The 60,948-nt window shown below is 60.4% G+C and overlaps 2 protein-coding genes across 2 annotated transcripts; both read right to left on the reverse strand.

The window, feature by feature from the left end:
- Positions 1-8,421: 8,421 nt before the first annotated feature.
- Positions 8,422-11,781, reverse strand: ELF3 (E74 like ETS transcription factor 3). Its single transcript, XM_050911444.1, has 8 exons — positions 11,619-11,781; positions 10,696-10,917; positions 10,350-10,436; positions 10,137-10,256; positions 9,828-9,917; positions 9,063-9,179; positions 8,687-8,882; positions 8,422-8,542 (listed from the first exon to the last, which is right to left on the reverse strand). The coding sequence occupies exons 1-8, from the start codon at positions 11,779-11,781 to the stop codon at positions 8,422-8,424; spliced, it is 1,116 nt and encodes a 371-aa protein (XP_050767401.1).
- A 9,919-nt stretch (positions 11,782-21,700) lies between these two features.
- On the reverse strand, positions 21,701-60,718 carry KIF21B (kinesin family member 21B). The gene is given in 36 exon segments (XM_050911189.1): positions 21,701-21,973; positions 23,288-23,487; positions 23,986-24,156; positions 24,912-25,029; positions 25,575-25,739; positions 26,642-26,822; positions 27,126-27,262; positions 29,097-29,135; positions 29,822-29,935; positions 30,106-30,180; positions 30,668-30,873; positions 31,390-31,447; positions 31,773-31,833; positions 32,133-32,298; positions 32,436-32,537; positions 33,378-33,572; positions 33,668-33,792; positions 33,795-33,814; positions 34,228-34,457; positions 34,842-34,910; positions 35,353-35,460; positions 35,633-35,832; positions 36,506-36,697; positions 36,994-37,111; positions 37,578-37,659; positions 37,928-38,152; positions 38,644-38,707; positions 38,822-39,011; positions 39,416-39,611; positions 40,229-40,344; positions 40,851-41,018; positions 41,401-41,535; positions 41,768-41,917; positions 44,988-45,170; positions 45,544-45,766; positions 60,681-60,718. Coding segments are annotated over 36 exon segments (4,875 nt in total). The 3' UTR covers positions 21,701-21,918.
- Between the last annotated feature and the right edge of the window lie 230 nt (positions 60,719-60,948).

The following is a 60,948-nucleotide window of genomic DNA, read 5'->3' on the forward strand; positions in this document are numbered from 1 at the left end:
CCATTGCCATGGCAGTCCTGACCTCCCTGGCCCACTGCAGAGTGACATGCTGACTGTGTGATGGTTTCCACGTCCCCCCCAGTGCTCTTGTAACATCACTGGCCATCGGCAGCCCTCATGCTGTACCTGGTGCTGGAGGCCAGGAACCGCCCAGAGCTCTTCTTGGAGTACCCGGAGAGAGATTGCACTCTTCATCTAGGCCTGATGGACACAATAAAATGCTCAGCAAATGATTCCCCATGTGTCTGGCTTCTTTAGGCACCCAGGAACATGGCATTGCAGCAGGGTGGTCAGCTTCTGTCTTCCAGCTCCCACCACCCCCTTGCACCTTCTCCCAGGCATTTCAGACACCAGTGCTCCTTGTCTTCCTTCCCTCTCCACCATCTCGTTCCCCTCTTCCTTCCTCTCTGACTGCATGTGTTCATGTGCTTTGTCACGGGGTGCTGGGGTGCTTCAGCAGGGGAAGGCAGGAAGCTGGGACAGCCTTGGCCATACACCTCCGTGCTGCAGCAAGGCAGGTCAGGCCACGAGGAGTGTCCTGGCCACACTGGCTTTCAAAACTGTGGCTTTCAAAGAGTAGCTCAATGACCAGTGCCTTGCTGAACTGGGGCCAGAATGTACCCAAAATGGTTTGGTGGGCTCAAACACCTTAATGTGATACCTGGATTCACAGCTGAAAATTAAAGGTGAGCACGTGGCCACGGCTGGGTGGGAAGGTGAGCAATGAATGGAGGAGATCAGGGCTACTGGAGACCTCATTGTGAAATGAATCTGCACAAGCTGGAGGAAAGAAAATATCAGCTGGGAGCTGCAGCCCATGAGGTAACACAGCTCTGTTCCCCACATCCCACAGCTGCAGTGTCTGCAACTATCCCCATCACCATATGCTCTCATCACCAAGCCTGGAGGAAGCCTTTCCAGGACACAGGGCTTTCAGGACCACACATCCTGATGGTTTGACAGAGGGCTTCTGGGTTTGTTTCCACATGGTCTGCTCAGCAGGAAGCAGGGAGAAGGGCTAGAGGTGCGCCCATGAGAAGGTAGGAGATCTCAGGAGGCGTTGGTCCATTGAAGTGAAATGTATGTGTGATGGGAGTCGGGCTGCAGTAACCCTGGGGAGCCTCTTCGGCATCTGCCAACCTGCTGGTGATGCCATGAGCTTGGTCGGAACCTTCAGTTCATGCTCTCTTGTTCCTGGACTTTCCAGCTCGCGCTCTCTGCCCAGTGACTCTGTTTGCAAGCTGGTGCAGTGCCAGGCTCCGTGCCATGTTTGGTGGATAACAAAGGGTAGAGTTGGCCAGGAAACAAGAATGCGATGAACATTTCTTTTTGTTTCACAATGAAACAGGACTGGGAATTTTGGTGGCAGTGGTGGAGGGAGGGGAAGGGAGGAAGCTGGGAGACATCCACCCAAGAAGACCCACCAGTGCCACCCTTTTGAAGATGCCAGAGACCAAGGGCTGAACATCTATCCTGACCTGGGCAGTCTGGGATCTGGCATTTTCTGCAGGAGGGGAAGCATCTGCACAGGGAACATGAGCTGGGGAGGATGCAGAGATGCAGCTTTGTCAGACCTGGGTGGGAATAAAGCTTTGGGCTGGGAGCAGGTCCCCAAGTCTGTTCCTGAGGAGCACGGACCAGCTTATGTGGCCAGCAGGAGCCACACATGTGCAGCACGGCCAGGCTGCACGCAGAGCCCTGGTCCCAGAGAAGGAGCAAGCACAGCACAGGACAGATGGGGCTGGTGCGATCCCTCCCCATGGGTGACAGGGCAGCTTCTGCTTTGCTCCTAGGCTGCAGGGGAAATGCCTGGTGCTGAATCACCATGGGGGCAACCAGGAGCCAGCTGTTTGGGGAGCCTGAACCCTCCAGTCCCATCCTGGATGTGCTGGCATGCCAGGGAGGCAAGCAGAGGACCTCCTAGTACTCCAAGCTCCTAGGAGCTCTGGCTGGAGGCAAGGGATGGATGGGATGCAGAAGCTTGAATGCAGTGCTGACCACAGGGAAAGGGGAAGATGGGCACGGGCAGGCAGAGGCATGTGGTATGCCCCAGGGTGGTACCCCTGTGCCCTGGGGGTGCTCCCCGGTGTGCCCAGCCCGCTGGCCACCTGCTGTCTCTGGTTCCAGGCAGCCACCGCAGTGGCTTCCCCATTCCTACAGCGGGAACAGCCGTTCTCTTGTTTAACAACCAAACAGCCCAGGGTTTTAACAGATGAGTTACCGTCAGCGGGTAGCTCTCCTGGACAAGCCAGACACCCTGGGGGTAGCTACTGCTGGAAGCAATTACCAAAGAAACTGTTGGGCTGCGAGGCAGGGGGAAGCGTTGTCTGGGAGCCCAGGTAACTGCTGTTACCCTGGGGAAGAGGCACGCAGCCCTGGGGGGCCTGCCCAGCCGCATGCATGCCAGCCCAGCCCTGAAACTGGGCTGGGTTTGAGCCTGCCATGGCAGCACCCTGCTACGAACCCCCAGAAGCACTGTCCTTCCCAGCTCCTATGTTATATATATCCCCTGGGCAATAATTCTGCCCTCCATATCACACCTGAGCAACAACCCTCCCCTCATATAATCCAGCTTCCAGAAGTGCAGGTATCTAACACCCTCATCCCTTACAGCATGTCCGCCAGCAGCATTCACCTTCCTGCCCCCAGCACAGCCCCTAAAGCTCCATCCACAAGACCCCTTCCCAGGACTGCAACCTGCAGCTGTGCAACCTGCCCCACAGCCTTCGCTCCCCCCCGTGCAGTGCAGAGATCCCCTCCCATGCAATGCCCTTGGTCCCTGAGGCGTACCTAGTTCCCCACTCAGTGGAAGTCTGTCCCCAGAGCACAGCCTCCCCTGCGACGGTGCCTCCCCTGCTCTGCCATCCCTGTGCACTAACCTCGGCTGCTCCCAGGTCAGTTCAGGGGTATGCACATGGGATGTCCTATCAGGAGGATGCTTCTCCAGGCATATTTATGCCAGCTGATCGTTAATATGGCCCACTGCTGGAAAAGCACCCAAAACAGTTGGGCTGCCCAAACCGCCTGACACTTTTGCTCTCTAACAATTTCCATGGCAGAGTCTGGGTACTCTGGAGCCTGGTTCTGCCCATGCTGAATCCTGCACACCTCCTCCAGGTAGAGCCAGTCCTGAAACCTGGGAGATATTAGACTGGGTGGCATGAAGCAAGCCCGGGGCTGGTCAGGGACTGGCAAGGGCAGTGCCAGGTGAAATCCAGTGAGGAGAGGGTTTCTTGCCACAGCTGCAGAAGTCCAGCTGCAATAAATCTCTCCCACAGGCTTCCAAGACTTTTTCCCCCTGGATGTTTTTAGGAGGACCAGACCCAACAATTTACACACCTTTCTTTCTTTCTGTAAGCTTGTTCCCAGAGTCTGAAGGGCTTGAGCATGTACCCCAGGGAGAAACACCCCAAAGAAATGCCCCACCAAAGAAATGTTTCCCCTGGGGAAAGAAGACATTGGATATTTTGAGCCAACCTTCCTTTTGGGTCAGGTGCCACCTTGGCCCCAGACCTGGGCTCTCTCCTCCTGTCCTCTCTGTGGAGCTGGGGCCAGTCTCCATTCTTGTGCTACTGGGAGCTCCCTTGCATATGGCAATAGGAAGGCAGCTGGGACACCACACCCCGAGTCGCTCCCAGTATGGGGTTCAGTCCAGCTCCCCCATCGTGCTGAGCCAGAGGCAGGAGGGTAAGAAAGGGTGAAGGCCAGTAGGGACTGCAGGGAGCTTGAAGAAAGGGCAGTGGGAGTGGGAGGGAGAGTGGAGGGTCCCAGGGAGATGGTGTCTGCCTCCCGCAGGCTGCCCCCTGTCCCCACCACATTCCCGTCCACCCTGATCTGCTGCAAGGATGGCCACAGTCTGGCTTAGCTGGAAAATCAGGTCATGTCATTGTGCTCAGGGGCAGTTTGTGGTCTGGCACGTGGGATATTGGACACCTTCTTGCTGGCCCATCCAAAACCTCTCCCCTCACCCCATTTCTTTGCTCCCATGTTTGCCACATTTCAGCCACAGCAGCCTGCTTTGGGTCCACAGGTCCCAGACAAGCACTGGCCAGGGCAAACTGCCCTCCTCTTCCCTAACTGGGACAGGGATCAGCAATGGCCCCTGTGTCCCTGTGGGGGTCTTGGGGGACAGAAAACCCACTTTAATGCTCAAACTTGAAAGGCAACCAAGATATTTCCATGGGAACTGTGTACCAGAAACATGTTCAGCCTGGGACCACCTGGTGGGAAAGGTCCCCCAGCAGACCCCAGTGTAAGTGTGTGAGGGGGGTTCTTTTGGAGGAAAATCCTCTTTTTCTCCATTTTCTGCCATGGCTTGCCACAGCCATAAAATCCAGGCACCTCCAGGGAGATTAAAAAAACAAATAAATGATCTCTTTTTTGTGCCAGGCTCTGCTGGGTTTGGCTCAATACGGTCCTGGAGGTCACTGTAGGGGTTACCCTGACTGTGTGTTGGTGTGTGCACATATGTGGGTATGTGCACGGGGGGGGGGTGTGTATGTGTCTGGCCTTGCTTGCCCTCCTCCAGTCCTCCCTTGCTCTTTGCCCCACAGACCCACACAGACTTCACAGGAGGCTGCAGGATCTGGTCCCCCAGCCCGTGCCCACACACCCCTGCCTCTTTCTCCTCCTCTGGCACAGGGTGCCCATAGAGCTGAGGGGTCTATGGACCCCACACCTCTGCTCCAAGCCTCCCGGCTGGCGTGCCCCCTGCTTGGCAATGGCAGTGGGGTGGCGGTAGCAGGCAGTGGGGACACCGGGGGTACGGGAGGCAAGGCAGATAGGTTCCCTGCTGCTGCCAGAGCTGGTTAAACATTGTTCCAGGCCGGTTAGGTAACACAAACCACAGCGGGAAAGAAATGAAACTGCTTGAGCAAACAAGGTGCGCTTGGCAGGGAGCAGGCTGCGTGACAAAGTGCTCCCCTCTCCCTGCCAACCTGCCAGGGTTATCTATTGACAGAGAATAAACACCTCGCCCACAACACCAAACTTGGAGGGACAGCAGCCAGGAGCATAGATGGCTCCTGGGAGAGCTGGCCTGGGGCTGGGCTTGCCCTGCTCACCGTGTCCACTCACTGGGCATGCTGATTGCCACCAAGCACCATCCCGGCCCCCTCCCACACATGCCACTTGCATAGGCAGCCTGAGCATCTTGACATTGTCCCTCCTGCCACCCCATCCAGCCTGCTCCTTGCAGCAGCTCCAGGAGGTCAGGGGTGGGCCTGGAGCACCCTCCGCTCGCTGGAGCCAGCAGACACCAGCCAGGAAAACCTGTTCCCTGGGGAAGGTTACGCAAGGAACGTGACAGAGGTCTGGCTGCAGCCCAGACCACGGACTGGCTCCTGGTTCACACCCAGGGATGGGGACCTCTTCTTGCACCACAGGGCAACCCTGATGGCCTCATCTCAGCATGTGGATCTGAGAGCAGTAGAACTTCAGCCCAGCACACTAGAAGGCAAGGGATGGAGGTCTTCCATATGATTTTTTCATCCCCAGGATTTTGCATGACTGCAGACCCCCTCTTATGTCTTGCTGAATTGCAAAGGTGGGCATGGCATGGCATTGCATGGCATGGCCACAGGAGACCAGGCATCCCAGCTGGACCAGCAAGGCAACTCCTCATGTAAACAGCAGTTGAACCCACCCAAAAGAGGTTGGACCTGGCCCGTGGGCACCTCCTGCCCCTGGCAAAGCAGGTGGGCCATGCCCCTTATGGCACTGCAGCATCTCCAGAAGGTCCTTCAGCTGCCACTGAGCCCACAGCCTGGGGGCTGCTGGCAGAGAAGTAGGGTGCCCGGGTCCATGGCCACCAGGAATTTCAAAGCAAAACGGGAGACTTGCAGCAGGGTCTGTGGTTCCCCCAGCCCTTGGACCCATCTCTTGTTATCCACCTCCTGGTGAAGCAGGGGCCCCTGGCAGCACAGTGGCTCAGCAGCAGGGGTGCTCTGAGCCACCAGCCTCACCCTCAGGCTGAGGCCAGGCAAACTGGGGGCAGTTCCAGCTGATGCAGCCAGGACAGCCCAGGGGAGACAGCACAGATGGTCCATGTGAGACCTGGCTTTGAAGGACTAATTTCTCTCTCTTTTGTATCGGCTCACACTCTTGCAAGTGTGGGATGGGTGATTTTTAACTGTATGAAGGGTAGTCAGGGAACAGGTAGTCAGGTCCTCCTGCCAAAAAGGCATCTCAGGCTTTGCAAGGCACCCTTACTGCCTAGAGGCATCCCATCCCAAAAACTCCCCTCACCCCCCCACTGGTGGGCTGGCTCCCCTCCTTAGTCACTCCAGGCACTGGCTGAAACCGTTCAGAAGGATGTGGCATTGCTTTTGCCTGGGCATCCCAGACCTGGTCAAGCTTCAAGCTCAGAGGAGGGGTCCCAGGACCTTTCCCCTTGAGGGTGAACAGGAGCTGAGCAGTGCTATCCCCTGCATGCCCACATTCAGCAGGGTCCTGTACACCAGCAAGAGGCTAGGGTGGCAACAAGACCCTCTGGTGTCCAGCAGTATTCAGAAAGTCTCGTCATGAAATGCAGGCAATGCATGCCAACCGGGAGCGATGCATGGACCACTGTTTGCCAAGCTTGTGGTAGGAACATATCTGAGAGCCTGCTTGCCCTCCAACCCCATTAATTCCTTCTTGCTGTCCCGCAAGATCCTGTGGGTCAGAGAGATCCTCCCAGCACCCCTGGGCCACCGTCCCTGCCTCCTCACGGCTGGGCTATCTGGGGAAGGCTGATGTTGCTGTTGAGCAAGAAGAGGCAGACAGTGTGTTTGGGCTGTCCCCCCAAAAAACTCCCAGGCCTTAGCAGTCCCCCCTCCTGAAGATGTGGTCCTTGAGTGGCACCCAGGTCCTAGGAGAAGCTCCCAAATAGCCAGACTGGAAGATGAGCAAGCCTTAAACATACTGCAGTGCCTGTGCTGCTGCTTTATGTCTCTTCATGCCTCGGAAGAGAGCACTGGCCAGAGAGGGGCTGGAGGTCCTCCCGCAGCCCATGACCCCCAGCCAGGCTGGGGACCTTAATGTGGAGGGAGCTGAGAGAGAACCCCCCCACCAGACCACGGCAGACTGAGTTCTGGGACCAGAAGTTTGCTTCTGCCTCGGAGCCAGTGCTCTGGGAAAGCCCTCCTGCAAAGGCGAGTGCCAGGGCTGAATTTCTGGAGGGTCCTCAGAAGGGCCAAGGTTTGGGAGCTGGTGTAAGATGCCCGTGCATGGCTGGCTTTGAGACAAGGCCTCCAGATCTCAATCCCACCAGCCCAGGGACAAGCAGCCCACCTCATCCTAAGGAAGACCCTGTGACCCTGTGCCAGGGTGACCAGGCAAGTCCAGGCCACGGTAGGCAGGAGGGATGGTGGCAGACGGGGTCCATGCAATGGGACATCCCGGGTAACATGAGTCTGGTCCCCACCACGTCTTTAAGAAAAACAAGCAAAATGAGAGGGAGGTACAAAAAAACCCAACCAAACATCAATTTATTCCTCTTATGTTCCCATTTGAAAAGGAGGAAACCACATGCACCTGCCGGGTGCCTGGCTAGGCTGGCATCCCCCTCCTGTGGCTGACACAGAGCCAGTCTGTGCCCCCGTGACATCGCTTCAGTCCAGCTGAGCATCACCACCTGCCACAAGACACGTGCATGCCCTACAATGCAGACTCTCACACGGGAACATCTTACTCATGAAAAAATATATCTGTACATTCATTCTGTGTTTTTTTTTTGGTCTTACATAAATTAGAAGATACTTTTGGGGAAAAGACCTGTTTCTGGATACAGGCAACTGGGCTGGAAATGCAGAGCAGCCCTGCTGTCCTCAGTCCTCTCCCCTCTGAGGGCTCTCCAGGGCCAGGTGAAGCTCCACAATGTTCCCATCTTCTCTCAGCAGGTGCCACACTGAGAAGCTGCTGCACAGGGGGGCCTCACCCATCCCACGCGGAGCAAACAGGACGGTGGGTGCCTTCAGCAGGGCGCAAGCACTGATGGGGGAGGACCCCATAGCTGGGACAAGGTCTGTCCAATCACAGGTGAGAGAGTAGCGCTGCCCCTCTGCCCAGGCAGGAGGTGGGTGACAGCAGGAGACCTGCCGGGCTCTCACTGCGGTGCCAGCTGCCACTCGAACTTCTCTTCCCCTTTGCGTTTGTCCAGGCTTTGAAACAGCCAAAGTCACTGCAACTCCAGTTGGAGGTACAAATCCAGCGAGGGAAATAACGGTTTACAGTAACCTACTGGAGCCAAAATATTAGCTTTAAACACCTCAGTGCTGGCAGTCACTAGCACGCACGAGCATGCCCATGCAAGGGTCGGAGTTTCACATGCCGCACAGGGCAGCAGCTTCCAGATACAGCTGCAGGCAAAGTTTCCTGCCAAGGAGCCCAGCTCGGGGCTGGCCCTGAGGGGCTTGTCAGACCCCGGCTTATCCAGGACTCCTACAGCTCCTTGTTCCTGTTGAGCACCTCCTCCTCCTTCCAGCCGCTGGAGTTCTTCCCAAACTTGTACACCAGTCGTCGCCCATCGACCCTCTCCAGGATCTCTCGTTTGTAGTAATATCTGGAGGAGACGGAGGTGGAATCAGGGCTCTGGATGCAGCCCCACGTGCTGGGGAGCTGCTGTGAGGGATCAAGGCTGAGCCCTGGTGGGTCTGACCCAGCCCTGTGGGGCAGGTCTCCCCCGGGGACAGGAGAGGGCACTCACCGCATGGCTCGGCTCAGCTTCTCGTAGGTCATGCTGCTGTTTTTCTTCTTCTGGCCCCAGAGCTGAGCCACCGCCTCCGAGCGCAGGAACTTGAAGACGCCCTCCCGCCGGTCCTCCCACTTCATCAGCCCCTCGTTCAGCTCGGGGTGGATCAGGATGTCCCGGATGAACTCCCACAGGTGGGTACCTCTTGGGGCTGGAAGAGGAGAGCAAGCTGTATAGCAGGGAAGATCGTGCGGGTCCCTGCACTTTGGATCTCCCTAAACCCCCCTGCCAAGGGGCACGGCCAGCGGACATGGCCCTTCCTCCCATCTCCCCCCCATGGAGCCAAGCTGGGGGAGACAGTCCCCGCTCCCAGGCTGGAGGGTCCACGTACAGTGCTTGCTCTTCCGGCTCTCCAGGCAGTCTCTGCTCTCCTTGCTGAGTTTTCGGGGCCGTCCCCGTTTCCGCTTGCCGTGTTTGCTGTCCCCTTTCTTGCTCTCTGCAAAACCATCTGTGCACACAGAAAAGGGGACATGTTATGCTGTGCAGAGCCTGCTGAGTTGCAGCTCCCCCCCACCGGGCAGAGAGATGTCCTCTTCAGGAGCAGAAGCACAGGGAAGAGCTGGTTGGGGCAGGGGGAGAGATCAAGGGCTGCACCCTCTTTTCAGGCTCCGCTACCAGGGAACCATCCCCGTGAGAGCAAGGTCTCCCCATTCCCTCCAGCCTCGTCCCACCCTCATCCGTGCCACCATGCTTAGGGCAGCATGCTGTTTGTTCCCCAAACCTTGCTGCTTCCTTGCATCCCCAATGTCCCCAGTATCATTGCCAGCTGGGATCAATACTGAATACAGCTTTCAGTGCCCAGGATCTCTGGCTGCAGCCCTCACCCAGCTGCCACCACCTATCCCTTCCCACCAACCTCACTGCTGCCCTGGCTACCCCAGCTCTGCCCCAGAGCCTGCACCATCACCATGCTCAATGGAGAGAAACAGATCCACGGTGCACAGAAAACCAGCCCCCTCCCTCCTTCCCAGTGTGGGGATGGATGTTCAGGTGTTGTCCCTAAATCATTGCCAGACAGGATGTGCTCTGCAGCTGCTGGAAGAGCCCGGCAGCAAGCCCTCCTCTCGCAGCTCCCGGTGGGAAGCAAACAACTCACCGTCAGGGAAGAGCTTTGCTTCCACGGGGTCCAGGTCGAGGTCACTTCCACCGGAGTCCTGGGAGTTGGGGCTGTGGGACATCACAGGCCCTGAGAGGCAAAGGGACAGGGCTCAGACCACCAGCCGTTGGCATCTGGAGATGCTTCCCCCCTGGGTTCCCCCCCGGGTTCCCCCCCGCCCCAGGCCCCTGCAGGCAGCCTGGTGCAAGACCCTGGTGCAAGACCCCACCCTTGGCGGTGGGGCAGTTCCCCACTGATCTCCCAGATCAGTGCAAGCGAAGGGACATTTTCACTGGGCAAAACACTGACCTGAGACATCGGAGTTGCCTGGGGACATGGCACCAGGCAAGCAGATGAAGTCTGTAGATAGGAAAGGGTTTGTGGGCTTCATGTCCTCCAGGGAGTCCTTGGCACAGGGATTTCCCAGCTCTGGAAGGAGCAGAGAAGGGAAGAAGGGGTTAGCCCTGCCTGTACCAGCACGTGGTCCCTGGGGAAAAGGCTTGGCCGGCGCCCCTTTCTTACCCAGGTGGCTGGAGTCCAGGAAGGTCTCTTGGGAAGTCGCATTCTCTTTTTCCAGCAAGTCGATGATCCAGTTCAGCTCATCGGAGGCTGCAGGGGTGGGGGACTGGGATTAGCGATGCTTATTTGGTATGGAGGGGAATGGTGCATAATGGGAGCTGAGCCCAGCCCTGCCTGGACTCTGGTCTGTGCCCCCATGTCGCCCTGCGCAGTCTTCCCAATGCAGCCTCCCCCAGGCAGCCCTCCACAGTGCCCGGGGAAGCATGGGGTCCTGGGCTGGTGGGGGGGTCTCAGCCTCATGCTTTGAGCTGCCAGGCCTGGGGGGTGAAGGGGACATAGGGACACTCACTGATCTCGTGCAGGCGGTCATAGAGCTCGTCTCCCAGGGGCCCGAAGATGAGGCGCATCTGGTCCCTGGTGCAGTGGCAGAGCGCGTGCCCGTCCATGTTGCAGCAGGAGAAGTCGATGGAACTGGCGTCGTACTTGTTCTTCTCCACATGGTAGCTGATCCACTCCAGCACCTGCACCTTGGTCCAGAAGTACGGGAGCTCACTGAACCACTCCGGCTTGTCTGCAAGGGACAGAGAGCTGGGCTCAGGGGCAGGGCGGCCGTGCCAGCGCCATGTGCCACGCGTGGGCTGCCAGCTGCAGTTGGGCACTGGGTCCGGTCCCATGATGATCACACTGGGCACAGTGGGCCTTACACTTGGAGGGTTATGGGACTAACACGCACTTAGCGCCTGCTCCCAAGTCACTGGCCTCGCTCTGCCCTGCTCCTGTCCTGGGGGACAGCAATGACCTGACGCTCTCCCCCCCCCCCCCCCCCCCCCCCCCCAATCGGTTTTGGTGCCATTTGTCCCGTCTGTGCTGGGATCCACCCTGCTCTGCTGGTGTGTTCCCCGTGCCTCCACCAGGGCCATCCCATGACGGTCCCACCAGTGGAGTGGGACCCCTGGCACCAGGACTGTACTTCTAAACTGCTCTCCTGGTGAGCCCTGGCAGCCTGTCCCCTGGGATGTGCTGGGGAAGGAGGGCAATGAGTCCCTCATCCCCCGTATGAATCTGATGCACTTCAAGCAGCTGCACCTTGTGCCACCCAGGGTCTCCTCCAGCAACCTTTTAGCCAACACACCCCTGGGGAAACTGAGGCATGGTGCAAGCTGTTGACTTGCCCCAGTGGGACCAGGACCTTGCAATGCTCTTCCAAGCCAGCTGCACTGCCTTGCTGCTGCCTTGCATGCTGGCTCCCCTGTGCAGCTCCCTCGGTCCTACCTGTGCTCTGTGCCGGGGGCTGGCTGGTGGGGAGGCTCAGCCCCAGGGTGCTGTCGTCCCCAAGGTGTCCCAGCATGTCCAGGGTTGGCTGCACCTCATCTGGCTGGTACATGGCGCTGATGTAGTTAGAGAAGATGTTGCTGATCTCGCAAGATCCCGCCATCAAGCTCTGTGCCGAGAGACGACAGTGAGCCCCGGTCCCGTGGAGGTTGGGGACTCAAGCCCGCAGCACCCGCAGCACACCTGGGACTGGGCTGGGTGAGGCCAGGCTCTCCCTCCCTCCACCCATCGTCACCTCTCAGGTCACTTCTGCAGAAACACCCGCCCAGCACCCGCCGGCCGGGGCTGGGGCCTGACTCACCACCGCCCCGGGGGCCGGGAGCGAGGGAGGCTGAGCTGGAGCAAACCAGGGACACAGCGTCACTGTGCTTGCAGAAGAGTCCCGTCCCCAGCAGCCTGGCCTCACCAGCCCCACTGGCAGCCAGCACAAAGGGACAGCAAGCAGGTGGCTGGCAGAGAACGGTGTTGCACAGCCCCTCCGCGGGGACGGGCGTTGCAGGGCACTCAGCTGTCGAGCACTCCCCCGGCCCCACAGCACTGCAATGCTGGGGCTGGCACAGCCTGCTGCCCCGCTGCCCACTGCAGGGACTCCGGTGCCGGCAGCTCCAGTCCTCTCAACCAGTCGCAAGAAGCACATCCCAGTAACTGCAGCCAGGAGGGGACCAAGCCACTGCCCAGCCCTCATGGAAGAGCCAAATCTTGCTGTTTGCTTCACAAAACCTGGGGGCTGGAGGCGGGGCCCCTCCAGACCACTGTCTCGCTGGCCCCCCAAAAGGGCTGGCAGCTGCGGTGGGAGAACAGGCGTGCAGCGAGAAAAGACCAAGCGCATCCCCCGGCGAGAGCGAAGATGCACAGGGAGGGGAGCAAAGCAGCTGTCCCGGGCTGGGGGATGTCAACAGGCCCCAGACGAAAAAGCTTTGATACCTTCTGCAACGGCAATCCCGGGAGCAGCAGCTAATCCAGAGAGCAGCGAGGGGAGACGGAGTGTGCCCTGCCCAGCCGCTAGCCACTGCTCATGGGCCTGGGGAGGCTGGTGCCGATGGGCAAGCCCTACCCGCGTCTCCTCTTTTATAGCGCGGGCGGCGTAACGCGATCTGGCGGCCCGAGGGGAATTCCAGCCCGAAACGTTCATGCTCCCAGATCCAGGTGATTTGCATAATATGAACCACCGGGTCCCAGCCCAGCGCTGCCTTGCCGGGAAATCTGGGTTGGCCAGTTTAATCATTGTCAGAGCTGTTGCCCTGCCGGTGCCCAGAGTTTCACCCACACCAGCTTCGCGGGGTGTTTTCTTTGCTGCCGTTTGCCTGGCTCATGTTTGTTTGTTCGCAGCAGCAGGTTCACTCAGCTCCCACTGCCAAGCAAACACACCCAGCAGGGCCGGAGCAGGCCCTGGGGGCTGCGCATCCCTCCCTGGGGCTCTGCCCGCGGCAAAGGGGCTGGGAACGCTGCCCCAGCCTTGTGGCATCCCCCTGCTCGGGAGGGCAGCCCAGCCCTCATACCGAGTGGGTGCTTGCATGGGTGCCTTGGCCACGTTTGGAGCACAGGCTCGGTTGCTCCCCAGTCAGGCACAGGCACAGCTTCTCCCAAAGGGGGAGGAAGGACCCAGTGACCAAGCTGGGCAGATGCTGGGAGTGGGACTCAGGTGGCGATGGGGGATCTGTGTGGGGATGGAGCAGAGACCAGTCAGGTGCCCAAGTATTGCTGCTCTCTCTGTTAGGATGGGTCAATTTTTGTCTGGGGGGAGGTCTGGGATAGGCTGCAGAGCTGTGACGGCCCATTCCCTGCCATTTCACAAGCACCTGGCACAGGCACACACATACGCTCCCCAGGGACACACGCCAAGGGGCAAGGCAGGGTTGTGGGATGCATTTGGGGAATTACCTTCTGGTGGCGCTTGCCCCTCTGGCTCTTGGGCAGGGGTACTTGGGACCCTGTCTGGATATGTTCCTGCTGGTTTTAGCCCTGTGCTGGCAGAGGAGCCCCAGGTCAGTCCAAGCCAACAACTTGGCACCCATTTGCCCGGTGCTGGTACTTTGCCGAACCAGCCACATCCATGCCACACATGGGCTGGCGCAAACCCAGGGCACTGTGTGAGCAGGGCAGACCCTGGCATCACACAGCCACCTCTAGGTCCTTGTCACTTCAAACCGGTGCCTGGCAGCAAACCGTCTCATGTGACAAGGTGGTGACAGACTGTCGCAAACATGGATGCTCTGCTGGCCCATGGGCCAGCAAGGGCAGGGTGGCTGTGTGCCCCATCCCCCTTGTCACGTCACCCTGGCCTGCCATGCCGTGCTGTGGCCCCGGGGCAGGCAGGGCCAGCGTGCCAGCCAGGAGGCACCAGGTCACGCTAGCTGATCACCTGCCCCAGCTTCATTCCTCCACGGCACAGTCACGAGTGCTGGATGCTGCCAGGCCCTTTTGTTTCCTGGGCACAGCATCCCACAGCACACAGGGATGTCTCCACACCCGGGAGCAGCCCCTGCCATTGCTGCCATGGGGCAAGCCATGACCACTGAGGAAAACACCGGTGCTTGGCAGACACAGAGCCTTAAGCCTGCGTTCAGCCGGGAGCTGAGCCTGGGGCTCCACTGTGCCCAGGGACCTGGCTGCCTGGCTGGGCTTCCAGTGCTTGTGGTTAGAAACCTGTCCCTGGGGAAACTTTTTCCACCCACTGCTGAAATGCAGGTGTCTCTGGAGCAGAGTGGGACACGACAGCTCTGCACTGTGCCCTGGGCCACAGGCCAAGGGATGATGGGGAGGGCATGTGGCATTTAGGAGTCTTCTGCCCAAGCCCTGCCCAGCCCACCCACGGCTCTCCCCCACCCCAGGGGATCTGATCGGATGCCTGATGGGGCTGTCTGGTGTGGACCACATCGAGCATCCCCTTTCCCAGGTCTCCCTTCTCTGCAGACCCACAGCAGACCCCAGGGAAGCGCCGCAGTCAGTCCATGCACCCAGGCTATGCCACCAATGGGAGAGATGCCCTCAGTGGGTGACAGCCTCCAGCACCTTACATGTGCCCGATATGCTGGGAGATCCTCTGGGTCCTCCTGGGGCCCAGCCTGCCCCCTTCATTCCCCTTGTGTCTGGGAGCCAGGAGGCCAGCGGACCTGAGCAATCCTCCCCAACAACCTGGAGGCACCCTCTGGCTTTACTGACCTGGAGAAATGGCCTTCCTGCCCATCTGCCCGACCGATGTGCCACAACTCAGGCCCTGTAATGGGCCATGGGGAGAAGATCACAGTGGGGGACACTCCCTGGAGATGCTGAGGCACTGTGCCAGGAGCATGGGATAGCCTCTCCTGGGGTGTCCCCGTGCCTTCCCAAGAGCCACAGGGCAGCCCATGGGACCCTCCACTGCTGAGGAGCAGTTGCAGCACTGATGGGCTCAGGGCAACTCCTCCTTGACCCTGAGGATGGGTGGTAGAGGGCTGCCACAACCTCATTGTCAGAGCCAGTGGCTCCCAGGGATGCGTCCCTGCTGTCACCTCGCTGCTGGTTCAGGCTCCCAGGGCACCTTCAGGTATGTGGGGAGCATGGCAGAGGGTGCTGCCAGCCCAGGCTTGGTGTCTTTCTGCAGCGAGAAAGAGGTGGTCATGAGTTTGGAGTGAGTTGGTGACACAAGGGCCAGCAAGAAAAGGTGTCTGTGGTGCAGTAAGTGGCTGGGACACCAGGTGCGAGCGGGATGTGACTGATGTCACCTGCTCTGCCGGGAGTAATTGGGCCCATGATACTCCCACATTTGTTGCCCCACAGATCCTGTTTGCCCTGGTAGCACCATGGTGTGGCTGTGGGTACGGAGGCTCACACCAAGATAAACCATGACACAGGCTGAGGGTCTGGGGACTGGTATGGCTCTGGGCACCGCAAGCCCTCCAGAGACACCGTTAGGGCTGGACTGGCACCGCTCTCTGGATGAGCCCTGCAAGTGTGTTTTAAGCCCAGGGCCGGGGGGCCCCCAGCTCTCACTCTGCAGCGGCAGCAGGGTGTGGGGTGCCCCACCAGGGGAGCGGGGTGTGCGCCAGGAGGAACTGCATCCGGGGTGGTCGGTAAGGGCACAGCCCATGGCTGGCGGCTCCCTGCTCAGCTGTTCCGTCCGACCAGTTTAACCAGTGCTGACTGGCTGGGAAAGAGAAAGTGGAGGTTGCTGGGGCTGAGGCCCTGCCCTGCGGAGTTGAGGGTACAGCTCGCTGCCCTGCGGAGTTGAGGGTACAGCTCGCTGCCCCGCGGAGTTGAGGGTACAGCTCGCTGCCCCGCTCCCCACCCTGCAGCACCTGGGGCTGGGGCAGGTTGGCTGCCCAGTGTCCTGGGGGACACAGGCCGGTCCCAGCACCGGTCACCTCTGGGCGCTCAGCGGGCACCACACGCTGGCACCGGGGTCACCTCCCCTCTGCCCCCCCCACCCCAGCATCCCCACCCGGGCAGCCCGGGGGGGACCCTGCTGCCCCCGCTTCCCGCAGCTCTGCCGAGCCCCGGGCACCGCCGTCCCGCAGCCGCGGCTGCCACCTGCCGGCTGTCCCCAAGGCCACCGCTCCCCTCAGCCAGCCCGGCTGCTCCCCAGCACGGCACGGGCGGGCGCCCGGTGTCCCCAGGGAGCCCCTGTCCCCCAGGACCCCAGCCCCAGGAAAGCCGGCTGCCCCGAGGGCCGTGCGACCGGGCAGGGGTGTGGGCAACCACCGCGGGCAGGAGGCACCCGAGCCCCTGCCCCACAGCACCTTTCCCCAGTCCCAGGGCCCTGCCAGCTTGGGGACCTGGGGACCCCTCAGGGGGGTGACGCGATGCTGCAGGGTTGGGGATGCTCTGACTTCTGCAGGGGTTGGCTGCCACGCTGGCTTGGGACTGCCTGGTTGGACCCCTTCCTCCCCTCCTCCTCCTCGCCAGGAGAGAGTGGCAGAGCCAGCCCGGCTGGGCCTGTGCTTCCTCCACCTCAGCCGCTTAAGTTTCTCCCAGTGCAATCACATCTGCCCTGTCTGCCTGAGGACTCGGTGCCTGTAAGGATGCAGGTCACCTTCTCACGACACACGGTAGGGGCAGAAGGGCTGTAGCAGCATCAGTTCACCCAGCCTTTCCCCCAGCCCCTTTGCCAGGTGCATCAGGACGGGACGGGCGGTTCCCGGCTGTGCTCTTCCCCTCTTCAAAGCCATCTCTGCTCTGTCACTTCATCTCAGTACATTTTATTTGTGAAGACAAAAAGGCAAGGAACAAACACAGCCATTGAAAAAACATGTACATCATGAGACCGAAATAACTTACAGTATTTACAGGAACACAACGAGGTATAAAATATATGTACACGCCTTGTCCTCTGACAAACCCATACTGCTGGGCTGGGCTGCACAACCCAGCAGAGAAAAAAAAGCCTTCACAAGAGTTGGCCTCTAGAAAACAGCTCCGAGCAAGAAAAGGCACCTGCTATTTATGATACTTGTGCAGCGGGAAGGGGTGATGGAGCAGGCGACGCGACGCTGCAGCTGCCCGAGCCCTGCCGCAGGGCTGGACTGGAGGGTACTGGGTGGTCCCAGGACATGGGGGATGTGGAGTAGCTGGCAGGTACCAGGAGCAGAGCTGTTATGGATGAGGGGACAAGCGCCGGGGGCAGGAGGAAGGCATAGGGCTGTGCTTTTCTGGCAGCGAGGCCCAGGAGGCCAGGACAGGGCCTGGGGTTTGGGGCTGTGCTGGGCTCCATCCCACTTACAGCTGGAGTACCATGCAGCACCCGGAGGGGCCAGGGGTCCCCCTCCCTCCCCAGGAGGGTGAAGGGGGCTCAAGGAAGGCATGCAGCCTGCAGGATGGAGCAAAGCTCCAGTGAGCTTGCTGAAAAGCAAGTGGGAGCCCTGTGCTCTGCAGGGATCGTACCTGGACCCCATCCAGCATGGGACAGGGGAAGGACTGGGACAGGGGCACTGGGAGGGCACCCTGGGGAGCAGGCACTGGTTCTGCAGCACCAAGGCAGGAAGCAGCATCTGAGACCCCAAAGCAGCTGTGCTCGGAGGTGCTGGGGAGGAACAACGTACCTGGGGGGGACAGGACCCGGGTGCTCCAGCTCCTCACAGCTGGCCACACCGAGAGATGCACCACCAGCCCGTCCTTTTGTGCCATAAGAGCTGTGGGTGCCAGGGAGGGGGCAGTGCCCAGGCTCCCTGGGTGGGCTCACAGTGGTTTGGGGGCCCAGTGCTTTTGGGCTCCTGAGTCATCTCCACCCCTTGTGTGCAAAGCTCAGCTCTGGGCCAGCACTACACCCTCAGCAGAGGCTGGAGCTGGCCCCTGTGTGCTGGAGGGAGGAAACCCATGGAGCAAGAGTCAGGGCCCGGGGACAAAAGCATCACCCAGCGATTTGAGGAAGGGAAGGACCTCCCTGGTCTGCAGGTATTGTCACACCCTTGGCACAAACCAAGGCATCCAAGGGTGAAGCAAACGAGGTGCATGGTGCGAAGGCAGCTCCAAACTGTCCCTGCAATGGAGGGGCTGGCAGAAGGGCTCAGAGACCACAAGAAGGGACTTAAGCTATGCAGGAGTGCAAGTCCTGAGCCCCAGGGGAGCACCCCAGCACAGTGCAAAAGGATGGAACAGCTCACCTGCTTCCTCTGGCAGGCAAACAGCCCTCACCATCACCCCTAGCTCCACCTCGGTTGTCCAAGCCCACAGCCCCAGTCTAAGCGCTGAAGGACCAGAGTCCAAGGGGCCACCCTTGCTAGACCACCTGCATGTTGGGACCTTGTGCTTTAGTGTTTGGGGGAACCTGCCCCCCCAAACTGACAGCGTGGCTCAGAGCTGCAAGCGCCTTCCCAAACCCCATTGTGCCAGGGGCGTGGGGTACAGCCCTGTGTCAGCTCCCCAGCCCCAAGTAGGGGGCTCCAGGGTTACTCTGGCTTATGTTCAGTGCCTGGGACAGGATCTAGATTCAGCTATGTTTTGGGGGTGAAAAAATCAAACGTCACACATGAGAATCAGCTTCTCTCACAGACTGCCCCCACCCTGGACAGAGGCTTTTACAGCACCAGTTCCCTGCTGCTCCAGGCTGCCACCAAATTACAGCAGGCTCTGGAAAATGAGGACTAGGACCAGCCCATTCCAGTGATGTGCTTTGCATGGACATTTCCCAGAGAAGAAGGGCTTCATTGCATCCACAGAGAATATCTGTGAAAGCAGAGGCAGGAATACAGGCTGAGCTGAGCCTTTCAGAGGTCCCTTTCCATCCTTCAAAGGGACAAGAGGGACCACTTCCAGGCTGCAAATCAACCCAATAACTAATGGCAACAACGCCGAGGCTCAGTCCAAGCATCCCACCAGCAACGGGAGCAAAATGTCAGTGTTGTGACTCAGCTGGGGGATCTCACCGCAAAGGTGAGAACTGGGAGCACAGGGGAGAGCAGGATGCTGGTCCGGCTGTGCTGCCCAGGAGGAGGCAGGGAGGGGGACACGAGGGGCAGCTCAGACATGCAGTGAGGTGGGGGTGAGGCCATGTGTCCCCAGGATGAATTCAAGTGTTAAAACCATAACAATAATTAAGAGAAGAAAAGACTAAAAACACAAACTCCCCACCCCATCCCCAAAACGAAACCCAGTGACGACAGCACCCAGCTTGCACCATGAGGTAGCTAAACCAGATCAACACCCGAGAAACGCTCTCCTGCATGGGAAATACCAACCCACACAGATACTAAGACATTCACAGAGCTATGGGATCACAGTCACCCCTTGCTTCAAAGACCCCCCTCTCCAGACGCTTGCTGCTGTGCTGCAGTGCCCAGCTCCCTCCACCTGCAGGCTGCGAAAGCCTTGAAGCCCCCTCAACATGCTGCTGGACGCAGCAGCGAGGTGGATGCTCAGTATCACTCAGCCTGGGAAATTAAGCAGGCACTTGCAGCCTACACACAGGAAGAAACTGGTGGCGAAAGGCAAGGCAGGTCTGACCTCAAGCCCCCCAAGAACAGGTCCCTTCACCAACTTCAGCAGGGAGCAGCGAGAGGTTTCAGGTCAGGCACTGGCAGATCTCGGTGCAGACACCAATGCACATGGTACACCTGGCTACAGTCAAACACACACACAGACACCCCCACACCCCCCACCCCGCCTCTGGCCAAGCAAAGGTTAAACCAGCTGAGGAATGAGCAGGGAAACCCTCTCCAAGACAGGCTTGGAGGGTAACACCTCCTCCAGCCCCCCCATCTGTGTGTTACTCTGGCAGCCGCGGTGCCCCGCGCATTTTTGTTTGCCCCCTCCAGTCCCGCAGGGCGCACAGCCCAGAGCTGCTGGCACTGGCACCGCTTCTCCACCAGCTGCAGCAGGAGGGCTCCCTGCTTCGATGCAGCCGCTGGTCCTGGGCTGTGCAGGGCTCGGCCACGATCACGAGGGACTGGGCACTGTCCTGGGCAGGGTCACACCCACACACGCCATCACGTCCTCCACCAAGGCAAGGCAGTAGGATGGTTTTTCCCCCCCAAAAGGCAGCCCCCCCCCCCCCCCCCCAAATCGATAGAGATGCTCCTGTGTTTCAGGATGCAGAGGAATTCCCGTGCTCCACCTGGAACGGTTTTAACAAGGGCTGGTGGCAAATGATCTGGGGCTGGTCCATGAGTCACCATGGTTGGAGAAAGCAGAGGAAAAACAGTCTGTGCTTTATGGGGCAGGTCCTGGAGTCCCTGGCTCTGAGATCCCAGTCCAGTGCCAGTGGGATCACATGGAGAAATCCTTAAATTTGAGTTCAAACACTGCTTCTTCTGTGACAGAGGGGAAGTGAGAGCATGTGAGGCAAGAGCACCAATCCCAAGGTCTCCTTGGCCATCCTGCGAGAAGCCCTGCCTGGCCCAGGGCAGGACGAGGCAGGGGATGGTCCAACGGACCACGGGAGAGATGGAGGAAACCTCCAGTGTGAACCAGGGCCTTGCCAGCCCCTTGAACAGGAGAGAGGGAGGAGGGAGCCTGGAGAAGCTGTGTCCTTGGGGAAACACTCCTGGATGGAGCCCCCCAGCCTTTCACGGAGATTGGGCTGTGCAAGGTGATCCACTGCAGGATTGTCCTTCAAGCTGGGTGAATCGGGGGACTTGTGCGAGACCAGTGTGTGCAGCCCCTTCCTCACCCTGCTCCCGGCACAGCTGACTCCAACCCGGCCTGTCCTCCAGCTGCTCCATGCCTTGCTGGGCCTCCTCTGGCTCCTGGATCCATGGGGGCCGACGGACCAAACCTGAGCTAGACCCCTCCCAGGTAGAGGGCTGAGAGCAGAGCCTGGGGGAAGGATTTACAGCTTCCAGCTCCCAGTGATGGCAAAACAAGATGGGCCACGGGTGGGGGTGACAAATCCAGCCTTGGCTTCTCTGCCCTGTAACCTCCGTTCTTGCTTCATTTCTCCATCTCAAGAACCCACCACAAAACCCCTGCTGAGGGCCAAGGTGTCAAGAGCAGGGCTAAGCAGCCCTTCCCTTGCCCACTGCAGAGCAGGGTGGGCACATGGGGAAGAGCCCGAGAGCCATGGGTCAGCCAAGTTTACAACTGGGGTTTAGAGAACGTCGAAGGGAACTGCAGTGGGTTTGTCTGGAAGTTGCCTGACGGAGATCTTCCGAGGCTTGCCATGTCTCCAGAGCTGGGACATGGCAAAGGAGCTGAGGTGCACACCTCCAACTGCTGGGGACAGGTAGACGGAGGATGGGGAATGATGGGACTACCTGGAAATCCTTCTGCAGACCCCCCACAGCAGAGAGAGAGGCTGTCCCACGAGTAATGTCTCCGAAGCAGCAGCCCCTCTATGCTGTGGTCCTGGCCAGCAGACACCAAATGTCCTCGTGGCCATGGAGTGGAGAAAGACTCCTGCAGGAACCAGCCCCGGAGCCAACAGGGACAGAAGCAGCACATCATGGTGGAGGCCACATGAGCCCACGGCGGCAGGAGGGAATTGGGTGTCTCTGAGAAGAAGCCAAGGAGCTCTGACCCCCAGAAGTCCTGGCAGCCGTTACAGCAGGGTAGGCGAGGAGAGAGATGAAACATTTCCTGGTCACTGGAAAACCATCAAGAAACCTCAGCAGGAGGGAAGGTGGAGCTGACAGTGCCCCACGGAGCTGCCTCCTCACAGGAGCTGGCAGTGCTCAAAGTACCAGATGGGACATAGTCCACTCCGATGGGTCAGGCACAAAGAAATCCCTATCCTTGGGCTGAGCTCCTGTAGATGACCAGGTCTTGATAGCGAGGGAGAGGTACCCCGACCTTCACCCTCCTGTCATGTCTTCCAGTCTTTTTGCAGTTCCTAGTTTGACCCCGCGGGTAACCTCCTCCCGCTCCAGAGCTTCACTGTCAAGTCGCTGAGAAACAAAGGTGAGAGGGATGGTGTGACCCAGGGGTTCCCGCAGGGGCCCTGCAGACACGCTGCAGAGAGGCACTGTGAGGAGAAATGCTCCCCACCCCCAGCCCGTGGCAGCATGCAGCCCACAAGACTTCCAGGCCCTTTTCTCTTCGCAGGAGGTTGCCCAATCCATTTTGGGGAGCAAGCAGGCCCAGTGGGGCTCAGCCTCCAGCTCACCCCACTGGCAGCAGCTGGGGACAAAGGGGAATGGTGACCTCCAGGGCTGACCCCAACAACAGGACTCCTGGACCCCTTGAATGAGCTCTAACTACGTCAATGCAGTGACACCACAGGGAGCTGCTGTGCTTGGTCTCCCCAGGGCATGGGCTGCTTCGGGGGTGGCTGCTGACTCCCGCCCCACCATCCATGCAAGGGTGTGGGCAGGCCATGGCTTCCACGGAGCTGCCACAGTAGATGTGGGCACTCGGCAAGGAAAAAAAAAGCAAACCAAAACAACACAGGGGTATGGCTGGGACAAAGGGGCAAGTCAATTCTAGCAAAGATTTATCAAGTGGGGAAAAACGCAAAATAGTTTCATACCGTGAAGAAGCAGCTCAGACCAGAGAGAAAGAAAGAAAGAGAGAGAGAGAGGAGCAAAAGCAAGCAACAGAGAGAAAGACAGAGGGAGAAAGAGATGGAGAGAAAGAGAAAAGGAAAGACAAGACAGAAGAGTGCATGAGCAAGAGAGTCAGAAAGAGCAGGAGGGTCAAGGCAGACTAGTAGCACGGCCCTTTATGGCAAGGACGCGTCGTGGAAGGCAAGGGGTGAGCCCAGGCACGTAATTCCATAACTTTACCCGGCAGTCACTGTGGCACAGATGGGAGGTGGGGAGAAGGAGAGACAGAGAGAAACAGAGAAAAAGGAAGGGAGAAAAGGGACATGGTCGGAAAGAGGATATCAGAGTCTTGCTGCCAAAGAGCTCCCCAAGAGCAGCAGAGGATGCCCAGCCCCAGGGGAGTGCTCCTCTGGGGAGCCAGGTGAGAGGGGTCCCTGCGTGGGGAATAGCCCGGGGCGTCACCGGAGTGTGGGCAAGGGATGGCCGGGGGGAATAGCTCTTGGCACTGCAGTAGGCAGGCCGTGTCACGGGGCAGGCTAAGGTGGGCAAGATGAGATGAAGGAGTGGAGGGACTAGAAAGCTGCGAGACTCCCCCCTTCCCTCCCTCCCTGCTCCCTGTCCACTCAGCGCAAACCCACCCAGGCCTGGGGATGACAGTTCAGCCCAGGGGACTCCCACCTCCCGGGGGCTCTGGGGAGCAGAAAGCCCAGGGCTCACCTGGAGGCAGTGAAGATGTGCTTTGAGTTGGTGCAGATGGCGTTGATGGGGCTGTCATGCCCTTTGATCTCCCCCACTGGGGTGAAGGTGTCCACGTTCCAGACTTTGATCATGCCTCCTCGGCAAGCACTCAGCACCATGGGGCGGCCGGGGATGAAGGCCAGGGCACAGACCCAGTCTTTGTGGGCATTGGGGATTTGCTGTAGGTATGGGCACAGAGCAGAGATCATGACCAACCTCATCTGCAACACCACCAGCAGCCTCATGCACCCAACCTGGGAGGCTCAGATGCTCACTGTCACCCTGGGGCTGATCAGGATCATGGGGCTAGTGATGCAAAGTTAGGAGGCCAAGGGGATGGATTCAAAAGTTGGGGCTTGGTTTGTCCCCTGGGCAGGAGACAACAATCCTATCTTCAGAGAGGAACACAACACCCAGCATTGCAATTAATGCTGCAGCCTGTGTGCCAGGGAGAGCTGGCAATCCTGAGTGCCCTACAGCACAAACTTATGGGGGTACAGAGCCACCTCACACATGCACTGCCAGATTCCCAGGAATAGGAGTGCCCTCCCCGGTTAGCTCAGTGCACTGAGCACTGGCACCAGGTCCCCGAACAAAGGTCCCTCCAGACCCCCAGCAGCAATACTCCTCTGCCCCACGTTACCCCGAGGACCTGTGCTGTATGCTCCCCTCCAGACCTGGATAAGTTCCTGCTGCTCCAGATCCCACTTCTTTATGCCGTTGTCCCTGGAGCCGCTGAAGAGGATGTCTCCCTGGATGGCCAGGCACTCGATGCCGTCGTAGTGAGGGGGCTCAAAGTTGTGAGTGGGGCCAATATTGCCCACCGTGCCCTCAGCAATCTCAAACACCTGGGGGGAAAAACAGTGGGTGAAAGACCCCAGATGGCACTGGAAACAGAGTTGACCCTCTCTTGGAGAACTTGGCCATCACCCTCTGTTTTCTAGGCTCAGGGCACCCAGAATGCTGCTGGAAAGGGGAGTGGGCATTGGCCAGTGGAGGCTTTTCTGAGGCTGAGGTCTCTCCAGGGGTCCTGCCACCATCAAGGGACGTCTGCCACCAGAGACAGCCCCCATTCTGCTGCATTTTACTCATGGTGAGCTTTCACACACCTCCATGAGCCAAGCTAACAGCTTGCAGCTGTCAGAAGAGTGGGATCCTGTCTCCCTCATCATCTCACCATCCCTCTTCACTCCCCTGGTGCCAGCTCCAATTCAACCTGTTAAAAACCAGCAAAAACCTAAAAGGAAGGGGCAAGCTCTTGCTGTGCTGGAGCTGTGAGCGAGCAGGCACAAAGCATCTGTATCAGGGAGGAGACTCGAGCAGAACAGGGCAAGCTGCTAATCTGGGTCAGCCATAACATGCAAGTACCAGCCACAGAGCTCGAGGGATGCGAGAAATGCAAATCCGTCTCCAAAGGTGCATTTGTATTGTGGATGAAGCAAAAGGCAAGATTTGGGGTGAGGAGATATGCAAAACCCTCCCATACAGAGGTGAAAACAGAATCTGGGCTCAGATTTCAGAAGGAGAGAAGAGACCTTAGGGGTTGCCAACATCTGGGCTTCCCTATGGGATATAGGGCTCTGCTCTTCAAGGAGGAGTGTACCTTGACGTAGTGATCTTTGGAGCCTGTGACCACCAGGTCATGGTTGCTCGCCGTCTGGTTTACTGTGAGACACATCACAGGCCCAATGTGGCCACTCAGCTTCCCGATGGGCTGCAACCTGAGTTCAATAACATGGGTCAGCCAGCCCCTTCCCAGGTGCCGAAGCTCCTCCAAGGGGCTCTCCCAGGCAGAGACCCCCACAGCCCTGGAGCCCCCCAGTAAGGGCTGTTCCCTTTGAGGGATTGTGAGCAGGGACACCCCTCTTCCTAGTGATGCTGGGGGAGGAAGGCAGCCTCAGGGCATGCCAACATCTGGCTACAGAGCCTAGGCTGCAGCAAGGGGTGAGCAGCCCAGTGCCTGCCTGGCAGGGAGAGGGGCAAGGGCAAAACCAGCGGGGTACTGCTGCTCATCCCACATGTCTTTCCCCTTCTCTTAAGCTCTGCCCAGCTCATGGACAAACTCCCCACCCCAAGTAGCTCCGTTGCTGCTCATCACCCCTTGGGTCTCATAGGAAAGGGTCCTGAAAGTCCTTATTCTAGGCAACTTCCATTGCTAAAAAGGCTTTCACTTTCCCTGGAGGGAGTCATTTCAGGGCCCTCTGAGCAGACAGTGTCCACTCAGCATCCGTAAGCTGTCCTGCCCAACCCAGCACTACCCCCTCACCTGCTCAGCTCCCAGATGCGGACGGAGTTACCAGTGGCAGCATAGAGCATGGTGCCGGTGGGGTTGAGAGCAATCTGGTTGATCTGGTGCTCCCCCTGCACACTGGTGACAGTGCGGGTGGTGGTCCCAGCACACGCATCCCCAGAGATCACCTGCCCAGAAGATCTAAGGGAGAGAGAGGTCAAGGGGGGAGGATGAGCAGAAATCAGAGCCACCAAGACCCCACTGAGGAACCGTATGGGGCTGTTGGCTCCAGGCTGGCACAGGTGGGTCCGATGTTGGGGAAAGGCCCTAGAGGTATCACTGTCTCTCTGGCCACAATGGGATCAACAAGACCTCTGTCCCCTAGGCCAGTGCCCTGCTTGCAGAGGGAGCCAAGGATGTCAGGTGTGTGCATGACATGGAGCATCCTGCCCTGGTTTCCATTTGAGGGCTGCTCTTCTCTCCTCCCATTCCTCTTTGCTTCCTGCAGGAAGAGCTGGCTAGTGCTGGCAGTCAGCACACGGAGGCAGAGGTATTTGGCCTCTGCACCAAAGGAGAAGCACCAGGCCAAGGCAGATGAGCTGAGGCTGCATGGAGAAAGCAGCTCTATGCTGGAGTGAGCTGGTAACCCTGGCCTGCCATACTCTCCTAACATTTGAGCCCTGCTCCAGACTGGCAGACCACAGCTACAGCCTGTCCCATACTCCTTTCTGGTCCTCAAACTCCTCATAGACATCGGAGTTTCCCACTGGAGAGCCTGTGATTTACTCAGCCACGATGCTGTTAGGGGTTGTGCCTCCACTACGGAGCTGCTGGCTCTCTTGGCCACCCTCAGAAGTAGCTGCAAATCTCTTCAAAGCTCTTTACCCTGAGCCTTCACTGCAGGAGGTCCCCACAGGTCCCCTCACCCCAAGTTCTCTCCCCACCTCCCTGTTCCCTAAGGATGCAGCACTGCAAACTGACATTGAAGCAGCTGGTGCTTGGCCCTGTCCCCAGCCCCAGTAGGTCCTGGGACTGGCTTCTGCAAAGCCAGAGATGTCCAGAGCACCCAGGGTCCCCCACAGCTGCTCCCGCCTGCCACGTACGTGAGGGTGCGGATGCACCGGGCTGAGTCCCGGATGTCCCACACTTTGATGTACGACGTGGATACGGTGAACACCAGCCCTGTGTGGCTGGAGTACTTGATGGAAACCACGTTGTTTGGGTGACCCTTGAGGGAAGCAATTTCTTGGCCCGTCACTAGGTTCCACATTTTGCAGCTCCGGTCTGTGGGAGGAAGAATGTGCCCAAGAGTGTCAGGCTGGGGGGGTCTCCCTCCGAGGGCATGGTGGCCTGGAGGCAATAGCCCTTCTGAGCATTGCCTCCCCCCACCCACAGGGCCAGAGGAAAGGAGCCAGACAGCCCCAGCACTGGGGCAGTGCGGGGCAAGGCTCAACGCTGAGGACAGGAAAGAGGCCCAGGAGGAACCATCCCCACGGTGCCCGGCACTTCACGTATTCCCCTGTGCCGACCTGCTCCCATAGTGTCTGCAGGCCAGCAACCCCCACACCCTCTCTGTCCATCACGCACCTTTGGACCCAGTGAAAAGCAGCTCGTCGGTGGCATCCAGGCAGAGCACAGGTTTGGTGTGTCCTTCTGCCACGGAGACGCACTGCAGCGGGGCTGTCCGGGCATTCTTGGTGCCACCCACTGGGTTAATGATGCCCCTTGCGTGGGAAAGAAAGAACAAGCATGGTGGGGTGTGTGTGGAAAGGCACCGTGCTACACAATCCCAGGGGCATGGGAGAGCAAGAGCTGCCTCACCCCAAGCATCTTCCACTGCCTGGCAGTGCGATGGGCCCATCTGAACCCAGCATATCTGAGGAAAGGTCTTTGTGGAAACCCAGGGAATCTCCCCAGGAACAGCCCCTGCCTACTGCCTCTGCCCCAGCAATACAGACTGGGAAAGCTGAATCTCTCATGCCTGGCCAGCACAGACCCAAGGAGCCAGGAGAGCCAGCTCATTGGTCCTCAGGTCAGTTTGGGACAAACTGCACCTTCTCCAGCCTAAAGCTCTACTGGGATAAATGTTTCAGGGTACCAATATCCAGCACCCCAGTTCCTTGGAGGCTGTCAGCCTGTGGCTGGTGACATTTGGAGACAGGGCCCCGCTCCTTTACATAAGGCCACAAGGGTGACAAAGGACAGCACTGGCATTTGCACCCAGCATCCCTGTTGCAATGGCTGTGGAAGCCCTACACCCACCGCTGGCTCTGGGCAGGAGAGGACCTATCCCTGCCAAACCTTCCTCCAAGGGACACGTGCTGCCTGTCCGTCTGGATGCAGCATCTGCCAATCCCCTCCACTTTAGCAGTGCTCAGGGTGCTGAGGACCAACAGCCCTACCCTTCCAGACGCTAGTGTGCATGGCCACCAACAGCTCTTCCCAGCTAGCGTCCCAAAGCACAGCCTCCCCGCGGCCGTGGGGCCCTAGGTTGTGCTAGTCTCTTCTTATAGGCAGGAGGCCTATAAGAAACCGAGGCACAGGGCTGGAGAAGGGCAGGCCCAAGGCCACATAAGGTTTGCATTAGTCATGAGGACAAACACAGGCTCATTAATTTGGGTTTGGAAGTCACATGCATGTGATCTTTCTTTCTCAGTGTGCAGCTGCACTTACAAACTCAAATTAAACAGTGCTCCCCTGACCCCTAGTGTTTCTACCAGTCTTGAGGTGACACTGAGTCTAAATGGAAATCCTGTCTCCCCAGAGTGAGACATTATCAATGGACTTTGTGTTGCTGCCTGACTGCAAACTGCCCAAGGTGACGCAGCACAGACTCGTCTGGTGCCACCTCCCCAGTGACTGGGCGCCTGTGGGAACTCAGGGCATGGGCAATGTGAGAGGACACCCAGGTGCTGTAGGGCTGATGTTCCTAAAGGATGGAGGAAAGGTGGCTCTCATGTTGGGAAATCTCCATAGGCAGGAGGGTGCAGTGGGACAAGCCCAGGAGCACCTTAACCCCAAGGCTGAGCTCTGCACCACAATCTAACTTGGTTTCTTTGAGAAAGAGATCTACCTACCCACAACCCAGCACCAGGAAAGCACAACCAGGTGCGGGGAGCACCTGGAGATATTTGCCTGGAAGATGCTTGCAAGAAGGACACACTGGGAGCGCCCAGGTTGCTTGCCCCCTTCCCCAGCATCACACCATCCTGCTGGAGAGCTGGGGAACGGGATGGGACATGGTGGCGTCATGCTGACAAGAACCCATCAGAGATGGAAGAGAACATGCTGCCACCCCAAACCAGCCAGTGCCCGTACGTGAGCCCAGTGCCACGTTTCCAAGGGCTAATCAGAGCAGGAACAGTTTGAACTCGCAACTGAGGGGACAGCGTCAGACACTGGAGGTGGCATGCCAAGAGGGGAGAGCACACGCAGGCTGGGAGGTGGGGGAGAGCAGCAAAGTGCAGGTGGAGCATGCAGGGACAAGGGAGAGCAGACTCGTGAGACAGACAGAAGGAGGAGAGGAGGAAGGGATAATAAATAGAAAGTTGTCTATACCTCAGCACCTCCGAGACAGAGGAATCGCTGTCATCAGACCTAGGGGCAGAAAATTAGCAGGATTATGGGAGAGAAAACCCAGACTAGAAGAGGCAGCAAAGGAGTCAGAGATGGAGGATTGTTATTGCATCCAAGCGAGTGTAGGACAGAAAGAAGGAGGAGAGGAGAGAGGGAGAAAGAGAAGCACATGTGGAGAACCAGAGGAGAGAGCAGAGGAGCAGGAGGGCATGTGAGGATCAGACAGCAGGTCTCCATCAGGGAACGTCAGCGCTGCTAGCAATGCTCCAGGTCGAGGGCAGCTACCCGACCTGCTGCAGGGGGGAGACTGGAGCAGCATTTCGGGGTTGATGCCAGTCCGTCAGCTTCCTGCAAGCCCCCATCCTGCCTCACCCCATCCTGCTCCATAGCCTTTTCCAGTGGTCCAAGTCTGGCACCACCCTGTCTCCAAGTACGGCTTAGCCAGAGGCCAGGGCTGCGAGCTCCTGCAAGCGGCCAGCTTGGAGGGGACACATTAGCAGGCAGGACAGGGAAGGGTCCAGCATGACCCTTGCAGAGCATCTGCTCCCTCATGGAGAAGAGCAGGGAGTGAAAATGTTGGCAGGAGGCTGGCTAGAGCCGACCCAGGTCCTGTGCTCCTACACCCCACTGCGGGACCCGGTACATGCCACTTGCTGTTATGGTATGGGTCCCACTCACTCAGACCCTCCCACCCCACCAGGACTTACTTATCCAAGGCAGACCCCTGGCTCTGGTTGCTCGTGAGACGAGAGAAGACATTGCGGTCGTTGCGTGGACGGGTGGGTGGGGATGAGGGAGGCGTGAAGCCAACATCTGGAGGCCTGAGCCAGGAAGGATTAGAGGGACACATGACTTGGGAACTGCTCACCTCACAGCTGCCTGGCAAAACAGGGCCCAGCAAGAGCTGGTCCAGCCAGCATCTCTCCCCACTCATCTGGGCCACCCAGCCTCTCCCTCCCCATGTCGCTGTTTCTCCAGCTCCCAAGCTCACCTGGCAGGTTGCCCACGGTCATAGGATTTCCTCCTTGTCAGAGGCGAAGTGTCCGAGCCACGAGATTGCCTGGGACTAAAGCAAGTGAAACAGAGCACAGTGGGTGCCTGCCCCTCCTGCTGGGATCCCTCCATGCTGAACACCCATGTCCTTCCCCAGCAGAGCAAATGGAGAAGCTGGGCTGCCCTAGAGTCACAATCACAAGATCAGAGGATGCCTCGAGTCATCCCATGAACGCGGAAGGCTTTTGGCAACCCAAGAAGCCTTCAAGAAGGCTGATAACCCAGGGCAGTGAGTCAGGGACCCTTGCACCCCCCCTTTTTTCCCTTCTCCTGGAGTACCCTTCTCTCCATCTGCAAAGGATACCAACATACTCCTAGACACTCTCCCAAGTCCCACTGGAGAAATCTACCACTGCTTGCTGCAGACAAGCCTGGATAGATGCAGGATTGGGCTCACCCTCACTGCTCTGCAACTCCATGGCCAGGGCACAGCTTCCCACCTGCTGGCCCATGCCTCCGTGAGCCTCCCAATGCCCAGAGACCCATCACCCCATGCTCACAAGGTGCTTCCTCGTGTGGGCAGGCTGATGGTGCGTGACACCTTCTCCTTGTAATAGGGGTCTCGGATGGAGAAGCTGATCCCATCCTCTTTGATCTCCATGAGGGAGGCCAAGGACTTGGTGATGTTCTTGGTGGAGACGTCCAGCGTTGGTCCTAGACACTCAGCCGACACTGCCTTCATCTGCCCTGAGAGCTTGGGCTCTCCCTAGAGCAGGGCAGAGGGCTCAGGCACAGGCAGCATGGGGGGAGGACAGCAGGAGCAGCCAGAGAGCTGTGGGGTGGAAGAGCTCGTGCTCTCTGGCCACAGGAGGTTGAGTTCCCCCTGTATTGTGCTGGGATGCCCATCACAGTGCCAGCTCTCCATACTCTAAGCAAATGTGACAGCCTGTGCAGAACAACAGGTGCTTTCCTCCACCTTTGCCCACAATGGATGCAGCACTGCACAGGGACCTCCTTGCTGTCCACTCAAATCTGGAGGGTATTGGCTGATGCGGTGGATGTTTCCCAAGTCTCTGGTGCTTCAGAGGACCACAGTACCAGGAGGCCTTGGTTCCCCCTTCCCTAGGGCTGACCCCACCCAGAGACCAGCCATACTACCTTATGCCAAGCCTGGCTCTCCAAGGGTCGGACTACAGACCAGAGGCCTGGAGCAGCGCTGAACAACATGCCCCTCCATCCCTCCCATTCCCTGTGTCGGGGCCACACAGAAAGGCCAACTAACCTTGAACTTGAAGTCATCCTGGCTTGCTGAGCCCTTCATGGTGAAAGACTGGGAAATACTGCAAGGAGAAGGGAGCAAAGATGGATCTTCAGTGCCAAACTCCTTTCAGACAGCCATTTGCCGCTGGCCCACCAGACTCCTTGGGTTGCCCCCTGCTCCCCAGCACCCTTTCTCCAAGGGATGACCTAGTCTTCCCTCCCTGCTGGTGTCTAAGAGACATCTCTGCTGCCCTCCCCAAGGGCTGGGCACCACAGGAAAGCTTAGGTGGGGCTTTGTTCATCCATGTCCATCTGCGAGGTCCCACGGGAGGCACCAGACATCCTACCCCACCGTTGGCCCCCCCAGCCACCACCAGCTCAGGCAGGGCCAGGCTGGGTGCTCACCTCCCATCTGAAGCCAGGCTGAACTCTGAGACCTCCTCGTCCGTGCTGGTGTAGCCATTCTCTGTGCAGGAGGGAGACAGCACATCAGCAGTGTAGAGGGTACCCCATTGTGCCGAGCCCCATCTGAACTGCATGGCGGAGCGGGCAGCCCAGGCAGTTGGCAGGGGGCACCCAGTCCTCGTCCCTGTTGTGTGGTGGACGGAGCACCCGTCCCCACCCAGCATCACCCTCAGGGCAGCCCTGGGCACGCTGATCCCAGCCATGGCACCCCCAGGTGCTTCTTGGGGGCCTGGCATGGGTGGGCACCTCGCCCCACAGGCACCGTGCCTGGCCCGAGGATGCGCCAGCCCTGAGTCCCACCTTGCTGGACATTGTGGATCAGGGCCTGCAGCTCGGGGTGTGACTCGGCCTTCTCCCGCAGGGCGTCCAGGATGGCATGGTTCTGCGAGGAGCCGGTCATGTCCGTCTGCCGCAGGCGCCCCTCCAGCAGGCGGATCTGGGCCTCCTTCTGTGCCACCTGCAGCCCCTGGGGAAGGACAGCCATGCCGGGCCTCAGGTGGGTGCCTCGGGTCCCCGCCACCAGGTCCCCACCCTGGCACGCTGCTCCCCTCCCCTGCTGCGGGAAACCCTGCTATGCATCCGGGTCCCGACTTGGCCCCGCACCTTGTCGATGGAGGCCTTCAGGAAGTTGTCCAGCAGGAGCCGGGCTTCGGCCAGGGAGCAGGAGCTGATCACCACTGAGGTGTCCGTGGAGTCCAGCTCCTCCTGAAACATGGAGGGACGGGTGTTGGATGCAGTGGGGGAGCTTTGCTGCTGGGCATGGGACGGGCTGAACGGGCTCTGTGGCCAGCACAGCACCTCCACCGCCCTGCCAGCACTGCCCAGTCCCGATGCTCGCTCTCCTCTGTCTGCCCAAGTGGCTACTGGGGAGATCTGGCCATGGAGATGGCCAGTGCAACCTGAAGGGCTTCTCTGTTGCTACAGAAATTCTGGTGCCAACTCTTAATTAGACACTAATCTGCAGACACCAGCCTCACCCAAATCCACAGCAGATCAGGTCACCGGCCCAAACGCTAGTGTGAATTAACAACAGCCCCTTCTTCCCGGCCAATCTAGGGGACAGCGGGTGACAAGCCAGGGACAGCACACAGCCTCCAGCCCAGGCTGCAGCCACTAGAGGGGAGCCAGGAGCTGCACAGCATTTCTGTGGCATGCTCAGTGTCAAAACTGGACACAAAACCTGCAGGGTTTCTGCTGGAAAAAAGGCCAGTCCTCCCTGGGATGTTTCCAGCACATGAAACTCCCATGGGGGCAGGTGACCGCCAGCCCCACGGGCAGGATGGGGGCTGCAGCTTCCCTGTAATCCCAGGGCGGTGGGGCACAGGGAACCGGCAGCCTGTCCATGGATGTGCAAGGACCTGGCAGCACTCCCCTCCACAATTAACCACCTAATGAGAAGTGACTGTGCAGGTGCAGCCCCACCAAGTGTGTGACACGGCTCAGAGGACTCCAGGACGCCCAGCCTGGCTGTGCCCAAGGACGCCCTCGCCTCCCAGGGATGCTCCTGCTCTCTCCCTGCCAGCTGGGCCCAGTCCAGCCGCCCACCTTGGTCTCCTCAATCTGCATGATGGTGGCCTGGCAGTCGGAAATGCTGTCGTTGATGTAGTCAATGTTGGCCCCCAGCACCTCAATCTCCTCGTTCAGCTCCTGCAGCCCCTTCTGCTCCTTTGGGCTCTCTGCCTGCAGTTTCGCCCTCTTGCCCAGCAATGCTTCCTGCAGCAGTGCGAGCTCCTCGCGTTTCTGGGGGAAAAGGGAGGGGGATTGGCACTGTCAGCATGGCTGTCCCCCTGCCCTGCACCCACCACCCAGCCTTCTGTCCCCAGTGCCGTGGTCACCTTGATGAGCCGCTCCATGTCAGCCTCCAGGTTGACGATGGTCATCCTCTGCATGACAATGTCGAAGATGCGCCGCTCCAGCGACTGCCACTTGAGGCGGGCAGCTTTGCTGAAGGTCTGGCTTGCCCCTTCTTGGGGAACTTCTTCCTACAGCCGGAGGGGAGAAGAGGCACATGGGCGACTGGCCATACCATGCCTGGAAAGCTGTGCTTGCCCCAAAAGGATGCCTGGGCTCTGGCTCCTCCTCTGCTCCAGAGGAGGCATCTGCATCATTTCTGGATTCCCCAACTTTTCCATCACCCCTTGGCAAAGAGAGAGACAAGAGGTGAGCCCAGCAGGGTTTGTGCCATGGCATTTAACGCTCGTGGAAGGCCAGCAGTGGGCTCAAGCCCAGGTGACAGTCAGTCACATGCTGCCAGCACAGCCTGTCACTGGGTCAGTAGTTTAACACGGGCCAAATGCACAATAAGAACCTGGCCTTCAACTCCACCACCAGCCAAAAGCCAGACATGGGAGTCCTGGGATGCCTCATCACCCATCCACACAGCCCCTGCCCTGACCTGGCGGGCCGAGCCCCGTTCACGGAGGATGAAGGGTCTCCCAGGAAGTTGTTGATTTTCCTGTTCCACTGGCGCACGATGCTGGAGACGGAGCGAGCGCCAGACTCAGGCTCGGAGGAGGTGGTGCTGGCCGAGACCTCTGCGCCCGAGTCCAGCATGGCCGGCTTCTGGCTCGTCCTGCCTGCGACCCGGTCTGACATGGGCTTGGCGAGACGGCGCAGCGCCGAGACCTGCCCAGAGGAGGCGCAGAGGGTGTCAGATGGGCATCCATAGCCCAAACCTGTCGCCATCACCCCCAGGTCCCCGCAGGACCAAGAGCAGTTGCTCTGGAAACCCAAAGCCCTGGGGCCATTTGTGCCTCATGGGTTCCCCCTTCTCCCTCATAGCCCATCCCCTGCCGCTGGGCTCAGCTGCCCTGGGAGACGGGTAATTCCTCTGCTGCCTGCAACCATCTCCTGCCTGCTTACTGAGCCACAAAAATCCTCCCACCGTTTTGGGAAACCCTCTCCCAGAGCTGGCACTGTCTGGAGGACAGGGTTTCTCTGAGCCAAGCGCTGGGGCCAGGACCCCCATGGGGGCTGGGGGATACATGGAGGCAAATATTCCCCCCTCACCTCCTGGGTTTTCCTCCGCAGCACTATTTCCTGCTGCCGCTTCTGAGACTCCAGAGCCCGGATCTGAAACTGCACGAGAGAGAGACACCCTTGGGGTCCTGCCCAGCCACCCCAGCGATGGTCGCAGTCCGGGGCTCCCACCACCAAAGCTTGGGGCAGTTACTTTGGCACAAACAGTCTCACTCCTGATCTTAATAGCGAGCAGGTTTCCAGCCTTGAGGCTGGCTCTGATGGCACATTGCCCCCCGAGCATGGTGGGGAGCTCACAGCGTCTCCCACAACCACACTAGGAGCTGCGGGAAGCCCTTGGGAGCCATTCAGCCAGGTGTGCCCTGCTGGGGCTGCGCGGCCCCTGACGAGGCCATGGGTGCAGCAGGGCCCCAAGCTTCACCATCTGATATTTATGAGCACCTCGGAGTGCCAGAGAGCAGGACAAACATCCACCCCCAGCCAGCCCAGTTCCTCCCCGCACAGGGACACCCAGCGGCACGTGGGCGGGCTGGGCTCTCACCTCCTGCCGGCGCTGCTCCTTCTTGAGCTGCGCGATCTCCCGATTCCTCTTTGTCTCTGCCAGCCGCCTGCGTTGCTGCTCCTCCCGCATCTGCTTCATCAGCGCAACCTGAAATGGGAAGATACCGTGTGTCGGTGCAGGCACCCGACTGTCCCAGGGCACCCACGCACCAGACAGACAGATGTCCTGCACTTGCCACCAGGAGTGGAAAACATCGCTTCTGAGCAGGGAGCCAGACTTGACCAGGGGATGCCCTCCCTGCCCTGGCATGTCCAGGTACCTTTGCCTTCTTCATCTCGGCCACCTCCGCCTGCAGCTTCCTCAGCTCCCGCTCATAGCGGGACTGGTTCTTGAGCAGGCGAGCATGCTCCTTCTGGGCTGCCTGGAGCTTCTGCAGGTCCCGGTTCATCTCCTTCAGCCGCTTCTCGTAGTCTGCTTTGATCTTGTTGGCTTTCTCCTCCGTGTAGCACTCCATGGTGCCTGGGGGAGCGAAGAGAGGGCTTGCAATGGCCATGCACCCTGGGCTCCTCCTGCACCTACACACCCTGCCTGGAGGCACCGGGTACTGCTCCCTCCCCATCCTGCCAGAGCCCTCCCTCACCCCTCTGCTCTGGCTCCGTCACAGGCTGGGGTCTGTCTGGGGGTACCCGCTGGAAGAGATGGGTTAGGGCTCAGCACAGGGTGGGGACAGTGAGTTACAGCACAGTCGCTGGGCTGAGAGGAGCTGCAGACCTAGACCTACAGCCATGTGCATGGGTGATCCTGCCCTGCTGAGCCTAGAGATCAGCTACAGCACTAGGTCTTTGGGGTCTTCATGTGCCCCTCAGCACCTCAGTTTCCCCAAGTGTTCCCACATCTCATGAAGTGGTGTTCAAGGCTAGAAGAGGCTTTGCCTCGCCATCCTTTCCAGCCACCTCTCCAGCACCAGCCGGGGTCAGGAGCTCTTCGGCTGACTAGTCCCGCTCCCACGGCAAGACAAGCAGGGTCTTGGGGGTCCCAGGGGCTCAAGCAGAGGCAGGGGGATGGCAAAGCTCTACCAGAGCCAGTGTTGCGTGCAGGGGGTGGATGCCTTGACTCTGAGTCAGCTGGGGAGGGGCAGGGACTTGGGCCCAATGCTGCGGGGATGGGATCCCATGGGTGAGGCGGTTCTCACTGAGGTTCTGCAGGACCCGGTCACGCTCCAGCTGTGTGTCCCGAATCTTGTTCTGCAGCAGGATCAGCTTCTCCTCGTACTGGTGCTTGAGGGTCTGCAGGCGCCGCTGGCTGTTCTCCAGCTCATCAATCAGCTTCTGCTTGATCTCTATCTCGCAGGTCAGATCCGCCAGGTCGGCCTGGAAATTCACGGCTGGAGGCCGGTGGGGGACAGTCAGGCTGGGAGGGATCAGGGAGCATTGCTCCCACGGCCCCACTGAGCCACAGCACAAGCAGAGGGAGCTGATAGGAACCCACATCGCTGGGGAGCAGCAGCACCCCAAAGAGCGCTGGAGACTCCCTGCGGCAACCCTGGTGCTTTTCCAAGCCCCTCAGAGGAGACGTGGCCGGGGCACGGACTCTCCCTTCCCAGGACCAGAGCTCAGTGCCAGGAGACACCAGCAAACGCACTCCCATACCCTGGGCTGCACACGTGGCTCCACACTTTACCCTTCTCCTCTGCATCCGAGTCTGAGTCCACCAGGCTCTCTTCACTGCCTGAGTCCTCATCTTCATCCTCACGTCCATCCTCTTCCTCACAGCCACTCTCATCCTGTTCCTCCTCCTCCTAAGAGACGAGTGCCTAACCTCAGCTTGCAGCATGACCTTGCCCTTCTCTCCTCTTCCCTCCTCCAAACCTGAGCTCACCCCACAGCGATGGGCTGCAGCCCCCACAACGGGACTCAGCTTCCCACACAGGATGCACAGGGGCTGCAGCACCACTTCTGGACTCCCAGTGCACACTGTGGAGAGCAGCAGCTCTCTACCCCATCCATCCTTGCATCCATCCCCTCCCAGCTCAGTAGCACTGCATCGTCCAACCCCCCATTACCTACGCTTATTGAAACCAAGCCCAAAAAGATGTGGGCTCCTTGCTCCACAGCAGGGCTGGCTGGGGAGCATCCAGCTCCCCCCTGCTCCCACGACCCATCCAGCCTGCTTGCAGGGCCAGGATGAGCTTGGTCTCTCTCCCACGTGGGGAGATGACAATGACACCCAAACACCCCCTCGGTATGAGCACGAAGCCCGCTCACCTCTTCCACCTCGTTCTCATCCGTCTCCTCCCCATTGTCCTGCTGCAGTTTCTGCCGCTTCTTAAATGCTTCCTTCTCTGGGCTGGGGGTGAGCAGAGGGGTGCTGGTGAGTCCCAGCTCACCTCCTGCTTTTGGACCCTTTGGGGAAAACAGCCTCTGGGATCGTGTGGTGGGTGAAAAGGAGACCAAGGCCAAGGCAGCACTGGGAGGGGATCCCAGATGTCTGGCCTCTGTCGTGGTGCTCTGGCTTTAGCATGGATGGGGGAAGCAGGATACCCAACCCCACAAGGGCAGACAGGGACCGACACGCAGCCTCCCCCTTCCCAACATGGCACAACAGCTGCCTTCACCTTTTCCTCCGCTGCCTCCTCTCCTTCTTTTTCAGGCGCTCCAAGTCCTGCTTGGCCCGTCGGAGGACATCAGAGGCCTCCGTCTCCACCGGAGCAGCAGGGCTGCACAGGCCGGCCAAGCCAGATGCTGGGGACGAGCCCATGGAGTAGGGGGGCCGGGCAGAGACACGTGAGAGGCTGCGACGCAGAGACTCGTTCATGGACTCGCTCTCCAGGAGCTTCGTTCTAGGGAGCAGAGACAGGATGTGGTCAAAGAGGGGACATCCCACTGTCCCCAGAGGAGGGAATCTTGCCTGGTTTTAGGATGGTGTGAGCCAGAGCCAGAGTCACCACAAAGCCATTCCCATTCATGTTGGGTCAGAAGGTCAGGATGCTGCAAGACAGGGTCCCAGGATCGCACAAGACACTGGGATGGACCCAGCTTTGGGGGGGCAACAGTCCCTGGGAGACACCAGGCACTCCCGCCAGGATCTCCCCCTCCATCAATGGCCACACAAAGGATGACAATGGCCAAAGCACTGCCCGGCACCAAGGCTGGGACTCCTACAGCCCCAGTGTAGCAGCAGTGCAGTCAGCTGCTATTCCATCAGGGCTTACGACTCACCCCAGTGACGCTGGAGGCACAGAGCTGTGAGCCACACCTGGGCTCAGACCCCACCACGGCACCCACCGGCCCGGGGACCTGGGTGACTCACCAGCCCCCATGCCCAGCTCACCTCAGCTCTTCAATCTCCCGGATGTAGTTCTGGATGAGGGTGCCGATGGCTTCATTACCGTCACCTGCAGGAGCAGAGGCGCAGGTAGATCAAGGCAGGACATGGGCTGTACCACAGCACCCATCCCAGCTACGCTGGCTGGGCTGACCCACCACACCATGCACTAGCCCAGCCTCACCTGCCTTGGCCAGCATCAGGTTGGCCTCCTGGCTCATGAGGTGGGTGACCCTGCTGTTGATAGCATCAATGGCCTCCTGCATGGCCTTCACCCGCATGCGCAGGGCGCTGTTCTCCTTCTGCAGCATGGCGTTCTCGCGGAAAAGGTCGCTGTAGCCCTCCGAGCCATCCTCCCCAATGACCCGCTTGCCCTGTCGGGACAGGAGGGGAGTCCCTGAGTGTCGGGCAAGCTGGGACATGGGGACCCATCACTGAATCCCTGGGGCCAGCACCAGCCACCAAAGCAGGGGCAGGGACAAATCTAAGGACCAGGGAGGCCTGAGCTCAACAGGCAGAGGGTGAGAGATGCTTCAAGGCTTCTCCCTCCCTTAGCATCCCCAAGAGACTTGCCCAAGGTCCTGCCTGTGGCAGGGCAGGAGCTGAGCCCCCGTCTCTTAAGCCTCCTGACCTCTCTTAGCGATTACCCCTATCAATAGGGGCAGAGCATGGTAGGCAGGAGGGTCTTTCCCGCTAAAACCACCCCAATTCAAACACGAGGAGGAGGCTTTCTGCTCCTGCCTCCACCCCACCTCTGCAGACTCGCTCGGCCACTCACCGCCTTGTACTCCATCAGCTCCATCTGCAGGCGGGCGATCTCAGCCCGCAGGGCACTGATCTGCTGACTTGTCTTGTCCTGGTTCACCACCACCTTGTTCTTGATGTTGCGAGCCCGGTTGGCATACTTGAGTGTGTTCAGGGTCTCCATGAAGTCCCGGTCAGATGGGCTCACGCAGGCGATCATGATGGTTTGGCTTGGGGAGGTGAAGGTCAGGGTGAAAGGACAGTTTCCGCCACCCTGCGCCAACTTGGCACCTGGAAACCTGGGACCCAGCACAGGCCACATGCCCCCAGACACCCATCCTAGGCCCTTCTGTGTTTTAGAACCAAGGTATAAACTGGGTTCAGTCCCTCCCAGAGCCAGAGTGCTGGCAAGACCCCATGAGCAACACATCAACAGCACTGAGCAAAGCCAACCTCCACCAGCCAGCCCACACATGCCAGGATTGCTGGGGAAGAATGGGCTCTTTGGAGAAGTACCCCCAAAGCAGGCAGGGAATTCAATCTGTCCCATGCTGGGCAAAACCACCTGCCAAGTCCCAGATCTGCAAGGGCTCCAGAGTGTTTTGCACCAGCTAATTCTGCCAAAGCTGGCTAATTGCGCCTGGGACTCATGAGGAGCCAAGGACTTTACATCTGCAAATTCATGCACTGCCTGCCAGGAGGCATCCCCTCCCCACCGGGCAACCCACGAGGCATCTGAATCCTGAAATAGCTCCTACATGGCTCCATAGACCCTCAGCCCTATTTGCAGGGGAACAGCCCCTGCAGTCCTCTCCCAGGGCTCAGCCCAGGCCTGGGACCCCCTTACCTGTTGCCCCCCAGGGAATCCTGCAGCAGGCGGGTGAGCTTGGAGTCGCGGTAGGGCACGTGCACAACTTTCTTGCTCTGGTCTCCAAGGGCACTAATGACGTTCCCCAAGGCCAGCTACCAACACAAAGGAAAAGCCCCCCCCAGATTCAGCCCCTGCTGAGAATACAGCTGTCACATAGCCAGCACCTCAGGCCTGGGGCATGTGCACAGGTTTGGGGTGCAGGAAGTGGAGGCATGGGGCTTCCCTTGCCCGTCTTAGCATTCGCCCCCCTTCCCTAGGCTGTGCCTCTCAGCCACATGCACTGAGGAGCAGCATCAAGCCCTGGAGGTTTTTTTAAGCTCACGTTAGCAGACCTTGACCTTTTGGGGACTTGCACCCTTGTGCCCAGCTGTACCCCTCCCCATAGTCCTGCCCTCAGCAGCAGAGCTGTGTCCTCACCACTACTATTTTGGATTGTGCATATTCCTGCCCACAGGGCCAGGTAGCATAAACCCCAGCAGAGACAGCAGCAACCCCAACAGCCCAGAGTAGCTCCAAGCAGGACCCAAAGGTGTCCCAGGCTCCCCCAGGCATGCCCTGCCTCCCCACCCCCCTTGCACACTGGTGCCCAGGGCCATACCAGCCCACAGTTGATGGAGATGCCTTCCTTTGCTCTCTCGCCAGTAGCACCCGTTCGCTTCAGCCTCTCTGAGCCAGCCAGGTCTACGAAGTGAAACTTGGCCGTGAGGGTCTCATACTCAGTGGTGGGCTGGGCCCCGTCCAGGAGGCTGGTCACCTCCCCGTTCACCTGCGGCCAGGCACAGATGGAGAGGGTCACCACCACGGACCCAGAGTGGGCAGGAGCTCCCTCGGCCGCACTCAGACATCAGGAAAAGCCTGAGCATTCACCCTCCACATCCAGCCCCTCAAGGATGGGGGAGAGGATCCCAACAGCAGCTTGCTCTGGGCCATCCCTTGGGCCAGACCATCCGTGCCTTGGATGGGGCTGCTCCAGGGCAGACCTCAGCTCCCATTAAATGCTAATGCTGGCTATGACTGGAAAGAAGAAAGACAAAGCCCTGCCTCTCTTTGCAACACTTCAATCCCTCTCCCTTTTCCAAGGGACCCCCCACATTGCCTGGGTATCAGAATCAGGAACAGCCCAGTCATGAGGCAGGAGTACATCTCACCAGCTCCGGGCGGGTGCACACTCTCATCTGGCACAGGTGAATGGTGAAGATGGCATGGGACCGGGAGCTCTGCACGTTCATCTGGGTGCTGGCGGTGGTGCGGGAAAGGGCCCCCTGTTTTAAGCACTGGATCAGCTACAACGACATGGGGCAGGGAAGAACGAAACCTTGAAGCACTAGGGAGTCAGGACAGCACCCTGCTGCAGCCCAGCGGGCACACCGACCTCTCCCTGCATCACCCCAGGGCTGCTCTGTCCCATCTCAGGTGAGATCTCCCCCTCGCCTGGCTGTCCCCACGTAGCACATCCCTGGCCGGTGGGCCCCCAGCTGCCATCCCTCCTCCATGTCTGCCCCATCCCACACCCACCTCGTCCTGCGAGCTGATGAGGCGCGATGTGACCCCCGTGGTGTAGATGCTCCCGCTGGCATCCTCATGGATTTTAATGTTGGATTTGCGGTGGCGTGCGTCAGGGTCGCGGGCACTGTCAAACAGGTCCAAGATCTCCTCGTTGTAGAGCTGAGCGGGGCGGAAGCAGGTGCAGGGTGAGTAGTAGTAAGCAGGAGGCTGCTAGAGCCTGGCACAGTGGGACTGACAGGAGCTGCCCTCTGCCATCCTGCTGCTGCAGTCCTGAGAGCCAGGGGACAGGCCGCACAGCTTGGGGTGCACGTGTTCACACATATGTGCACGTGTATGTGCTTAGGCAAGGGTGACCAGGAGAGTTGGTGTGTGTGCAAGTGTAGGAGAGGACAAACAAGCACGTGCATGCAGATAGGAGACGATGTGCAGGCAAGCTCTGACCTGCATGCATGGGTACCCAGCTAGGACAGGATGCCCAGAAGGAACAGTGCATGTGTGCACGCGTGTGCGCAGGCGTGCATACATACGCCTGTCTGCTCCGCGAAGCTCTGAGCTGCAGTCTGGGTTGATTCCAGCTGCCCCACCCTGTCCTGTCCCTGGCCCACGCAAGTAGCTGTGCGGGAACCGGGACACTTTCAGAGCCCTGTCCCCAGAGCCTGAGTGGATGCCCGGGAGCTACGCATCCCCCCAGCCTTCCCTGCTCACCCGGGGAACCTCTGGCCACACGAGCCAGTGGAGCCCCTCTCCCACCACAGCTCCCTGAAGTCACCTCTGCTGGGCGGAAAGGGGACAAGGGGGACCAGGGAGTACTGGACAAGCAGGAAAAACCCTGAGGACCCAGAGCTGACAGAGGATGCCCCCATCCATATCTTGACCCTGCAGCATCCTCTCTCACCCTGGGGCAGAGGGACACCCCTGCCCGTCCATCCCCCCCCCCCACCACTCAATGCCACACATCACCCTCTTGCACCCACGTCCCAGTGCAGCGAGCAGGGTCACCCGAGGACCGCAGGCTCCTGGCCAGCAGAGCGGATCAGGCTAATCCATCCCTGGCTGCCCCAGGTGCAAACAGGCTCCCTGGGGGTTTAAACCCCGCTCTGACAGCCTGCTCCCAGGAGGAGAGTCACAGGACGGGGATCAGCAGGGCCAGATCTTGTACCATTGCCGGGACAGCAGGGTTGGTAACCAGCATCTGATGCGGCCACGTGCTCATGCTGGCACAGGAGAGCCATTATCGCCACAAAACCCTCCCTGGGTTGCCTGGATAAGGGTGGCTGTAGGACAGGTCTTGGCGCAGCGGCACAAGAGCTCCTGGTTTGATGTCCATGCCTGGATGGTGGACCAGTGGGCAAAACCCTCGACAGGCTCCGACGGCCTTGGTCACTGGGCCATCAGGCAACAGGTTTTTACTCTCCCCACATGTAACAGGGCCCTTGGAAAGCCTTCAAGCCCCCCCAGCTGGCAGATGGCCCCCTCACCCTGGGGCTGCCAGTGTCCCACTGGGCACGACTGGCGTGGGGAGAGTGACCATGAGTGGCTTTGAAACACAGCAGAGGAAGCCTTGTTCCCATCCTCCACCGCAGCCACCGGACAAACATCTCTGAGGCTACTGTGAGAGCCAAAACCACCAGGGGTCAGAGGTGGTGAAGAGAGAGTGAGGCTACAGGAAATCCCCACGCAGCTGGTGTGACCCCATGCAGGGCCACTGCTCTGTCACCCCCAGGTGCCCCTGGGGTTGCGCTGGACCTCTTGGTCTGCAGAGATGCTTCCTAGGATGGCCTGGGACAGAGGCAGCACAGGCATCCCCTCCCCAGTGTTCATCCTTCATGTGTCCCAACCCTAACTAACAGGTCACCCAGCTCCTTGGGGCAGTGTCGGGTCATCCCAAACTGAGTGGGAGAAACTGAGGCAAGGGAAACTATAGCTGGACAGCAGAGGATCTCCTAGAGGGCAGATACGGGAGGCTGAGAGGGAAGGGAAAGTGCGTCCCATAGGGTGAGGGGACACACATTGGGCTGAAGGCCAGTATCTGATCCTATAGCCCAGGGAAGACAGGACTATGCCCCGGCCCCAACAGGGTTAGGGGACTTTCCAGCAGGGAGAAAGCCGGACAAGATTCATCCCCCAGAAGGACTCTAGAACAGGCAGGAAATTGTCCCCATTTCCATGCCAGCCCACAGGTTCCCCAGAGTGGAGCCCCACGAGGCCGAGGATGTGTGGGAAAGCAGCCAGGAGCTTGGACAGGCCGAGTGGTGGGGAGGGGAGGATGTGGCCGGACACAACAGCACCATGGGAGCTAACAAGGGCTCTGCAGATGGAAAGCTGATCGGGAAGGATTTCTCTGGCAAGGAGGTCAGGTTTCTCCAGGCCAGGTTTCTCCAGGCTAGGAGGTGACTTTGTGCACTGCTTCCCCTCTCCAGGCCATCAACATCTGGAGGAACCCAGATGTGATGGCCACCAAAGCCTCTCTGCCTGCCTGCCTGTCTCTGCTGGGCTGTATCCCAGATTGGGACACCAACCAGATGAAGTTTGTTCAGGAGCTCAGCTTTGCTCAGCACCACCCTATGTTTTCTCACCAGGGCCTTAAACCAGTTCCCATCTTGAACTTCTTTGCACTTTCACCCCAGGATCAGCCCCCAAGGAAACCGCTGCAGACACTCAAGGTCCACAGGCTTTCTGGGACAAACTTCTCCAGGGAAAGAAGCAGTTAATACAAGAGGCTTTTGAAATGGAGAGGCCAAAGCAGAGGCGGGAGAGGATGCAATGAAGCATTCTCAAGGTCAAAGATGCAGCAAAGGACATGGGAAATAACACAGCCCTTCCTCAAATCCCCACAAGAATGGCACTTTTTCCTCTCCTTGTTTCACTGGGAACACTAGTCCAGACCCAGGGGAGCAGGTATGCCACTACCCTTGACCTCAAACAGGAGTAAGCGAGCCCAGAGCCCCCTGAATCTCCAGAAGACCAAGGCACAAGCCCCTTCCCCACGGGGGGGCACTCCTGCAGCCAAGAAAGTGTCACCCCAGTTTGTGGCCATCATGAGATCAACAACATTCAGGTGCTTTGAGTCTCCTCTGCCCTGGCACGCATCCCCAGCCACACTGCTGCTGTGGGGTCCAGCTCAGCCGGGGAGCAGCCAGGACATGGAGGACTCAAGGAGCCCAGGACATGGGAGCTGAGCAAATGACAGGGCAGGGCCACAGTGTCACCCAGACCTGCTGTCACCCACCTCCAGGAACTGGGCGCTGACTTTGAACTCAGGTGCCGCCACGCCCTGACTCTGCGCTGCCCGCTTGCGCTCCTCGATGCCGCTGAAGAGGTGGCCGATGGCCCGCGGGATGATGCCCTGCTCATCCTCAGAGATGTTCATGTCAAAGCCAGTGCCCATGGTGTACGTCTTCCCTGCGCCAGTCTGCGAAGAGGCAGCGAGGGGGGAGCTGGCTGGGCCCTCCCAGGCTCAGCTCTGCCCACTGCACCCCACAGCTCCCCCTGTCACCCCAGGCTCCCCAAATGCCTCTCCTGAGCCCCTCTGATCCCCACCACCACACCGGCTCCCATGCTCCCACCCCAGCCCTGCCTCCCTCTCCCTCCTCCCACCCAAGGCTACCCCTTGCCCCAGCTCTCACCCAGCCCAGGGACAACTCTCTGTCTCCTCCACACCCAGGAGCTTATGCAGCCCCACCTGCCCTAACCTCTGCAGCTGCCATCTCAGCATCCCCAGCACCCAGCACTGCAGGAGAGCCCAGTGCCCATGCCAGAGCCCAAGGAGCAGGCAGAGCATGTACCTGGCCGTATGCCAGCACGGTGGCATTGTAGCCCTCGAAGCAGCCTTCGATGAGCTTGCCCACGCATGTCGTGTAGATCTGCTCCTGCCATGTGTCCAGGTCAAAGACAAAGTCGTAGGTGAAGGCTTTGTCCTTCCCCAGCAGCACTTGGGGCTCGCCAGGCGTCACTGAGGTGCAGATGTGACATCCCTCTATTTTCTCTTTGGACAGTTGGGGACGGATCCTGCAGGAAGAGAAGCAGGCTGAGGGCAGCCTCGGGGCTCACCCTGGTCCTGGGGGACACGAGCCTGGTCCTGAGGATGTGAGCGTGGCCCACGCAGGAACTGTGGCTGCTGCGAGCAGGGGATCAACAGCACCTCTGCCTGCAGCATGGAGCAAACAGTGCAGGGGATGCTTCAACTCCCACACCCAGCGACAACCTTGATCCATTTGTGGCTGAGACAAGAGGTTGGTGCATCCCAGCAATGCCACCAGCCACCTCTGCAGCCGAGGTGACAGGCAGGGCGGGGTACCACAGCACAGGCAGACCCGGTAAGGATACGCACCCTGCGCTTAAAACTGCCCTTGCACCAACAGCTGAATACGGCCCAGCGTAGCCCATACGGGGCCAGCCAGCCTCCTCACGCCTACGCTGGCTCATTCACTGCGATGCCCCCAGCCAGGCAGCAAGCTCTGGGCTGCACGTAGACACTGATCAATACATTGAAGCAGCCCTGACAGGGACTGCCAGGGTACGGGCGGGCAGCTGGGATGTGCTGCAGCCAGCTGTGCTCGCTTCAGAGGCAGCGAGATCAAACTGCAGTTACAAAGTCTTGAAATGCAAAATGCAAAAACATGACGAGACAGTCCCAGTGCCAAAACAACCGTCTAAACCAAACCACCGCCCAGCCCGATGGCTGTCCCCAGCCATGGACTCGGCAGATGGGAAGGGGACAGGCAAGGCTGTGCCAGGCTCCTGGCTCTGGCAGCATGCATGACCAACCTGCCACATCCCCACCCACCACACTCAACCCCTCCCCGAGAAATCTGGGTACAGAATGGCCGGACCCGTGCAGGCGCGGCTCTGCTTTGGTGCAGGCACTGGTGCATGTTAGGGCTGCAGCAGCTCCGGCTTTTGGTGGATGTGCTGGCTGCGGGAAGCTGGCTGGTCCCGGGGGACTCAGGGAGAAAGAGGGAGTGTGGAGCCAAGCGCCATGGCAAACAGCTCTCATTAGAGCTAATGACTGCATATCTCCCCTCCCTGGGTGCCTCATAAACACAGCTATTAATTCCTCCAAAGCCACATCGCTGGCAAGACGGCGCAGCGACCGCAGCAGACGCTTTGCGGGTTGGGGCTCTGCACGAGCCACCGCTCCTCACCAACCTGGCCTGCGGCAAGCAAAGCCTGGGAGGGCCAAAACCCACTGTGTTTGGGGGGACAGGGTGTCCCCAGCAGGGTGGGAGGCAGCGCGAGCACCCCGCTCACCCCGCCGGGAGCCTGCGCAGCAGACGTATGGGAACAGCTATGTGCGTCCGTGGGTATATTTAGCTCAGCAGCCACAATAGAAAGCAGCTTCTGATGTGCTCAGACCTAGACTTGCTCCTGTCGCCTTCCCAGGGTCCCACCCTCCTCCAGTAAAATTAACCCCAGCTTTAATTACTTTTCAACCAACATGATGCGCTTCCCCCCCTCCCCACCCCAGACATGCACAGCGACAGTGTCCCTGGGGAACGGGCAGAGGAACAAACTGGAACCACGGTATTTTTGAAAAATTTTTTTCTTCTCAAGAAAAATGAGAACAGGGTTTTCAGCAGAAGATTTCTTTCTTTTTTTCCCCCTACTCCCCCCAGGTGATTAAATATGTGCACGTGGGTTTGGAAGAGAGGAGGAGCAGCAGCGTTGGAGGGGGGTGCGCGCCCATGAATTTTCCATAGGGCATTTTGGGACCCACCTTGAGCCTGGCCATGCTGGGCTGTTCCAGCTGTCCACACGCCAACACCGATGTCTCCCCCACTCCTGCTCCCCAAACCTCGCTGCCCAGCCAGCTCTGAGCACCCAAGGGGCCCCATCGCTCGCCCTGGCTCTCACAGCCAGGGGACCTGCGGGGGCTGGAGGGGACCCAGGTGCCAGTCCTCACCGTGCTCCCCCATGCCGTCCCATCTCCCCAGGGTGACTGGAGATGCGGGAACACCCTGGGAGGGTCCTGCTCTCCAGGCAATCGGCCAAGCATCACCCGGGGATGTCCTTGGGAGCTGCCGCCAGCTGGTGTGCGAATACTAAGGATCCCCGCTACAAGAGCAGGACAAGCGGAGCAGGAGGGCAGGGATGAGCGCCAGCAGCCGCAGCCCTGCATGGGATGGCGCAGAGATGCCACCCAGCATCACAGGAGATTTACGTGGCTGCTCCTCCGGCTCCCCAGAGTCCAACTGTCCCAGCTCTCCCACACTGGGTTCCAGGAGGAGCATCACCATGCCAGACACTGGGCAATGTGAGACCCAGGCACCACGATACCTCCTCCAAACATGACATAAACACCTGCAGAGCCAGCACGGGCTCTCTCCTTGGCCCTGTCCTCAACTCCACCAGGTGACGCTGGGGGAGCTGGCAGCGCTTGCCGTGCTCTGCCTTAGCTTCCCTGCTCTGCAACAGAGATCAGCAACTTTGGTGGTCATAAAGCCACCATCTGAGTGCATTCTGGCACTCCTTGTCCCTACCTCTACCAAAAAAGATGCTGGCCACGTCCTGTCTGTCCGTGGGTCCACAAGAACTGGGTGTGATGCTGTCAGGGCCCAACCTGCGGGACAAGGGAGCTGCTCCCTCACCTGCGTCTGGACACAGCCAGCCAACTGGCTCTGTGGCTGGTCGTGGGCCACCAGCCAGAAGAACAGCTTGTGCCCAGCACCAGGACCCACTGCAGAGCCAAACACGCCGGGGTGCCCTGTCCTAAAGGGCTGGGACATCCACAGCGAGCCCAGCTGATCCCCTGGGAGCCCATGGCACAGGCTCCTATGGTTATGTGGCAATTAGGGACTTATCTGCTAAGCAGCAACCAAAATAAACCAGCACTTAATCAGTGGGGTGCTTCCTCACCAGCCCCCCAGCTCAGGCAGGAGTGAACCAGAGCCCCAGCTCCACTGGGCAGCCTGTGCCCGGCCATCCCCATGCTGGCACAGGTGACTGCTTCTCCTGCTCAAAGCCGGAGTGGGGAGGACACAGGCTGTCCTGGGGCCAGCAAGATGATCAGCGCCAGCCCCATCTCCCTCCCGCCCATGCTGATAAACCAGCCTCGGCACAGGCAACACACCCAGGGAGGACAGGGCCGGCAGGACCACAGCAGCACCACGAGCTCAGCCACCACCTCTGGCCCCTCCATGCTCAGCTCACTGTGAAGGGACGGTGACAAGGGACTGAGTGCCCAGGACAGAGCTGCACGGTCCTGGCCGAGTGCTCCTGCCAAGCAAACCTGGTCGCTTCCCAGCCCTGGGCACCAGACACACAGGGTTGGTAGGCAGATGGATGCACAGACAGAGACAGAGGCGCAGGCAGGGGTGGAGACCCCTCCTTCCCCAACTGGCAGCTCTCACTGGGACGATGACAGGCAGCATGGCAGGGGCCTGCCTGCTCCAGCATCAGCATCCAAACCCGGCAGCACAAGCGGCGTGTGCGCCAGGGAGAGCCCGCAGCCGCACGGGTACACAAAGGGGACCTCAGCTGGGAGCCTTTCCATCACTCTCCTTCCCTTCCCTGCCGGGCTGGCAGGCTGTGAAAGCGCCGTCTCCACGGCTGGGCTGCCAGGGCAACCGAGCATCTGGGAGGAAGGGGGGAGCGGGTCCCACTCCCCGAGAGGCAGGGAGCTTCGGCGCACACACGGGCGTGCTCAGCGGCAAGCACAAAGACCAAGTTGTTCAGCGCTGCTGCCCTATGCCAGCGTTTGGCCGGGGAAGGGGGGAGCCAAGCAAGGCTGGGAGCCAAGTGCTGGATGGGCACCGCAGGGCAGCCAGCTCCCACAGGCAGCCTTCGTAGGGTCGGCTTGGGGGTCCCTCCAGCCCGGCAGGAGCAGCCCCCCTGAGGACAGACCTGCCCATCCCAGCATCTCAAGCCCTGCAACCAGTGGAGGGGATGGGGTTCGCCACACCGGGCACAGCCAGTATCCCCATGTCAGGGCTGCATCCACCAGCAGACACCACCAGACACCAGTGCACCGAAGGGAGGCTGTTTCCTTGCACAGGAAGGCACAATTCAGCTGACATGGACTGCTGGGTTCATGTCCTCATGTCCCCCTGCCTCCTCACCTGACTGCCTCGGTTTCCCCCCTCCCAGCCCACCGCTATGGTAACCCCAAGGGGCTCCAGAGCATCCTTTGGCCACCAGCACTTTGCCAAAGCTGTGGCAGCACACTCCCATAGCCATCCTGCCCACAGTGAGAGCCACAACACCCTCCCACACCAAACTGCCTGCACCCACAGCCAGGCACACGCCAAGCTTCCCCCAGGCTGCGCCACCCTGCCGAGACACAGCCGCCCCTGGGGCAGGGTGGCCATCCCACCCGGCACAGCCCGGGCAGGAGAGGATGGGCATGGGGCCAGAGGGGATCCAGCCTCCCTCAGACCCATCGCCCAGCATCACCGACCTCAAACAGGAGGTGTCCCAGCTCCCCAGGGAGGCCGAGCACACCGCCACTCACCAACATTTCTCAGCACTTGCAGGGGGCTGCAGGGCAGCCACTCCAGATTGGGGGTGTGGGCGACCCCCCAGCTGCAGCTGCCTTTCGCTGCGTTTTATAACCTTGCAACTGTGGACGTGCAGAGCCTGCCCTGGCTGCAGCAGGGAGCTCCCGTCCCTCCAAGACCGCTCTGGGAGGGAGGGTGGCTGCCTGCAGACCGCCAGCAAGGAGCAGTTCCTCTCCCCTCCCGTGGCCAGAGCCGAGGAGGCTGCCCAGCCAGGCAGGGCTGCTTTCCTAGGGAGCAGAGCCAGAGAGCCGGGGAGCGGCAGGTGGAAGAGCTCCACAGCATTTTCCCTCTCTGTGCCAGGCCCCGGAGGCTTGGAGCCACTTGCTCTCGTCCACCCTGTCTCCAGAGGGGCAAGGCTGCCCGCTGCAATGCTGGCAGCTCCAGCACCAGGTGAGGGGCTGGGGCACTGCCCCCCTGCCAGTGTGGGCTGGCAGAGGTTGGAGCTGGCAGACCCTGACCAGCCGCGCAGCCCGGCTGCTGTGGATGTGCCTGCCAAGACAGGCGGGCTGGGCAAGCCCAGGCAGCGCCTGGCTCCGCTCCCCACATTGCCCGCATTCATCCTGCTCCCATCCCCACTCCCTGCATCACCTGCGTTTGCTCTGCTCCCATCCCTGCATCACCCTGCTCCCCACATCGCCCGCATTTGCCCCATTTCCCCTCCCCACGTGACCTTGCATTCACCCCACTCCCATCCCCACATCACCTGTGTTTGCCCCACTCCTGTCCTCACTCCCATCCCTGCGTCAACCGCGTTCGCCCTGCTCGCGCTCCCTCCAGCCTCCCCAGCGTTGGAGCTGCAGGAGCATCTGCCAGACAGCCCAGATTCACATGTAGCCCATCTGCCAGCCTCTCTACCCCCTCTGCTCCCCCCATGCTTTGCTCTCCTCTGCCCCAAACCTGCCCTCCGTGCTTTGCTGCTGCCCTGCGATCCCACCCAGCAGCACAGGGCAGCCAGGAGGAGAGCAGCTCTAACATCGTCCTGTGCTCCCCTAGGACATCCTATGGGTCAAGGACACCCTGGGCATTGCAAACCCAACAGGCAAGACAGTGTGTGGCACATGGGGTGCAGCGTGGCGGTGTATGGGGCACTCAACCTGGCCAAGCAGCTCCCCAGGCAGCCAGGTGCTTCCAGCATCACCAGGGTAAGATCAGAGCAAAGTGCTCCAGGTTTTCCCATATCTCCAGGCCAGCAAAGCAAGCGTGAGGCTGCCCACACTCACCAGCAGACAGCGGCTCCCCAGGCCTCAGCTCAGTGTGGCTTGATCCTGTGGGGGGATCTGCCCCCTTGCCCAGGAAGGGATGCCCTCGGCCCCATTCCCCCCTGAGCCGGGGTCCCAGGAGAGGGCTGGCTGCCAAGCGCTGGCTGTTTGCACACAGGTTGCTTTGGACCCAAATCGAGACAGTTAAGCATTTAATTACCACGGCAGGGAAGCAGCTCAGCAATCAGAGAAAATTGAATCAGGCTCCCCGGGGACTGCCAGGTCTGGTCAGCAAGTGCTCCAATTAAGAGATATAGCAAGCCACCTCCTAGCAGGAGCGAGCACAACATAGGAAAGCGCCGGGCTCAGCCTGCCTGCAGAGCCACCCATGCCACGCAATTGCTGCCTGTGCTCCAGCCAAACACCGCCAAAGTAGAGGGTGCCATGGCCAGCACGGCTGGACCAGCACTAGGGGCAAGATGGAGCTCCCTGGCTGCTGGGTCCCAACTCCCCCGCAGCGCCGGGCAGCCTGGGGACAGGCAGGTCCCCACAGAGCTGGGGTGCGCGTGGAGGCGTGCTGGACACAGCTCAGTAGAGGGACATGCCTCTATCCCACATCCAAACCCCAAGGAAGCGACGCCAATACAGATCCTCTGCATGGATGTGCCCAGCTCCCGGCTGCGCAGCCTGCTCCCCTGCTGGGCAAACCCCACTGCCTTGGACCTCAGAACCCTCCGGGCCCCCCCTAATCCTCCTGCTCCAGGCTTTCCCAGGCTTAGGGAAACCTTTAAATGAGGCCTTGGCAGCCACCATGTGCTGCTCATTAGCTCTGGCAGGAGCACACCGGTGCTGAGCCGTGCCATCTGCTCTGCACCGAGACCCACCACGTGTCAGGGATGAGAGACGTGCTGCCTGCACAGGGACCCAGCACCTGGAGACACCCAGCCCAAGGCAGCGGGCAGAGACCAGCAGGGCCCAGGGGAAGCACAGGATCGTGCTTTACCCAGCCTAGAGGGGAGCAGGAGTGGACTGAGTTGGGATCTCCCTGGACTCCTCCTTCACCCCCATAAGCAACTGGCAATGCCATCAGCTCTGTGCTGGACCTGCCCAAGAGAAGAGGCTGGGAAACACTGCAAGGATGTTTGCAAAATGGCAGACCCAGGAAAGTCACCTGCAAAGGGGTGCAGGGCCCCAAAACCCCAGGTGGGGTGGGTAGCGCAAGGAAACACACATGTGGCAGCACACACAAGTCGACGCACACCCCGGCAGGGCCCCCGCTCCCCTCCGACCACGTGGGAATGGCCACAAAACCACCAGCTCAGCAGCAGCGTCAGCAATTACTGGAGAGCTATAGGAAACCATTGTTTGCCAGGAAAGTCTGGGCCTGATGGGCCATCAGCCTTACCCTGCGGGGGCACAGAGATGCCATGGGTCTGACAGAGACAGAAGGACACAGTCCCCCTCCCAATTCTGCACCCTGGTTCTGAGGCTCCCATTTCCTCCCAAGCCAGTGAATCACACCCACCGGGTCTCTCCCTTTCCCAGGTGCCCCTGTGAGGTCCCCATGTCCCAGTCCCACCTCAGTACTGGTGCACCCATACTGGAGATAAGGCTTTCCTGGCCCCCTGAAAGCAGGTATGCCTGCAGCCCCCCGGCACGCTCTGATTGCCACTGGGAAAACAACCCGATCTTGGCAGAAGGTGCTGCAACCCCAGAGCCCACAGGGGACACCTGGAGCAACTTGCCTGCAAGACAGGAGAGCGGGTGGCACAAAAGAGGTGTCCCCTCAAAAAAAAAAAAAAAAAAAAAAAAAAACCCCAAGCCCTTGGCCAGCAGGATGGGGATGCTACGAAGCACCCAGGAGCAAACCTGGTCCCACAGCTGGGAAGGGAACAGGCATATTTTAGGCACATTTTGTCCTAACATCCTCCTCGGGCAGATGCAGCATGAAATAATAGACGAGCAGAGACCACAGCGACATGGCCCGAGAGACCCCCCCCTCCTAACACAGGCAGGGGCCGGGTTGTGCCTCTCAGCCCTGCAACACTGGGCCAAGGAAGTGCCCTTGCTCAGTGCTTGGAGGGCAGAGGAAGGCAAGGACCAGGAGCCCAGCTCCAGCCTTTCCCCCGCAACATGATGCCTTTCCTCCTTTGCCAGCATTGCTCATCTCCTCCCAGACCAGTGCAGGGATGGAGACATCCCACTCCTGGCACCCAAGCAGCGTGCCCCCAGCACACCCACGGGGCTCTGCCAATGGGTTATTTGGATTGTTATACCTGGCAGCGCAGAAGCTTGCATGAAGCTCACGGGACCCTTGCGACTTCTGGGGAAGAGTGTGCCGAACAGATCCGGCATATCCCACCCTGCCCCATGGAGCCTCCTGCCCCCGGCACCTCCATCCCTCTCCCCTGAGCACCCATACCTGGGTCTTTGGGCTCCAGCACTCAGACGTGTCCCAGGCTATGGTGGCGGAAGAAGGAATAGCCCAGGGAAGAAGTCGGAGGCAGTTTGGTGCCTGGTCAGGCTGCACTGCTCTCCGGGGAGGGTGCTGAGAGCCTGCGGGGCCCTGGCTGCAGCAAAGCTCAGGGACGGTGGGGCAGAGGGACCTTTATTAAATCTTTCAGCCCTGGGGAGGGCCAGGCCAGTGCAGGAATGCCCCTTGGGCCACCCCAGTGCCAGTCTCCAGAGCTCTGCCCTTGGTGCTGGCCCAGACGTGGGGCTGGCGACACTGGGAGAACAGACCCAGAGCTCGGAGAGGGGCTGCTGAGCCACCCCCCCAGGACACCACAGAGGCACCCACCAAGAACAACAGCCAAGCATGGGTGGATGTTCAAGCATGGGAGGTGTTCACAGCCCCGTGGGGTTACGTGGGGTGGGAGGACCATGGGACAGGGCAGCTTGGGGCCAGGCTCGGCTACAGCAAGCTGTGACAAGAAACCTCCCCCTCCATGTGCTGGCCCCAGGGAGCTGCACAGGAGGGGAAGGGATTTCACTGGGATCCCTGGGACCTCGGGCTCTGCCCTGAATCCTCACTTGGAAATGGGGACGACGACTGTGTTTTGTCCATATGGAGCAGGGCAGAGGGGCAGATGCCAAGTGGGATGGGGCTGCCAGCTGCCCCTGGCCTCACAGCAGTGCAGAGCCAGCGGGGACATGGGGACGTGCCAGGGCAGCAGTGGAGCAGCTCCCGGTCTGCCTGGAGGGGAAGGGGTGGAGGGAGGCCGGTCGCCTTCCCTCCCACCAAGCCAAAGCAGAAACCCATCAGCATCCGACCAGGGCGGGAGTCACCCCACGGCATGCTGATCTCCTGCAGCCCGGCGGCAGCTGCCCTCACAATCCACCACATCCCAAACCTGCTGGCTGTTTAACCAGCGACAGGGACTGTTTTGACAGCCGCCGGCAGGAAACAGCCCCGTGGGACCACCAGGGCCAGCCCCCCCCCCCAGCAGGAACAGCATGACAGCCGCCCGGCCAGGGCTGGCTCCTCAGTTAGCACTGGGCTCAGCGGGGGTATCGCCTTCCTTCTCCGGGGGCCAGGAGCTGTGTTCCCGACAGCTTTGTTTAGGGCTTCATCTCCTGCAATTTTCTCCTGCCCCCAATTTCGCTGCTGGTGCAGGAAAGCCACAGCTGGCTCTGTCCTCTGGCGTAGAGACAGCCCCAGCCTCCCAAGTTCCTGAGACTTCACCGCATTACTTATTTAAATCCCTTGCTGATGGGTGATGGGTACAGGCACCAAAAGCCTCTTAAAGATTCTTTGCTCGGAGCGATGCTGCAGGCAATGGCGTGTCTTCGTTGGACTGCAGGGTGCGGCCCTGCTCCCCCCTCGCACCGGCACCGTCTCCATCCCCTTTCTAACATTTCCGCTGTAAAAGCCAGCGAGTGCGTGCCTGATTGAAGCCAGGCACAGAAAAACCCCTCCCGCCCACACACCTGGGCTCAGCACTTCCCTCTGAAACCCCGTGGGGCCCCCCACCCACCCAGACCCCAACATCTCTCTCCAGACTGGGGAGGCCAATTTAACCCTGCTCGCTGGGAGCCAAGAACACGCACACCCCTGTGTCGCACCGGGGCTGGGAAGCCCCAAAGTGAAACCAAAGAGCAGCAGCTCGCCTGGATGGGTTCAGCACAGCAGCAAAACAGCCACAGGACATGGGGGACCCCCGCTGCCAGGGCTGAGCTGCCCTCGGTGGAGGCAAAGGATGAGGAAAGCGGCTGGGGGTGCCCACGCCAGTGCTCTGCCTGCCTGGCACCTCCAGGCTATAGCAGCCTCCTGAGATATTTCCTTCCTGGGATCAGGGCTGCTTGCCAGGCAGCCTCCCAGCCCCTGCAGATGGAAGATGGGGCACCCCAGGGCTGGGCTGTCCCCCCTGTCACCACAGGAGCCGGGCACATCCCATGCAGTGGGGTGGGTTTGCCTCATCTCTCCCCTGCACGGCCCTGTGACATCTGAGCAAAACCAGCCCAACGCCAGGCAGACCTGGCAGGAGACAGTGTGCCATGAGCCACTCCACAGCATCCCCCCAGGACCACGCCGAAGGGGCTCAGAGCTGCAGCAGCACCGTGGTGATGCTGGGCAGCGGGTACCAGCCTGTACCACCCCTCTCCATGCTGAAGCCCTTGGGCAGCATGCGCACCGGCGTGCCACGAGTTGGGCTCACATCACCTCTCCATCCAGAACCAAAACTGCCCCGGGAGAAGCTGGTTTGGAAGGGCTACAACAAAGCCACCTCCTCGGGGACCGACCCCAGCTGGACCCGGAGGCTTCAGGTCCGCAGAAACCATCCCAACAGGCAGAGGAGCCCTGGCCACGTGGCAGCAAAGATGCCAGGATCCTGGCAGGGCTGGGAGCCCAACTGATCCTGGCACCTGGCCTTTGCCAGCATGCTCCCACTGAGCCAAGGCCCTCTAGGGCACATGGTGATGGACACGTGAATCTGTCCCGTCCCGAGTGGCACATCCCGTCCTTTTTCCCAAGGAGGAGGTGGGAGCAGCTCCCTGGGGCAGAAGACAGCCAGCACTGGCCTGCCTGTGTGGAGCGCAGAGCATCACGGCAGGAGTGTTTATGAGAGCAGCAGAGCACTGGAGGTTGCAGGGTTTAAATAAACTTGAAATCCGACTCAACTTCCTTCCCCAATTTCACAAGCTCCGTTTCCTGAGTCTCCGCAGCCGGCCAGGCGCGCTTGGGTGCCGCGGGCAGCTCTGGCACAGGGGGTGCCACTTTCTCTCCGATGAGCTAGCCAGTTTGAAAGTGCCCTCAGGGAGCATTTGTGCAGCCAGCCCAGCTTCTCAGACCTGCCCCAGCCAAGGATTTTAATGGCCTCTGGGTCAATACGCGCCATCAGCCCTTCCTGACACAGCAAAACCACCCGCGCGAAACGGGGCTGGGCTCCACCTCCTGCAACCAGCACTGTGAGTCTCACTCCCCCGCTGCACCCCTGGCTCGCTGCGGCTGCAAGAGCCGACAGCACCTGACTGCGAGCTTGGGTGCTGCAGGGAGGGGTGCTGCAGGGAGGGGTGCTGCAGGGAGGGGTGCTGCAGGGAGGGGTGCTGCTGAGGCTCAAGGGGAGGCACGAGCCTCAAGTCGACAGCTGTGCTCCCAGATGGAGGGCACGAGCGGGGAGCTGCCGAGCTGGCTGCGTTGCAGCCACCCATTTGAAGGTCACCTACAGAAGGAAACGGCAGTTGTTGCCTTCCCCAGTCTCTGAGGAACTCCCCCCCAGCAGCAAGGAGCGAGGGCTCCTGGGCCACCCCGCTCAGCACCATGGCGGCGGGCAGCAGCTTCCCGGCTGAGTCCGTTACATCGGCACAGAGTGCGCGGGAGCCCAACCCGCCCGCTGCCGGCAGCTTGGCCCCATCGCTTCCTCCCCAGCGGCGTCTGCCAGAGCCGGCAAGCTCAGACGCGCCCATGAAGCGACACGCCAGGCTTAACGCTGATGGGCAAGTGAAGGCAGACCCTGCCTGCAGGGAAGGCGGGAGTCAGTGCAGGATCCAGCCCTGCCCTTGCAGACGGTGCAGGTCTGAGTTGCAGGTACAATGTGCAGGTACAAATCAGCCCCTGGGCCAGGAGCAGCCGCTGGGCCTGCATTTCCCTCTGCCAACAGCAGTGCTGCAGCAGGTACCAGCCATTTCACTCCTGGCACGCAGGAAGGCTAAATAATGCCCCCATGCCCCAATCAGTGGCTCAGTGCCCGGGTTCTTTGGACCCCCAGTGCCAACGGGGCAGCCAGGGTCTCCCGAGGGGAAGATGGGGATCCGTGAAGTTGACAGTGAAACGCCACAGCATCTCTCCTGCCAGGCCAGGAGAACCAGCAAGACCTGGGGTCCCCCCAAGGACAGCACAGCCCCACCACCCCTGCTCCTTTGTCCCCGCTCCTCCCACTCTGAGGGCTCTGTGAGGCCCCAGAGATGGGTCCCGGTGGCTGCAGCACCTCTTGACATCAACTGGACCATCCCCATCACCCAGCCATTTAACCCCAGCAGCACACGGCGCCTTCCTCCAAAGCCCCCATCGCTTCCCAGTGTCCCCAGCCCTTCCCCAGGCCCCACCTCGCTGCCACCAGCAGCACGGACACAGAGACCCCAAAGAAATGGCACAGCTGACACATTCGTGTTGTTATAAAGGGACAAAAGGGGAGCTTTGATCCGTGTCCTGCCGCAGCCCAGAGGCATTCAACCTCCTCCATGCTCTGATGGCCGAGGGAGGTGGGATCTGTGGGCACGTTTGCTCGGAGGGTGGGGGGTCTTGGAGTCTCCCACAGCCCAGCCGCTCCACCGGCGGGGTGTCATGAGCGCTCACAAAGGAAAACCTCGCTCTGCTCCCAGGCCAGGGCAGGAGGTGACCCATCACCAGCCCCCCAGGGCTGATTTGTCAGAAAAGCCGGCTGGTCCGCAGAGAGAGCGGCTCGGCCCTTGCGCACTCAGCCTAGCCGCAGGAGCTACCTTCCCGCATGGCACTGCGACCTGCATGCTTTGTCTCGCAGCCTCCTTGCTCCCAGCCCTCCTCCTTTGTCCTGCCATCTCACCTTCGCCACCGCATCGCCCCAGCTGCCCAGCACCCACCGGCTGCACCAAGTGGCATGCCAGCTTGCTCCCTCAAGGAGGGGGTGGGAGAGAGTTGGACCTCCCCCTCCCCGATCCTCGCCATGGACTCCCCAGCCCCACTGCAATGCTGCATATTCAAGTCACCTCCTGGTCATGATCCCTTCCCCGTGCACTGCACAGTCCTCGACCCCATCGCTGGCAGGGGCCAAAGGGATTAGGTGGGAAGAGCCCAGCAGAAACACCTCCACAGCCACCATCTCCAGCAGCACTCACTCCATCTCCCAGGCAAAAGGGACCCCGGCCTTGAGCCGGGCCTTTGTTAACAGGCTTCGTCCCGAGAGAAATGCAGGATGGAGGATGGGAAGAGTCCGGCCAGCAGGAAATCTCCACCCCCAGCCACCGGCATCACTCAGTTCCCGGGTCAGTGTCCTGGCATGGAAACCCCCGCCTTGGCACAGCCCAGCCCTGCCCCTGCACAGGCATCCCAGCAGCACCCGCATGAGGGGGATGCTGTCACCTCCCCGGCAGCTCCCCCATCCTTTAAAACCAGAGGCTGGCCCTGGTTCTCAGCCTCTCAAACAGAGCAAGGCAGAAAATCACCATCACCTGCTTCCAAGACAGGAAGACTGGACGGGCAGGCAGCGCTGGGAGGTGTCCTGGTGCACACACAGGCATGCACACGCACACAGACATGCACGCACACAGCAGCGCGCACAGCCCCATCCTCTCTCCCTCCATCATTGATGCTGCACCTAGCATCTTTTGTGCTCTCGCTCTGCCCAGGCAGGCGAGGACCAGCCAGGGCAGTGCCCCCCGCAAATCCTCCTCCGAGGACTAACGCAGCCCCCCTGCAGACTGCCATCAGCACCCCAGTGTGCCTCGTGCCATCAGGGGTGCAGACAGGGGGACACAGCATGCCCTGCCCTCCCCAGGGTGACCCCACAGGCCCATGGTGGGAGACGAGGCAGGCACAGACACACAGGGAGGTCGGTGTAACGGCGTGGGGCTGGGCCTGCCGAGCCGTGTCCCCACGGGGACCCGATCCTCCCCTCGCCCAGCTCCACTCTGACACCCTGCGCGGGAGCTTGGGGCGCCGAGGGCCAGGCCGGGCTCACGCTTGCCCGGAAGACGCGGGCTGACCCGGCGCAGGCACGGGCCGAGCAGGGGGAAGCCGCACGCGCGGTCCCTTCCCCACACTGGCTGCCACGCGGGACAGCAGCGCCGGCCGTGACAGCCGGGCAGGGTCCCTCCCTGCCTCTCCCGCTGGCCTCGGCGGGGCTCGTACCCCCCCTTCCTCCGGGGGCTCCTTCCTCCTCTTGGGGCAGAGGGAAGCAAAACGACGCCGGTCTGCGGGACCCCAGCGGCTGTGCACAGAATACACCCAGCCTGGCACGGCGCTAACAAAGAGCCCCCCGGTTTCACCCACCCCCGTGGGGCTCCGCAGGCGATGCGTGGTCTGCCCCGCCGGCTGCCGCCCAGCCCAGCGCCCCTCGAGCTCCCGCAGCACCCCCCCCGAGCCCCCGCATGAATTAGACGCCGCCGGCAGCTCCTTTATTGAGGTGCACGATCTGGAAGGCGCATTGTTCCCAGCCGGAGCCAGCACAAAGGACACCGAGATGCCGCATCGTTCCCTACCACCTAGCGGGGGGGGGGCGGGGGGACAGGCAGGGACCCCCACCCACACCCCCCGGCATCTTGCCCGACACCACCGGGGGGCCAAACCCACCCGCGACGCAGCCGGGGGCTGCCGAGCTGCAAAGGCTGGGAGACAGCCAGCTCTCCAGGTGAAGGGGCCGGGGTTTCCCAGCCTCGCCCCCCGCCCCTGGCCGCAGGGGATGGGAAGGCGGGTGGGCATCGCTGGGCTGCGCAGCGGGGGAGCCGGTGGGGTGAGGGGGGCAGGCAGCCCCGAAACGATGCGGAAGGGGGGGAGGACAGCGGCGGCAGTGGGGCGGGGGGGGGGGGGGGCGGCAAAACCCGACTCGGGGGGGGATTCACTGCCCAGGCATGGGCAGCGCCGAGCCGGGCATCCGCAAGCCCCCTGCCGCCCACACGCAGCTGCAGCCCCCACCCCGCCGGTGGGCATCGGGCCCCGGGTGCGCCGAGCTCCCTGCGGCACCCCGGGGATGCGCGCCCCCCCAACCTCCCCGCCAGAAGCACCGAGCCCCCCAGCCCAGCCCCGGCACTCACCTCACGGCCACCTTGACGCAGCTGTCCGGGGCCGCCATGCCCCCGCCGCCCGGGCACCGCGGCCGCCGCTGCCCGAGAGCATCCACGGGCGGCGGGCGGGGCAGGGCGGGAGGAGGCGGGGCGGGGGCGGGGCGGCCCCAGGTGCCGGGCGGGGCGGGGCGGGGCGGCGGGGCCACGCCCCCGCAGCCGCACTGCCGACACGCGGACACGCGGACACGCGGGGGAAAGGGCGCGGGCGCGCACACGCACACAGAGACACACAGCTGTC

The sequence above is a fragment of the Gymnogyps californianus genome, chromosome 27, assembly GCF_018139145.2.
Source record: "Gymnogyps californianus isolate 813 chromosome 27, ASM1813914v2, whole genome shotgun sequence".
In the NCBI taxonomy this organism is placed as follows: domain Eukaryota; kingdom Metazoa; phylum Chordata; class Aves; order Accipitriformes; family Cathartidae; genus Gymnogyps; species Gymnogyps californianus.

Coding starts and splice junctions, on each gene's coding strand:
- ELF3 (XM_050911444.1), bottom strand. CDS start 11,781: ATGGCGGGATCTTGCGAGATCAGCAACATCTTCTCTAACTACATCAGC. Junction 10,437..10,695: donor TGACCGCCTGCACGAGATCA/GTGAGTGTCCCT, acceptor CCACCCCTGCAG/CCTCCGATGAGCTGAACTGG. Junction 10,257..10,349: donor CCTGGACTCCAGCCACCTGG/GTAAGAAAGGGG, acceptor TGCTCCTTCCAG/AGCTGGGAAATCCCTGTGCC.